A 72089-nucleotide genomic window follows, 5' to 3' on the forward strand; every position below is an offset into this window, starting at 1 on the left:
CATCCAGCAATGTCTCTCAGCGCAGCGTCCAGCCATCGCTAGCGCAACTGTTTGAGCGCAAGCGCAAGTACGCTGCCACGCACCCGCACACTCAAGCGTTAAACATGCACATAGCCAAATTGATCAGCCTGGAGATGCTGCCGTATAGGCTTGTGGAAACGGAGGCTTTCAAACACATGATGGCGCGGCGGCCCCGCGCTACTCGGTTCCCAGTTGCCACTACTTTTCCCGATGTGCCGTCCCAGCCCTGCACGACCACGTCTCCCGCAACATTGTACGCGCCCTCACCAATGCGGTTACTGCCAAGGTCCACTTAACAACGGACACATGGACAAGCACAGGCGAGCAGGGCCACTATATCTCCCTGACGGCACATTGGGTGAATTTAGTGGAGGCTGCGACCAAGTCAGAGCCTGGGACCGCTCACATCCTACCCACCCCCAGAATTGCGGGCCCCAGCTCAGTGGTGGTATCTGCGGCGGTGTATGCTTCCTCCACTAAACCACCCTCCTCCTCCTCCTCCTACGCAACCTCTGTCTCGCAATCAAGATGTGTCAGCAGGGTGTCGTGCGGGGTGGCAGCACAGCGGTGGGCAAGCGCCAGCAGGCCGTGCTGAAACTACTCAGCTTAGGAGAGAAGAGGCACATGGCCCCCGAACTGCTGCAGGGTCTGACAGAGCAGACCGACCGCTGGCTTGCGCCGCTGAGCCTCCAACCGGGCATGGTCGTGTGTGACAACGGCCGTAACCTGGTGGCGGCTCTGCAGCTTGGCAGCCTCACGCACGTGCCATGCCTGGCCCACGTCTTTAATTTGGTGGTTCAGCGCTTTCTGAAAAGCTACCCACGCTTGTCAGATCTGCTCGGAAAGGTGCGCCGGCTCAGCGCACATTTCCGCAAGTCCAACACGGACGCTGCCACCCTGCGGACCCTGCAACATCGGTTTAATCTGCCAGTGCACCGACTGCTGTGCGACGTGCCCACACGGTGGAACTCTACGCTCCACATGTTAGCCAGGCTCTATGAGCAGCGTAGAGCTATAGTGGAATACCAACTCCAACTTGGGCGGCGTAGTGGGAGTCAGCCTCCTCAATTCTTTACAGAAGAGTGGGCCTGGTTGGCAGACATCTGCCAGGTCCTTGGAAACTTTGAGGAGTCTACCCAGATGGTGAGCGGCGATGCTGCAATCATTAGCGTCACCATTCCTCTGCTATGCCTCTTGAGAAGTTCCCTGCAAAGCATAAAGGCAGACGCTTTGCACTCGGAAACGGAGGCGGGGGAAGACAGTATGTCGCTGGATAGTCAGAGCACCCTCATGTCTATATCTCAGCGCGTTGAGGAGGAGGAGGAGGAAGGGGAGCAGCATGAGGAGGAGGGGGAAGAGACAGCTTGGCCCACTGCTGAGGGTACCCATGCTGCTTGCCTGTTATCCTTTCAGCGTGTATGGCCGGAGGAGGAGGCGGAGGATCCAGAAAGTGATCTTCCTAGTGAGGACAGCCATGTGTTGTGTACAGCTACTCTGGCACACATGGCGGACTTCATGTTAGGATGCCTTTCTCGTGACCCTCGCGTTACACGCATTCTGGCCACTACGGATTACTGGGTGTACACACCGCTCGACCCACGGTATAAGGAGAACCTTTCCACTCTCATACCTGAAGAGGAAAGGGGTTCGAGAGTGATGCTATACCACAGGACCCTGGCGGACAAACTGATGGTAAAATTCCAATCCGACAGCGCTAGTGGCAGAAGGCGCAGTTCCGAGGGCCAGGTAGCAGGGGAGGCGTGGAGATCAGGCAGCATGTACAGCGCAGGCAGGGGAACACTCTCCAAGGCCTTTGCCAGCTTTATGGCTCCCCAGCAAGACTGTGTCACCGCTCCCCAGTCAAGGCTGAGTCGGCGGGAGCACTGTAAAAGGATGGTGAGGGAGTACGTAGCCGATAGCACGACCGTCCTCTGTGACGCCTCTGCTCCCTACAACTACTGGGTGTCGAAGCTGGACACGTGGCCTGAACTCGCGCTGTATGCCCTGGAGGAGCTTGCTTGTCCTGCGGCTAGCGTCTTGTCAGAGAGGGTGTTTAGTGCGGCTGGGGGAATCATCACGGATAAGCGTACACGCCTGTCAACTGACAGTGCCGACAGGCTTACACTCATAAAGATGAACAAAGCCTGGATTTCCCTAGACTTCTCTTCTCCACCAGCGGACAGCAGCGGTACCTAAACAATACGTAGGCTGCACCCGCGGATGGATGCATCGTTGTAACTGCATGTGTCTACTTATAAAGAACTCCAGTCTGACTGGGGCATGCAGTGTGGGCCGAAGCCCACCTGCATTATACCTGACGTTACCTCAGCTGTGCTGGGCACTGCAATGGGATATATTTATGTACCGCCGGTGGGTTCCAGGGAGCCACCCATGCTGTCGGTCCACACGGACTTCACATTAGTGAGTTGTACTTGCCTGTGTCTATGTATTAAAAACCCCGGTCTGACTGGGGAATGCAGTGTGGGCCGAAGCCCATCTGTATTTAATCTGACGTTAGCTCTACTATCCGAGGCACTGCATTGGGACAAACTACAGGAGCAATACAGCGCTAATGAGACGTGCACAGCTACGCTAGGACAGGAGTCCGCTGTAGGCCCGCGATTGCTGAGGGTTTGTGCAGAGGCCTATGTCCTTGGTGCAGTGAAAGTCCGCTTTCTGCCTAGAATTGCTGAAGCTGTGGGCCGAGGCCTATGTCGTGAGCGCGGTGCAAGTCTACCATGTTTGGCCGCTCAGATCAATTTTTGGTTCATGTCTTGGGCTTCCTAGGACCCCCCTATGCTGTTGGTGCAAACTTAGTTCCCATCGCGGTGTTTGACCTGTCTGGCACAAAGGCACTGACTGACTTAGGTAGAGGGCAGAGCGCTGACGGCTTTCCCCTTGCAGTGTGGATTGAGCTATGCGACACCTTGACAGAATGAATACTGTGTGGCACATGGATTCCCCATTGCTATGCCCACGTTTGCAGCTCCTGATGGAGGTGGCACAGGATTGGAGTTCTCATTGCTTCTGTACAGCATTGTGGGCTATCGCCCCGCCCCTTTTAAAGAGGGTCGCTGCCTGGCCCTGCCAACCCTCTGCAGTGTGTGCCTGCGGTTCCTCCTCATGGCAGTTGCACTTATAAATAGACATGAGGGTGGTGTGGCTGTGAGGCCAGCGTGTGGCATGAGGGCAGCTGAAGGCTGCGCAGGGACACTTTGGTGTGCGCTGTGGACACTGGGTCGTGCGGGGGGGGGGGGTTGGGCAGCATGTAACCCAAGAGAAGAGGCAGGGGTGTGTCCCGCAGGCAGTGCTTGTGCTTTGTTGGAGGTAGTGTGGTGCTTAGCTAAGGTGTGCCTTACTAATGAGGGTTTGTCTGAAGTAAAAATTGGTAGCGGGGGGGGGCCCACTCTTGCCGCTATTGTGGCTGAATAGTGGGACCTGGGAACCTGAAATGCAGCCCAGCATGTTGGCCCTCGCCCGCCCTATCCGTTTCTGTGTCGTTTCCAGCACTTTCTTGGGTTTTGCAGATTTTCACAAATGAAAACCTTAGCGAGCATTGGCGATATACAAAAATGCTCGGGTCGCCCATTGACTTCAATGGGGTTCGTTACTCGAGAGGAAGATGACCAGACTCAGGCTCACGTATTTTGGCCATGTAATGCGAGCAGAGTCACTAGAAAAATTTATAATGCTTGGACAGATCAGTGAAAAAACAAGACATGGCCGCCAAAGGACACGATGGCTGATAATGTCACAGCTGATACTTGCATGGATATCACACAACTGAAGTAAGCAGTACAAAACTGAAAAACATGGATGGAGCTCGCCCTTAAGGTCGCGACCTAGTAAACGGCCAACAACAACTACAAGTACTAAATCTCAGCGTATACATTACATTCGTGAGAAAAAGATCGGAAAGATAAATATTAGCTTCCTTGTATTGTTCATTTTGTGGTCTGTCCAGAATTTGATTGGAGAATGTCCGTTGTAAACAGTTTCACTGGAAGTGAATCGCACTATAAATGTTGGCACATTGGCATGCGGACGAGAAACCTGCTATACTGCACTACTGAGCTGGTAAGACCGACCTCCTCCACAGGGCACTTATTTACTGCTTTACACTTCTAGATGTTGGCAATCTTGCCATGCATTACACAAGTCTTTATTTAATTCTTTATTCTTTGATTCTGAAACTGTAGATTGGACTCTGGCTTTAAAGCTCAACTACATGGTACACAAACTGTAGAAAAATGGAAGCAAGTTATTTATGTTTTCTCATCTATTCTATTATGCCAGGTAACAGTTCGTTCACATCAGGCTCAGAGGTTCCGTTGCTGATTTGTGCTAGAAAACAGGATGAAATATTGCAGCAAGCAGCGTTATTACATCCTGTTATTTCTGGCAAAAGGTTGGACTGCTAGTCAAAAATTGAACGGACCCCATTGGGCAGGGGGTGCCGTTGTACTGTTCCCCGAACGGAGCAGGAAAACAGAGATTCCTAGCGCTGATATGAACGAGCCCTAGGACAGGTAACTAAATGTAGTAACAGTTTGCTACATCTTGAGCAGACCGAGGTCTCCTCCTCTAACTTGCTGCTCCTGCAAATATATTCACCAATGGCAATTTTGTTGCAGAAAGTTCTACAACTGTTCCACTCATCACATAGACTTGTGATCTCCAATCTGTGGCGGTTCAGCTATGAAAAAGAAGAAGCTACAAATTCCAGAATGCCATGTTGTGAGTTGTAGATTTGCAACAGCTTAGAAACAGCTGGTACAGACAGGGCAGAAGAACCTGTGCTTTATGGCTGCTAAAATAAATAGGCGTTTAAGAGCGGCTTCAGAAGGATACATTTGTGCAAGGAAAGAATTGTGTGCACAATACACAGAGAATAGAGCCCATTGATAGCAATGTTTATTCTAATTTCCTTTTTTTTTTGCGTGTGAGAGAATACCCCTTTCACACAGTCAATCAGCCCAGTTGCCAACAGTACCAGTCTGCAAAAGGGGTGAGTTTAATGCATAAATAGGGGCATTCTAGTTGCTTTGGAGGCATTTTACGTAAAGCAGGGGAGGGCTCGAAATTTCCTATAATTTGGTTTTTAAGTCTTGAAAAGTGCAGTCAGTGACTTTCAGAATGATCCCTCAGGGGATCCCGTCATCTACAATGGTTCTGTAGTATTAGGGTGCGGTCACATTTACGGTTTTGTTCAGGTCTTTGATGCACTTTTTGAAGCTAAAACCAGGAGCAAATAATAAAAGAGGAGTATCTTGGTTTTATACTCTCCTTTTACAATCCACATCTGTTTCAAAAACAGAATAAAGAAAACCCACACATGTGAACATACTTTTAGTGCTCAAGGGCGTATTTCTGTATAATTGACAAATTCTGGCATAGGGAATCTGTTCCCTACTTTTAGTCCTATGAGCTAAGCTTATGGGCTGAGTCCGGGGATGTAAGTGTTAAACTTACCTCCTTCATCGTTCCCCCGTTGTGAGCGCTGAAAGCTTCCACTGAATACATTGATCAGTGCCCGTAGATCGCCCATTCTAATTTTATAACAGGAAGACTACTTAGTGCACCACTCAATGCATTCAGTTGGAGCTTCGAGCACTGACAGCAGGGGAATGACGAGGAAGGTAAGTAGAATACTTGCATCCCCAGACTCAGTGGATCACCTACTTTCAGCTCATAAGCTTAGCTCATAGGGCTGTAAGTATACTGTGATATGTGTAGTATATTAAACATTGTTTTCTTTGCTATTTTAGTTACAGTATAACTTATCAGGAATAATGCTGGTCCACGGCCTCGTCATCCTTTTTATGGCACTTGCTGGGGTAGTCAGCGACCAGTGTGGTGAGTTTGAGCTTACATGAGATGACATCTAAAGACAAATGTATAATAATATAGTCAGCTGGGGAAATAATAAATATCAAACATGAAATAAAATATTGTTAATTGAAAGGTGTTACAAGACACGGACAATGGTAATACATGTATCCTAAGGCTGGGTTCACACGGGGGCTGATTTGCAGCAGACATTCTGCAGCAGCTCAGCAGTGGAAAGTCTGTCTCAAAGCCAGCACCATTTTTGTGCAGTATTCATTCCCTCATTGAGAAGAGGTGAATTCGGCAGCATAAACGTCGATACAATTGACATGGTGTTTAATTAAATTCCGCACCGCATGTCAATTTCTACACAAGTTTTGTGCAGATTTTTTACACAGCTTGTGGACGAGATATTTAAAATCTCATCTACTTTGGCGTTATTGTAAATGCACCGGATTTTCCGTGCGGAGGGTCCGAAAAGAAAGTGCAACTTATGACAAAGTTCTGGTGTAATAAATGTACCCCAAAGTATTTACATGGGAAACATAGTATAATTATAAAATATCATTTCTCTTGCATGATATAACATTCCTATGTTCTCAGGTATCACCACGTTGAAAGGAAACATTCGCAATCTGTTGGCATGTATGGACAAGAACAGTGAAGATAGCTACCAGTCAAATTCTAACAATCCTACTGGTGGATCAAGCTGTGGATTCAGGAGCTGCAAAGAAATCAAGAGCTCATATACATACGCTAAAGGTGAGATATATCTGCCACAAATTCCATGAAAGCTTTATATTCTTGTAGATTAAAATTTGGGTAGTAATGGTCATAAATGATGATGATTTATCCGTTCAGTCGAAGCCAACTTTCGATCAACTTGTAATCAGCATACGCCATGCTTCCCTGTCTTTGGCCGCTTCCTTCAGATTTTCCACAGTCATGTTTATGCCAACCTTGATTATGTCTAGCCAGCATGTTCTTTGACGTCCTCTTCTTCTGGACACACTGACTGTGCCGAACATTAATGTTATTTCCAGAGAGTTGGCTCGTATGACATGACCAAAGTATGAAAGCCGTTGCTTGGTGATTTTGCTTTCTAGTAATACTTTTGGTACTATATAAGGGAATACTTAAAATTAACAGCATTATGCATGGTCCATTTGTTTTCCCAATTAGATGGTTTATATACACTGACCACAGAAGATGGACTGAGGTACCAGACCTACTGTGACATGACAACCGATGGTGGAGGTTGGACATTGGTGGCCAGTATCCATGAAAATAACATGAATGGCAAATGTACAGTGGGAGATCGCTGGTCCAGCCAGGAAGGAAGCAACCCCAACAACCCAAAAGGAGATGACAACTGGGCCAATTACGCTACATTTGGTCTACCTGAAGGAGCTACCAGTGATGATTATAAGGTAATCCCTATAAATATGCAACAAGAAATAAAATTGAATCCTAGAACCAAAAGGGACCTTTCACACAGGATAGAATTTGTCCGCGCGGACATTCCTGCATCACAATGTTGTCCCTATAGGGCTTGAATTCTTTAACTATTAAAATCCATGCATCTTTACTTCAAAACTGCAGCAGAATTAAGGATATCTTGTGGAAGTATTATTATCTTTATCTGTTTAGTCAGGGCCGACCCTTGGACACTTTATGGATTGGCCTTTTCTATGCAGTTCTGTTTTGTGCTGCTTTTTTCAGTTTGATCATTTGCATGTTGGTGTCAGCTTTGATAGTAGCAAGCTGGCGTGTTCTTTGGCGGTCCAGTCGTCTTTTGTTGATGACCTCTCCAAGCATTATCAATGTTTTTAATGAATTACTGTAGTTCACATTATGTGGCCGAAGTATGAAAGTCTTTGTTTCGTAATTTTGCCCTCCAATGAAAATATTGGTTTGATGCAGTCTAGGACTGTTTTGTTTGTGATCCTGGCAGTCCAAGGAGTTCGTAGGAGTTCATCGATCTTCCTCTGCCCATTTTCTTCAGTGTCCAGCTTTTGCCACCACAAGCTGTGATTGGTAAGATGATTGTGTTGACTATCCAGCACGTCGTTGCAAATGCTTATGTCTTTAACTTTCCAGATCTTATCTATATTTAACAGTGCGCTCGGACCTCGCGTGATTTGTCATTTTATTTTGGGTCCTGATTTTCCATTGTAGTTGATTTTCGAACTGAGGAAGATGAAGTCCTCAACTGCTTCGATTTCTTCATTGTTGATTTAGTTTTTTTCTCTACCCTTACTGGCTGTCATGATCTTAGTCTTCTTAATATTCAAGTATAGGCCCTGCTTCTTCACTTCCTTCTTGAACTTTTAGTATCAGTTGTTCCTGACTTTCTGTCAGTAAGGTTGTATCATCTACACATCTGACACTGTTGATGTTTTTTACACCGATCTTGACTCCGATGGTGGATTTGTCTAAATTGCATTTCATAAAGATCACCTCTGTATACAGGTTGGACAATGCAGGGGATAAGATGCAGCCTTGGTGTACACCTTTCCAGATTCTGAACCATTCTGTGTTACCATTAAATATGCTGACCATAGCTCCTTGATTCACATATAACCACTATATGAGTTTCCCCAGATGTTCCGGGACTCCCATTTGTTTTAGAAGGGCCACATCTTGTCATATTCATTGCAGTCAAAGGCTTTGCTGTAATTGATAAAGTAAATGTACACCTCTCTTTGGTATTCCAGGCCTTTTCCGTGATCCATCAAAGATTTGCAACTTGGTCTCTTCTTTCTCTTCCTTTCGAAAAACTGGCTTGTGCATCAGGGAGTTCCCATTCCACTATGGCCATCATGCATTTGTGTATAATCTTCAGTAGGATTTTGCTTGCATGCGGTATTAGAGCTATCCTGTGGTAAATTGAGCATTCTCTCGGGTCGCCTTTTTTGGGAAGCAGCATGAAAACTGACCTTGCCTAATTATTTGGTCACGAATTGGTTGCCCACATCTTGCTACAGAAGGCTATTAGCATCTGGACTAGCAGGGCCTTGAGGAGTTCAGCAGGTATGCAATCGATTCCAGGAGCTTTCCGATTTGTTGGCTGATTAAGTGCCCACTCAGCTTCATCCTCCAGGATATTAGGTTCTAATTCTGTTATTTCTTCTGTTTGTGGTTGATGCTTTCTGTGATTGTTTGCATACAGTTCTGTGTATTCCCACCTTACATGCTTGTTTTGTTCAGGATTGTGTAACTCCTTGCCATTCTGATCAAAAATTAAGATTGCATTGCGCGATGCAAAAGGAGCATGAGCCTTTCCAACATGAGTGAAGTACTCTCTGGTGTGTCCTTTTTTGTTTGCTTCTTCCAATTCCATGCAGCCTGCAATCCAAAACCCATTCTTTGTCTTTCCTCATTGGGCATTTAGCCACTAGAAATCTTCCTTTTCCAGTAGCTTTTGCTTCTCGTCACCTGTCAACTAGAGATGAGCGAGCGCGCTCGGTACGTTGAGTTACTTGAGCGAGCCTCGCTCATCTCGAGTAACTGCCTTCTCCTCTGAGCGTGCTCGGGGGGCGGCGAGGGTAGCAGGGGGGAGAGAGAGATCTCTCTCACTCTCCCCCCCCCCCCACCACCACCTCAACGCTGCCCGCCGCAGCCCCCCAGCATGCTGGGAGGAGAAGGCAGTTTCTGAAGATGAGCGAGGCTTGCTCAAGTAACTCACCTTACCGAGCGTGCTCGCTCATCTCTACTGTCCACAATTCGGATTGTGTCTGCTGATAGCCAGGTTGTTTTGCTTGTTGCTTCTTTTGCATGGTATATTTATGTTTGCTGTTTCGGTTGGAGTGCTTTTAATTTCCTACACTGAGTCAACTGCTGCTGCAGTTTTTCTGCGATTTCAGAAACATAATTTGATTTTGGCAACAAGCAGTTGGTGGTCAGAACCACAATCTACGCCTGCAAACACTTTTGCTGCTAGAAATGAACTTTCCACAAAATGTAATCGATTTAAATGCGGTGAGCTCCGTTAGGAGACGTCCAGGTGTACAAGCGATGTTTTGGTTGTGCGAACACTGTGTTCATAATCATTAATCGGTTTTCTTGGCAAAATTGGAAAAGTCGGTCACTGGCATCGTTTTGTTCTCCTAAGCCAAATTTCCCTATTATAAGTGTTTCTTCTTCTGTGCCAATTTTTGAATTTAAATAGCCAATGATGTAAACCATTTCCTTTTTGGGATTCGCTGCAAGGATTCTTGGACGTTAGCATTAAATTTTTCGATTCGTTCATCTCTTTCGTCAGTGGTAGGGGCATAAATTTGTATTACGGATAAGGCGCAGGGTTTTCCATTGATGTGGATAGTCATGATTCTATTGCTGTGGACAGCTTAACTAATCTTTTTGTCTGCGATGAAGGTGACATCATTCCTTTTGGATTTTTTCATTTCTTGAGTAGTAAACTATGAAATCGACGCTGGTAAAGTATCTGTTCACTACTCGATCAGTGAACTTCATTAGACAGGGGAGTAGGTCACCACATCTTTTTCCACCCCTCACCATTTTTCCAGGCTTGGGTCTGGCACATAGTTGTGTTATGAACGATGTGTTTAGTTGATAGCATAACCATGCAGCTGAGTTATACAATGTCTAGCGTGTTGCATATAAATATAGACCTGCAGTTTAAAGGGGTTGTCTGCTTTAGACAGTCTTTTTTTGTTAGTATCCATAAATGTTAAACTGATCACAGAGTTGAAAGAAAATCAAAGTGAGCTTCTAGTAGTGATCATTATCCTTGCCATAAACTAAAGTTTATTAGTCTACAATTACCCACCTCAAACATTTTCTAGTAAAATGAGAACTTAATTTCATGTTTTTCCTACACGAGCGGCTGCTGCTAAGTCTTTGGCTTTACCCAGAAAGAAACGAGATAGGAAGATAAAACTTTACATTTATTCCACATACTCTCCACTGATGTCAACACACTTCTTACATCGGTATTCCAAGTTCTGTAAGCCTTGCAAAAAGAAGGATTTCGTTTGTGCCTCAAATCAGTCATCCGTAGCAGCCATTGCATCAGAAATGGTGTGAAATTTGGTACCCTTGAGGTGTTTCTTCACGTTTGGAAACAGATGATAGTCGGAGGGAGCTAGATCTGGTGAATAAGGTGGATGGTCAGCTGGAAGCCTAGCTCCACCAGTTTTGCTGTGGTCGCTTGTGCAGTGTGAGCGGAGGTGTTGTCTTGCAGGAACAAGATTCCTTTGGACAGCTTGCTGCGCCTTTTGGCCTTCAGAGATGCCTTCAATTGGTCCAAAAGTTCAATGTCATACTTTGCATTGATGGTGGAACTATTTTGTAGGTAGTCCACTAGCAGCACGCTCTCCTTATCCCAGAACACAGACGCCATCACTTTAGTGGCTGATTTTTGCACCCTGAACTTCTTTGGGCGAGGAGAACCCCTGTGCCTTCACTCTTTTGACTGCTCCTTGGTTTCAGGGTCATACAAATAAATCCAGGTCTCATCCATAGTGACCAGTCGATCCAGAAAGTTCTTATTAGTCGGGAAATGCTGACAATGGACCGGGAAGTTTTCACTCGCATACTTTTCTGATCTGTTGTCAAACATTTGGGGACCCACTTTGCAGATAGCTTCTTCATGTTCAAATGTTCATAGACAATGACATAAACACATTCACCAGAAATCCCCATGATGTCTGCTATTCCTTTAGCTGAAATTGGCTGATTCTCCAGTATGAGGTTGTGCACAGCATCGACGATCTCCGGAACAACAACCTCTCTCGGGCGTCGAGGACGTTCCTCATCATTGGTGCTGAAGTGGCCCGTTTTAAATTTGGCAACCCAGTTCTTAACTGTATATAAAGGGCATTGATCCCCCGATGTCTGCGACATATCACCATGAATATCCTTCGCGGACTTTCCTTGCACAAACAAGACTTTTATCACTCCTCTGCTCTCATTTGCTGTGAATATCGCCTTAGACTCCGCCATTTGTTTTCCCGCGTGCCGAGATCACTGTTGCCATAAGCTACAAACACAAAATTTTAAAAACATATATTAGACACATAAGGCTTTCATGTGATGTAACATTCGTTACCATAGAAACAAAAAAAGAACACAAAGCCAAAGACTTATCGGCAGCCCCTCGTACAAACCCATTTTAGGGTATGTTTACAAGTAGTGGATTTTGGTGTGAATTTTCCACAGCAGAAAATCCGCACAAAAAATCAAAAATTGCATTAAAATCAACAGAAATTATGTGGATTCTGACTCGGTTTTTTACGTCAATCTGCAGCAGATGTGACCCTTTCAATTGAAAAGGTGCAGTTTGCTTTGGAGCCACGTTAAAATCAGCAAAAATTATGCAGATTTTGGTGCAAAATTTTGGCTGTGAAAAATCTGCAACAATTCCATTACGTGTGAAAATACCCGAATTGTGAATTCCCTGAACAATTTGAGTAATCGCATCTCTCTATATTAATCTTACCTCTAGAATCCAGGATATTATGATATTGTTGCAAAAGACTTGGGGTTATGGCACGTTCCCAACAAGAGACCCATGTCTAAGTGGAGGGATACCGCTCTCCTAAGATACCGCACAGACAATGGCTTCTTTTCTGAAGAAGGGGGTAACCTCTTCCAGCTATACAACGTAAGTAATGCCTATATTCCCTTTTAAACATCTTCTGCCTCAGCTCTATGAGCTACAGTAGATTTTTATTGTCCTTCTTTCATGCAACCATAAAGTAGTTGTCGAGTTGTAAACTATTGATAGGTTATCCTCAGGACAGTTCATCAGTAGTAGAATAGCAGGGTCTGCTACCCTGGTTCCCACTGATCAGCTGTTCACTGGGTTGGTGTATCCATGAACTGAGCTAATTTCCGCAGGAAGCAGACAGCTCCATTCCCAGTGCAGTGGCCAGACATGGTTTTACAGCCCAAGTTCTCATTAATTTCAGTGGAAACTTGGCCTTTAATACCATGTTTAGCCAGTGCAGAGAGAACAAAGCTGTCAGCTTCCTGTAGAAATTCAATCAATATATGAGCACACCAACGTGGCAAACAGCAGATTGGTGTGGTTTGCATACAATATACCCCCCCTACTAATTTATTACTGATAACATCCTGAGAAAAGACCATCAAAAGTTTAGAACTGGATAACCTCTTTAAATTGTGATATCACTATCTAAGGGACATGCTTATTTTGTTGCAATTATTTGGTCACTATATGGCACAACCATTTGTGCTGTTTATGGTATCTTTGGAAATATACATAAGGGTTTGCCCAAGGTCCACCATAAGCCTATGTCCACTGCCTAAATTTTTATACAGAACCACTCTTTTGTTCTGTATAACATTATGTTTGATTCTTTTAAACATTCATTTAACTTGCTCTCAGAAATACCCAGTGGTGTACAATGTTGGAGCCTGCCTCAAAGATAACGGACCTGCCATTCCTGTTGTATATGACTTCGGAAGTGCTGAAAAGACAAAATCATATTATTCACCAAATGGACGAAGTAAGATAATTTCCAGCTGAGTAATATGACAACTATGTTTATGGATATGAACATTACCCTAATAACCCTTTCTGGGTCTCTCTGCAGGTGAGTTCACTGCTGGTTTTGTCCAGTTCCGGGCTATTAATTCTGAAAGAGCTGCCCTGGCTCTGTGCCCCGGTGTGAAGGTAACGGGATGCAATGTTGAACATGTAAGTATCAATAATGCTTCACCCAATGCTTTTAATAGATTTTGGCTTTTTATGTTTATATATATTTGAAACAATAGCATCTGTCCTTATATCAACAGCATTTGTTAAATTGTAGGGTTCATCAGAGACCTCCAAGCCTTCTTAAACCCTCCTTGAGGACCCAATCGATTTCAGTTACCACCTTTTAGGATGGGTTCACACGAGCGTGTTTTTGTGCGTACTGAAGCGCAAAGATGACTGGAGAAGGCAAACCAACCCACAAAAACAGTTTGCCAAGAAAACATCACGATATGACATCACCCTAGGAGTCAATAGATAAAGAATGGCAGCATGTATAAGTTACAAAAGTTTAAATAGTTTTATTCTTCCATGCCAAAAGTTAAAATTGTGACGTTTCAACCACTCAAGGTCTTTATCAAGCACCTTTGCACCTTATACACGCTGCCATGGGCATTCTTTATCTATGGTCTTCGCTGTGGGATCAGAGTTCAGATTCCCTTGTGGCTGTGCGTAATTATTGCCTCACCTGGAGGGTTACCACTATGTGCTGCTGGTGAGCATATTTTCCTAACATTTGTCACCCTAGGAGTCAGTCACGATTTGGTGCTTGGACCAGGGCACTTTACCTATTATCCCATTTAGTCAACCTCATCAAAGCTGAAACAAATAATGAGAACAAAGGGTTTTGAAAAAGAGGGCCAAACATGAAGGCCAGGACACTGTCGTTAGATTTTGGATTGTCTTTGAGAGAAAATGAAAACTGTAATAGCAGTTTACTTCATTTCTGCTTCATATATTTCCAGCACTGTATTGGAGGAGGAGGCTACATCCCAGAAGGAAACCCAAAACAGTGTGGAGACTTTGCTGCTTTTGACTGGAATGGATATGGAACACATGCAGATTGGAGTAACAGCAAGGAAATAACTGAAGCAGCCGTCCTGCTCTTATATCGTTAGTTTAATTATATGGTTGTATCAAGTATAAGACACGGATAAAACCGTCAAATAATGGAAAGTAATGCAAAATAATTCCAGGAAATGTTGTTAAATATTCAAAACAATAAAGCAAGTTGGTGACCTGACTGTTCAGTGTGAATAGAGTCCTACGCGTTCACAGCAATAAGAGCCATAAGGGAAAAGGGAAGTCATGTAAAGCATCCAATTTAGCAAAATTGGCAACAGGAAGTGCTGTCATATCGGTTGTCCCATTTGAACTAGCAGCTGGTGGTGAAACAATATCTTTACAAATAAAAAGAAAAAACATAATTAACGTACCACACACAGGGTCAGACTGGGCCAGCTGAGTAGCCTAGTAGCATGTATGGCTTTACCTATAACCATACGGCCTATAGCCTTTGTGATTTTCACCCTGTGGCCTTTGTGGATTTGGCCTTTTACCTTTTGTGGTTTACCTATGGTCTAAAACCTTTGGACTTTGCCTATATCTTTTTTGTGTTTTAATTAGGGCTTCCGGGCCGGACCTAGGTACTAATATCGGCTATGCTTAGCCTAGGGCTTGTGGCCTTTGGGCCTCACCTATGCATGTTAGCCTGTAGGCTTGTGGCTGCTGAGCTCTACCTATGACCTGTTTATTCATATCCTCTATATTGGGCTGCTGGCCGGTGACCTCTGATTTTGACAGATGATCTTTAGTGGAAATACAATGGACGAAGTCTCTTTTTCCTCACCACACATCCTCGGTAAGGTATCTATGGTAAAGAATACCTTTGGAAATCTCAGGTAAGACTGTTCTGTTGATTGCATAACAACAAGATGAGAACAAGATGGAGGTTCCAATTTAGCTCAGATGGGTATTTTTTTCTAATAGAGAAACCAGTACAGTGGGGCAAGTTGGATCTTTGGGGATTTGATTGGCAGTTTTCAACATCAAAAGGAAATGCCAATGCTTCAGGACTGCAAGTCAGTACTTTATTGGTGATTCTCCAATCTAACGAGTTATTAGCCATTAGTAGAATGTTACTTCAGGCTATCAACCTCCCTAGTTATTTATCTAATTTAATCTCTCATTGGTGCTGTCATGGGTGTAAGGGAAACATAAGATTACTTACAAGTAATGAGTTTTCCATGTGCCCATGACAGCACCGCTAATTCCCCCCCCCCCCCCCCTCACTGCTTTTTTTTAGTTAAAAATAAGTTAATAAATTGTATTAAAGTTTAAGTGTAAATTAAAAGGAATAGGCCTGAAATAATCACTGGATCTTGCTACAGAACTCAGGTGCTGAAGGGTGTTTCCACCTTTAAATAGATCAGGGAGGTTCCTGTTTCCTGTTTGGAGGGAGGTGGTCTCTCTCTCACTGGTGCTGTCATAGGCTCATGGAAAACAGATTACTGGTTAGTGATTTAATTGTTTTTATTTTTACTCCGTTTCACTTTTCCAAAAACGGAGCAGCGAGACTGAATTATAACTGACAGCCCTAACTGAAGTGTGAATGCAGCCTAAGGCTGGGCTCACATGGCCGTATGCAGAATCTGCTGCGTGGCTCTCGCAACCTATGAGCCCGGTCGTAACCCCGCGTATGGACGCAAAATTGTACTACGCATGATCGTATATTCACACAGGTGGTCATGCGCAGTACACCTTTTTTTGATTGCTTATATTCCCGCCGCCCGTACGCAATGTAATTGCATATAGGCTGCTGGTATATCCACGACCATAGAGAACAATGCACTCTATGTCAGGGATATACGCTGCACAATTCAAACCTGCTAGTGTGATTGGAATTGTGTAATTCAAAATCCCCAATTCAAATCCGGTCGTGTAAGACCGGCCTAAACGTACCTTTTGCATGGGTTGATTATCATCCCAATAATTGCTGAAAACAGAAATTTTTGACAATAGTCGCCCCGTGTACACACGGCTACCAACAAGGCACTGAGCAAGAAATCACTCATTTGTTGGAGTCACCTGGTTTTTAACTCACCTATAAACCAAGCTACTCACGCCCCTGTGTAAACAGGCAGTCACTCATCTATGAACAGATTTGAATTTTGGGGTAGGTCCCTTTATTAGTCAGGTTGACTGATAATGGGGCCTATCCCGAAACGCGTATTTGCTGGTTTTAATCAATTTAATAAGATGAGAAGTTGGATAATTTTATCCCACTGTCTGTCTGAATTTATTGGAGAGTAGCGCCTAAATACCAGTATTGTTACTCCACTCACTCCACTTGACCACCATTGGTGGATCTATCTGGTCGGCAGCGCCTCCCTAAAAAAAACTTGTTTCACGCACGTCCACAGTTTTTTCTCTTCAGCTCCTTGAGGCCTCTGATCTTACCGATCCCCAGACCCTTAAATACACTGGGTTTGTTCCACCCCTTTTCTACCTCTTTGTTGCTCATCTATGAATGACTGCCTGTTTCAGTAAATGGAGGTGAGTGGCTAGAAGAGATCTCTGATGCACTCCGCCTTCACTCACTAGAAGACTATAACTTCTGCATGAAAGCACAAGAGCGATAGTTGTTCTGTTACACATACATATACACCCACTTTACAAATACATATATCACTACATATACTGCAAATACACATTATGCACAATTACATTATACACATATGCACGTTATGCATAATATATATATATATATATATATATATATATATATATATATACATATATATATATATATATATATATATATATATATATATATATATATATATATATATCAGATTCAAAAATTACTCCTCCAGTACTTTACAAGTCTGCTGTGATGACAGACAGGCACCTAGGACTTAAAGGGGTTCTGTCACTAAAAAAGAAAAATGCTCTACTTATCTATTCCTACCCCATCAGTCTACTTACCTGATGTTCACTTCCCCTATCTTCTCCTGTCTCCTGCAGTCCGGGGGTTCACTTCACCTCCAGCTGCCTGATTTCTCTCCTTCCTGTGAGGTTACGTACATCTAGTTGGCAGTCTTCCAATGTATGTTACAGTCTTCCAATGTACGTTACGTCACAGCTTACAGGCCAGCAGGAGGACTGCCTATCTTCTTCAGAGATTGCTCATGCGAGCTGTCTCTGAAATAGATTACAATTAGAGATGAGCGAGCACCAAAATGCTCGGGTGCTCGTTACTTGGGACGAACTTTTCGCAATGCTCGAGGGTTCGTTTCGAGTAACGAACCCCATTGAAGTCAATGGGCGACCCAAGCATTTTTGTATATCGCCGATGCTCGCTAAGGTTTTCGTTTGTGAAAATCTGGGCAATTCAAGAAAGTGATGGGAATGACACAGCAACAGATAGGGCAGGCGAGGGGCTACATGTTGGGCTGCATCTCAAGTTCCCAGGTCCCACTATTAAGCCACAATAGCGGCAAGAGTGCCCCCCCCCGCACTGTCAGCGTAAAGATCGTTCTCCTCTGTCACAGCTGTAACAGCTGTGGCAGAGAAGAACGATGTTTGCCCATTGAATTCAATGGAGCCAGCAATACAGCAGGTTCCACTGAAAGCAATGGGCTGCCGGCGATCGCAGGATGAATTGGCGGGAAGGGCTTAAATATATAAGCCCTTCCCTGCAATTCATCCAGAAATGTGTTACAATAAAAATATATACCGGCGTATAAGGCGACGGGGCGTATAAGACGACCCCCCAACTGTCACCTTATACGCCGGTAATACAGCGGAGCAAAGAATAAAAATCATTACTCACTTCTCCTGGCGTTCTGCGGCGCTGCTGCAGGATGTCGCTCCCTCCTGGTCTCCGGCAGAGCATTGCTTTCTGGACGCAGGGCTTGAAATCCCCGCCTCCAGAAACACACGTGCCTTCAGCCAATCACAGCCATTCAATGACATCATTGTCATTGGCTGTGATTGGCTGAAGGCACGTGTGTTTCTGGAGGCGGGGATTTAAAGCCCTTCGTAGAGAAAGCAATGCTCTGCCGTGGACCAGGAGGGAGCGACAGCCTGCAGCAGCACCGCAGAACGCCAGGAGAAGTGAGTAATGATTTTTATTCTTTGCTCCACTGTATTGCCGGCGTATAAGGTGACAGTTGGGGGGTCGTCTTATACGCCCCGTCGCCTTATACGCCGGTATATATTTTTATTGTAACACATTTCTGGATGAATTGCAGGGAAGGGCTTATATATTTAAGCCCTTCCCGACAATTCATCCCGCGCACGCCGGCAGCCCATTGCTTTCAGTGGAACCTGCTGTATTGCTGGCTCCATTGAATTCAATGGGCAAACATCGTTCTTCTCTGCCACAGCTGTTACAGCTATAGCAGAGAAGAATGATTTGTCTTCTATATGTTCTCAATGGGGTCGGCGCTGCTGCCGCCGGCCCCATTGAGCGCATATAGAGAAGAGAACAGAAATCGCAGATCGCACATAGGTGCGATCTGCGATTTCTATGGCCTTAAGAAGGACCGTTGGGGTTCTTGAAACCTAAAATACTCCTAACACTCTCCCTATAGCAGCTCCAACAAGATACCACTTTCCCTGAACTAATGTCAGAATGCATCTGTGGCGAGCCGCGGGAGGGGCAGATTTTAATACTCGGGTGACACCTGATCTCGCCAGCCACTCACTGCAGGGGGGTGGTATAGGGCTTGAACGTCGCAGGGGGAAGTTGTAATGCCTTCCCTGTCTTTCTATTGGCCAGAAAAGCGCGCAAATTTCTCAGGGAAGAAAGTGAAAGTAACCCGAACATCACGTGGTACTCGTCACGAGTAACGAGCATCTCGAACACCCTAATACTCGAATGAGTATCAAGCTCGGACGAGTATGCTCGCTCATCTCTAATTACAATTCCTTCCTAGGCAGTGAAGCTACAGCACTGGGATGTGACCTTCACTGACCCAGCAGGAAGGAGTTTGTGATAACCAGCCCTCATAACAAGCTGGTCCCTGCCTGCAGTCAACTGACCTTGGGCACTGGAGAAGCTCAACCAGGAGAAGATGTGATAAGGAGACAGACAGGGAAGGAATAGGTAAGTTTAGATAATTTTTTTTTAATGACAAAACTCCTTTAAGAAGTCAGACAGGCTGAGTGCCAGAATAGTCAAAACACTTCCTCTCCAGCTCTGGTTGGTGGAACGGCAGATTGACTGCTGCTCCACCAATCAACTAAAGCAGATGCTACTGATTGGTGGATCAGACAAAGGAGATTGCAGAAGTGTAGCTGGGGTCCTGAAGTATGCTGCACCTGTAGTGGCCTGAAGTATATATAACTGGCCCCTCCATAATTGTCATACATGTCATGTCTTTTGTGTGGATGCACTGTGCAAAGTGTCTTGTTTGCTGTTATGTGTTTTGCATAGCTGCAGCATGTAAGAGGTTAATCTCTGAAAGTGGCTGGGATATGTCTGGAAAAAGTAGCAAGCTTATCTAGTCACATGGTGTCATATGAATATAAATATGAGTGATTGAGAGCCAGGTGGGTTCTATCGACGTCAACGGTTGAGAAAGGAGTGAGAGTGCCTGCCACATGGGGGTACCTTTAACCCTCATGTGGTGAAGTGATGGAAGCAGAGGAAAGGTATCCTGAGGCCTGTTATTCCAGGAACCACCTTTGAGGAGTGAAAGTGAGAGAGAAGCAAGGAGTCTACCGTGCAGTGTTCATGTTACAGAGTACAAGTGAGTGCCAGTAGAGTGTTCCCTTCCCTCATCCTTCTCTGGAGTGTTCCCTTTCCTGGAGCGGAACCTTAGCCTGAAGGTCTGAAGTCATCCTGTGTTCTCCTCCCTGACCTTGCCTAACTGTAAATCCTGCACTTGCGTGTGAAGTTTGTACAACAAGAAGTAAAGTTCCAGTCACTGACCGTTCCCAGTGATTGAAGTATTTTAGCATCACAGTGTGTGGATTCTCTTATTTCAACCGCCGGAGAATCAACGGTGTGAAGGAACGGTGGCGTCACATGTGACAACTTCTTCAATCCACTACACCAATATACAGGTAACCGCTATCCCAGCATTGCCTGGAAGAGGCCTAGCAGTGCCTTGGCCGAGGTTCTGTGCGTTCTTCCGGGGAGGAGTCTGGTATTGCCACCGTGACAAGTGCCATCTCTACTTCGCAGGCTCATCAGCGTGGACCAGGGGCATAACTATAGTGGGTGCAGGGGATGCGGTTGCACCTGGGCGCAGGAGCTTTAGGGGGCCCATAAGGCCTCTCTTCTCAATATAGGGAGCCCAGTATTATTAATAAAACATTATAATTAGGGGCCCTGCTACACATTTTGCATTAGAGCCCAGGACCTTTAGGTTACGCCTGTGGCGTGGACCTTGTGTCTTGGTCGCTGCGGGACAAAACACACCCTTCCTTTCTCCTATGAATGTGCAGGACAGGCGGTGAATAGTGACAGTGGGTGGGCTGGTAGATCAACCCCCTCTCCCTTCTCAACTGGAAACCAAGTGGTGGTCGGGAGCAAACTTAAAACAAACTAAAAAAAATACTGTCTGCTTCTGTGGCCATCCCTCCTGCCCGGACACCTTAAGCACTGGACCTCCAATGCATAGTGGCAAATATGGTCTGCGCAGGAGCCATATTCGCTCTCTGAATGAAGGCGGAGTGCATTGGAGATCTCATCTGGCCATAAAATTCCATTCAGAGTAAACAGGTGTTCATTTATAGATGAACAAGTACCTGTTTACGCAGGCCGATTATCGTCAGGTTTTTATGCCTGCAGAAACTGAACAGGAATTAATTAGCGTACGAATTATCGTTCACCGTTCAATCTTTGGCCGTGTTTACACTGAACAGTTATCGTTCAGTCTTTGCATGATCACCTGAATGATAAATCATTCAGTGTAATAGGGCCCTTAGCTCTTTGTCCTCCTTCACAGTATTATTTCTCTCCTTCATAGTACATATTGACGGATTGGTAAATCAAAGTAGCCCTTTGATTTTCCACATTGAAATTCTGCATGTGGTATCAAAATCAACTTTTATTACCTGTCCACTGAAATGTCTTTTTGATAACTGGAATGTTTTTTGTCCCCCCCTCACTACAGCCTTGCCTTAGTCTTCGCAGTGAGAAGCAGATTGAATGGAGTAGCAGCCAAACATGTGTGGTGCAGCTCCATTCATTTCATTTCATAGTAGAATACAAGCTAGAGATGAGCGAACGTACACATTAAGGGCGATTTCGCAATAGAGCACCGCTATTTTTGAGTACCTGGCTACTCGGGTAAAAAGATTCAGGGGGCGCCGGAGGGTGGGGGTGGGGGGGGCGGCGTGCAGTGGGGAACAGGGGGGAGCTCTCTCCCCCCCCCCCCACTCCCCTCTGCAACCCCCCCACTTACCCCTGGCGCCCCCGAATCTTTTCACCCGAGTAGTCAGGTACTCGAAAATAGCGATGCTCAATTGCGAAATCGCCCTTAACGAGTACGCTCGCTCATCTCTAGTACAAGCGCTTAGCTCTCTCCGGCAGTTCCATTGAAATTGAATGAAGTTGAATTGGGGTATGTCTTATTTTCAGGGAAACACAGTAAGTATAACACATCCATGGAATCAGCAGGTCACCTACTTTCAGCTCATAAGCTTAGTTCATAGGGATACAAGTAGGAGACAAAGTCTCTTCAAGTATACAAGTACTAATAGATTACATAATCAGTGAAAAACCTTGAGAGCTTGAGTGGGTTCAAAGGTGGACAACTAAAGTAATGGATGGAATGGGCGGACTACAATACCCAGAGTGGTTATTAAAATAGGAGTTATTTAGTTTAGAAAAAAGACGGCTGAGGGGCAACTTAATAACTATTCATACTAATATAAATGCGAAAGTAGATAGCCTGCAGCTTGAGGAAGGACATAGGCTACATTTTATCACAAAAATTTATAGAGTTCTCTAGGGAGCACTTGTAAGCTAGGCCTCCCCCAAATGGGCAGGCATGTGAAGGGCAGACGTCATTGCTGCACGTATGCGATTATTAACCTAGCATTGCCCGGAATTAAAACTTGAATAAAAGCCACATTAACATGGATTAAGATTTTAAAGAAAATCTGGGTTGCGTGTAGCAACGAATCACAGCGCTGCTTTTATTTTACCTCAGCAGTATAACAAATACCAACCAATCACAGCACAGCTTTTATTTTACCTCAGCAGTATAACAAATATGAACCAATCACAGCGCTGCTTTTATTTTACCTCAGCAGTATAACAAATACCAACCAATCACAGCGCTGCTTTTATTTTACCTCAGCTGTGTAAGAGATGTATTCCTTTTGATAATTGCATTTTCTATTCTTTTTTTGCTCTTCTTTTAATATGCCGTGCAAGTCAGAGCTATCGTTTAGCTCTAGTGGAGCTCAAGCTGTGAAGATTACTAGAACCCAAGAATCTGATGACCACGCTGAGGCAAGAGGGCATCAACAAGCTGAAAGACAAGCTGCTCTTAGAGCAGTAGAGACCCCGGAGCAGTCTCAGGCCCGTCGGACTTTAGATTATGAGTGTCATGCTTCTCTTAGAGCTGCAGAGACATTGGAGCAATCTCAGGTCCGCCAAACCCTAGATGCTGACTGTCGCACATCTCTCGGAGCTAGAGATACATTGGAGCAATCTCAGGTCCGCCGAACCCTAGATGCTGACCGTCACACATCTCTCGGAGCTAGAGATACATTGGAGCAATCTCAGGTCCGCCAAACCCTAGATGCTGACTGTCACGCATCTCTCAGAGCTAGAAATACATTGGAGCAATCTCAGGTCCGCAGAACCCTAGATGCTGTCCATCACGCGTCTCTCAGAGCTAGAGATACATTGGAGCAATGTCAGGTCCACAAAACTTTAGATGCTGACTGTCATGCGTCTTTTAGAACTACACAAACATTGGAGCAATCTCAGGGCCGCCGGACCTTAGTTGATAAGCGTCACACCTCTCTTAGAGCTGAAAAGACATTGGAGCAATCTGAGGCCCGGTGGACTTTAGATGCTGAGCCACATGCACTAGATTTGCTGCGCCTGTCGCAAGAACTCTCACAAAGCTAGCAGTAACACCCTGAAGTAAGCATGAGCTAGCCCTTCATGTTTAGCAAAGATGGTAATGGTATTATAGGGATAGTAGCGTTTAATGATAGCATCATCCAGCAGAGTGTGAAGACTGAATACCACCCTGCTATCATGACAAAAAGGCACATGATCAGGGTGTTCAGTAATCATCTCCATTGGATACCTTCCATGAGGATGGAAGGTAAAGGCCCATTTACACACACAGATAATCTTTCAAAAGATTGAAAGATCAGCGATTGTTTTGCATAAAGTACTAATAGGCACTAATTGCTATTAGTACTTTATGAGCTTCAATTGCATGCAAATGAGCTTCTGGGAGCTGTTGCAGAACTCAGCAGGAGATCTGAGCTCTGTAATTAGCTCCATTGTTCAGACATTGGCTGCTAAGAGAAAACAATGTAATCTCTAGCTCCCTATGGAGAATTCAGCACCATCAACAGAAGACACAATGTGCTGTCCTGCTTATCAGCTGTTTTGCTGGAGGGGCTGACAGCTGAGAACAGCTGAGACAAAGCAATTAGCTGTTTTCAGCTCTCCCCGGGCAGAACACAGCATGCGGTCCTGCTTATCAGCTGTTCTGCCGAACAATGGTTTTCAAGCAGAACTGAAAACTGTTGTTCGGCAGAAAACTGAAAGATGGGCACATTTAGACACGATTATCGCTCAAAAGATGGCTTTTGAGTGAATTTTGAGTGATAATCATTGTGTCTAAATTGGCCTAAAGGCATGTGTCAAAGAGATTGCACACAATAGCCACTCAGTGTGGACTCTACATATATCAATGCCACAGATCCAGTTAGTCACAAGCTGCTATCAGTGCGTGTACCCTCTCATGAGAGCTCAGACACTGCAGCAGTAGTTGCCTGCCTCACCTCAAACTGGACCAATATCTATGGATGAGACCACACAGAAAGTCATTGCCAATAATAATCTATTATTAAAGTATGATCACAGAACAAGTCATGTATCAATAGTCCCATCAACACGTACAAATAATGGAACACTACTTTCTGGAATATCATCTGTAGCTGCATAATGTATAGAATGAGGATGCCCAAAAGTTCCACAGCACCTCCAGCTCACCAGGGGTCTAAAATATAAAAAAAAACACCATAAGATTAAAAAAACAGTAATCTATCAAATGTCAAAAATTTGTCCCCATATTCTAAACTGACAAAAAAAACCAGTTTATTTACAAAAAAGGCAAACGATTATATTCCAAATTGAGGCCCCTTAGCTGTAATGTATCAAGTTCATAAATCCATTTCAATTCAAGAACTTTCAATTGTTTCTCTCTGTCACCACCTCTGACCTTAATAGGCACCGAGTCAATGACCCAGAACAATAACTGACTAACTGCATGACCAGCTTCAGTGAAGTGTTTTGCCACCGTAACGTCTATCTTACCCATTCGTATCATGCTCTTATGCTTGGTGATTCTATTTCTTACCTCCAAGGTCATTTCACCAATGTAGAGCAGGCCGCAGGGGCAAGTACTCATGTAGATTACAAACAATGACAAACAAATATACCTTGCGGTGAGTGTGTGCGTATAGTTGTCCCATTTTGTCAAATTGTGGCAGCATGCACATCCCAAGCAGGGAAAATTCCCTGTTCTTTCTGGGGCTAATGTGCGTTGTGCCACATGGGTTCTAGATTTCTGCATGTTATGAACCAACTTGTCTTTCAAATTTGCCCCACGGCAATATGCCATTATGGGTGGCTGTCTGAATTCTACAATATTTGGATAGCATTGAGATAAAATGGGCCAATGCTTGATGATGATTTGTCTAACCCTCCCAGAGAGGGAACCAAAGATGGAGATGAATGGAATGCGGGATAGTAGTCAATAGGAGCATCACAAATTGAATGCTGCTATTTGATAAATCGGATTTAATCATGTGGTTCCTAGTTGCTTCTACACTCCTATCAGGATTGATGATGGTATAAAGTGAGGTGACATCAAATGAGCCCAGATTCGAATCATCAGCAATTTGGATAGAAAAAGTGCTATGTCACGTATTAAGGATTTGGATTCTGTGGAGAAGTGTCTAAGTATTTTATCTCAGATGCAAGATGTGTTGTTAATAAGAGAAACCCTCCCGGATATGATGGGCCTACCTGGGGGGGCTGTCAATTTTTTGTGGATTTTTGGAAGGGTGTATAAAATTGGCACAAAAAGGAAAGAAGGTAAAAGGAAATCATACAGTTGTTTATCTATGATTTCTCCTTCAAGAGCATCGTCCAAGATGACTTTGAGATTCGCTTGATATATAGAAGTAGGATTTGAACTCAATGGTTCATAATCCTCAATGTTGGCCAATTGGGTGAGAATCTCACCATGATAGTAGCTTGACAAAGACCACAGTGCGGTTGAAACATTGCTGTATGCAGTGGATCTAACAAAGATGACATCTTTATAGATGCAAAGTTTATTCACTTTTTTTGCACCCTGTTTGCCGCTCATTGTAATTTGATTAATCTCTGAGATTTTAGATACTGAGCGTCATGCATCTCTGACAGCTGTAGAGATGCTTGAAGACTCACAAAGACAGCGTGTTGTTTTTGCTTAACGACAGTCAGAAAGGAGACACGTGTTTGTATGTAGCACATGGAAGCCTTTTAATGATGCCGAATATCATTATTATGACTAGAGATGAGCGAGCGTACTCGGAAAAGAACTACTCGCTCGAGTAATTTGCTTTATCCGAGTATCGCTGTGCTCGTCCCTGAAGATTCGGGTGCCGCTGCGGCTGACAGGTGAGTCGCTGCGGGGAGCAGGGGAGAGCGGGCGGGAGAGAGGGAGAGAAAGATCTCCCCTCCGTTCCTCCCCGCTCTCCCCTGCAGCTCCCCGCTCCGTGCCGGCACCCGAATCTTCAGGGACGAGCACAGCGATACTCGGATAAAGCAAATTACTCGAGCGAGTAGTGCTTTTCCGAGTACGCTCGCTCATCTCTAATTATGACCCATTGATTGGCTATATTAATCATCAATTAGTAATCTTAGGGAGAATGATAAAAAATGTAAGCATTAAAATGGAAGGAGGAAACTGTTGGTAACAACTCTATTTTTGTACAATTGCAGTGAATCACAAAATTTTTTAAAATAATTAGGAATCACAATTCGTGCTCCCAGATGACGTCATTTGGTGCGGATAGGGAAGTCATAATGCCTGGTTTTTCACCTACTTTCACAATCCAAATTTCCCATAGAATTGGCTCTTTGCTTCCTATAGATAATCATCAACATAAGTTCTTACAGATTTATTTCATGGAGGGTGAAAATAATTAAGCAGACCGCAGATGTCAAAATATTCAAGGGGTTGCAAAAGATACTGTTCTAAAAATCCATTACAATATCCGCTCTTTTTTAGCAAGGGGCAGGAAGGGTATCACCCTGAAATACTGCAAATCAACCCTGTAACAGGACTTTCCATGGCAAACAAAAAGGTGTCCGGTATGGATTTTTATGCCTACAACATGATGATACGAGAAAACTATTTTAATATGATACCACGATGTAGACAACTGGCCAATCAGTTTTATGTCGATATATACATTAAAGGGGTTGTCTCACGAAAGCAAGTGGGGTTATACACTTCTGTATGGCCATATTAATGCACTTTGTAATATACATCGTGCATTAAATATGAGCCATACAGAAGTTATTCACTTACCTGCTCCGTTGCTAGCGTCCCCGTCGCCATGGATCAGTCTAATTTCGCTTTCTTCTGGAGTTTTTAGACGCGCTTGCGCTGTGCGGTCTTCTTCCTGGTGAATTGGGCCACTCGTGCCGGAGAGCTGGTCATCGTAGCTCCGCCCCGTCACGTGTGCCGATTCCAGCCAATCAGGAGGCTGGAATCGGCAATGGACCGCACAGAGCCCACGGTGCGCCATGGGAAAGGACCCGCGGTGCATCGTGGGTGAAGATCCCGGCGGCCATCTTGGTGAAGGAAGAAGTAGGAAGAAGGAAGACGTCGCAGAGCGGGGATTCGGGTAAGTAATATGTATTTTTTTTTTAACACATCCCTTGGGTTTGTCCTGCGCCGAACTGGGGGGCCTATGGAAAAAAAAAACCGTTTCGGCGTGAGACAACCCCTTTAACTTAGTCTGATTGAATGATATATATCGCAGTCATTCCCTTTCAGCCTTAAAGGGGTTGTCTTGCGCCGAAACGGGTTTTTTTTTTCCATAGGCCCCCCGTTCGGCGCAGGACAACCAAAAACCAAACTCACCGCATTTTTTGAACTTTGCACAAGAGATGATTTTGCAAAAACTCTTCTCTACATTGAGGTGCCAAGATATTACACCTGCAATACATCAAAAAAGGAATGGAAACGTCGAGTTCAAGGAACCCCTGTTCAGAATTGGCCGTGTGGTAAACCCACAGATGCTTTAGGTAGAGTTTAAATGGTGTAGGTCATGTAAGGGGCCAACAGCAGGGATCACTGTTTTCAACAATCCTTGCTGTTGCAATGGAAGCCAGCTGTGAGTCACATTCGACTCCCACTGTGGATGACGCAGGTTCAGCTCCTTAGTTTGCACCATTCGTATGACGTAAATATACATCATATTGTGCGAATGCCTTTGCACCCAGGTCGTATATATGCCTTCCGACGGGAAGTGGTTAAATCACAGTAAACATCCTTGGCATCAGGTCAAGTGCTGTGACCGGGCTCAGGGAAGAGTTTCTGGCAACACCCAATCACCCGACAGAAGATTATCCAATTACAAAAAAGTAATTAGTAACACATGATCTGAAAACACATGTGAGTATAATAAAGATAATGATGCCTGTAGTATTGCATATCCAATATTAGAGGTCTGAAAAAAGTAACGCATTAGAAAAGGAGGTGCACAGTTGCATTATGTTATCCCAGCATTGGATAGGCATAGTACAATGTAACGTAATTGCTAGGGAATAGTGCCAGGAAAAAGTGAGATGGAAAAAGACTGGGAGTATTGGGGAGGCTTCACATGAGCGTATTTTTGTGCGTACATAGGTGTGTACATCAGTGCGCACCCATGTTCGTGCAAGAACACGCGTGAATGCATGTCCGTGGTCCGCCAGCACCCCTGCATTTTTTTTCAGGGAAGGGCTTTACATATAAGCTCTTCCCTGAAAAAGAAAAATTTTAGTGTAAAAAAATAAATAAATAAAAAATAAACTTACCTCTCCGCCGCTGCTGTGTCCCCTGCGGGCATGAAGAACACACCTGCCGCATGCAGCAGATATTTCCTTCATCCCCGCTAGTAAAATGAATTCTCTACTGCTACATCTGCCACAGCTGTGACAGATGCAGCAGAGGAATTCTTCAATTCCCTACCGCTCTCACCGAAAGAATGATGAGCAAGAGCTGCCTGTAATCGGCTGAGCACCTCAGCCAATCACATTCAGCTCTTTCAGCAGGCGGGGATTTTAAATCTCCGCCTGCTGATAGATCAGCACTACAGAGCAGGGGACAGCAGGAGAAGACGCTGCTGAGCACAAGCAGCTGAAGCAAGGTGAGTATCTATTTTCTTTTTTTACAGCACGTTTACTGGATTTTCAGGGAAGGGCTTATATTTAAAGCCCTTCCCTGAAATCAATTGACTGGGTGCCAGCAGCAAAATCCTCTACCGCAGCTGACATATGTGAGAGTTGCGGTGGAGAATTGAAGAATTCCTCTGCTGCATCTGTCACAGATGTGGCAGATGTAGCAGCAGGGAACTCTTTTTACTTTTTTACTAGTGGGAATGAAGGAAACATCTGCCGCATGTGGCAGATGTGTTCTTCATCCCCGCAGGGGACACAGCAGCAGCGGAGAGGTAAGTTTATTTTTTATTTTTTATTTTTTTTACACTAAAATTTTTGTTTTTCAGGGAAGGGCTTATATGTAAAGCCCTTCCCTGAAAAACAATGCAGGGGTGCCGGCAGACGATTGTTTTCAATGAAGCCGCCAGCAGCAGCCACGGCTCCATTGAAAACAATGCGTGCATTCCCTATGGTGCAATCATGTCCTATCTTTGCAGGCACGCACCTGTAAAGCACGGACATGTGCACACACCATAGGGAATGCAATGGAGCTAATAGACGCGTGTTTTTGTGCGTGCGTATGCACGCTCGTCTGAAGCCACCCTTAGTTGACTGTGGACTTAACTGGAGCAATCAATGCCAGTCAGCTGCTGTAAAAGCAAATAAAGTCTTTGGGTGCATTAAAATAGGTATAGGGGCAAGGAACGAGAGATAATACTAATGACCACACCCGTGGGTGCTTCTCATGCACCGCCCTGATCACATGATGGTGATGTCAGCGCAGGTCCTACAGCATAAAACACACTGAGCATGACAGCAGTTGTGTGCTCATAGGACCTTTGATGATGTCACCATCATGTGATCAGCCACCAGCACTTAGAGCAACCCCCTGATCATATGACAGTGACATCATCACAGGTCGAAAAGCATATATAAAAGAGAGAGTCTGCCAGCAGCTTTGTGCTCACAGGACCTATGATGATGTCACCATCTTGTGATCAGTCACCTGTGTGGGAGGAGTCCATGGTCACATGACAGTGATGTCATTACAGATCACGCACAAACACAGGCCAACAAAGAATGTATGCAGCTCAGCTGTGTGTGTCTATGCCACGCATGTCATGTAGCAGTGTTGTGTCTGTGCTGTGCATGTCATGTAGCAGAGTTGTGTCTCTGCTGTGCATGTCATGTAGCAGAGCTGTGTCTGTGCCACGCATCTCATGTAGCAGAGCTGTGTTTGTGACATGCACATGTCATGTAGCAGAGCTGTGTCTGTGACATGAATATGTCATGTAGCAGAGCTGTGTCTGTGACATGCACATGTCATATAGCAGAGCTGTGTCTGTGCCACGCATGTCATGTAGCTGACCTGTGCGTGCCATTCATGTCATGTAGCAGAACTATGTCTGTGCCACGAATGTCATGTATAAAAAATGTGTCTGTGCCATGCATGTCATGTAGCAAAGCTGTGTCTGTGCTGCGCATGTCATGTAGCAGAGCTGTGTCTGTGCTGTGCATGTCATGTTCCAGAGCTGTGTCTGTGTTGCGCACGTCATGTGGCAGAACTGTGTCTGTGTCACCCATTTCATGTAGCAGGACTGTGTCTGTGCAGCACATGTCATATAGCAGAACTGTGTCTGTGCCACGCAGGTCATGTACCAGAGTTGTCTGTGTCACGCATGTCATGTACCAGAGCTGTCTGTGACGCATGTGTTATGTAGCAGAGCTGTGTCTATGACGTGCATGTCATGTAGCAGAACTGTGTTTGTGCTGCGCATGTCATGTACCAGAGCTGTGTCTGTGCTGCGCATGTCATGTAGCAGAGCTGTGTCTGTGACGTGCATGTCATGTAGCAGACCTGTGTGTGCTGTGCATGTCATGTAGCAGAACTGTGTCTGTGCCATGCATGTCATGTAGCAGAGCTGTGTCTGTGCTGCACATGTCATGTAGCAGAGCTGTGTTTGTGCTGCGCATGTCATGTACCAGAGCTGTGTCTGTGCTGCGCATGTCATGTAGCAGAGCTGTGTCTGTGACGTGCATGTCATGTAGCAGACCTGTGTGTGCTGTGCATGTCATGTAGCAGAACTGTGTCTGTGCCGTGCATGTCATGTAGCAGAGCTGTGTCTGTGCTGCACATGTCATGTACCAGAGCTGTGTCTGTGCTGCGCATGTCATGTACCAGAGATGTGTCTGTGCTGCGCATGTCATGCAGCAGATCTGTGTCTCTGTCACACATGTCATGTAGCAGAACTGTGTCTGTGCCACACATGTCATGTAGCAGAACTGTGTCTGTGCCACACATGTCATATAGCAGAACTGTGTCTGTGCCATGCATGTCATGTACCAGAGCTGTCTGTTCCATGCATCTCATGTACCAGACCTGTCTGTGCCGCATGTGTCACATAGCAGAGCTCTGTCTGGGAAATGCACATGTAATGTAGTAGAGCTGTGTTTGTGCCGCGCATGTCATATAGCAGAGCTGTGTCTGTGACACGCATGTCATGTAGCAGAGCTGTGTCTGTGATGCGCATGTCATGTAGAAGAGCTGTGTCTGTGCCGCACATGTCAAGTAGCACAGCTGTGTCTGTGAGGCGCATTGCGTGCAGCACAGCTGTGTGTGTCTGTCACACACCCATGGACTAGAGATGTGTGTGTGTGACATGCATGTAGCAGAGCTGTGTGGTGCATTTCTCCACCAGAAACACTGGTACTATAATTTCCTGATAATTACTAGTTTTTCTACTATATAAGGCACTTGTCAGGCCCCACATGAAATACTGTGTACAGTTCTGGACACCGGTGCTCAGGAAGGATGTTGCAGTGTCTGAGAGGGTTCAAAGAAGGGCAACTAAATTAAGAAATGGAATGGGAGAAATGGAATACCCAGAGAGGCTAACAAAATTGGGATTATTCACCCTGGAAAAAAGACGGTTAAGGAGCGACCAAATAACTATGTATAAATACATTAGGGAACAATACAAGGATCTCTCCCATGATCTGTTTATACCCAGGACTGCGACGGTAACAAGCAGATATTATCTACGTCTAGAGGAACAAAGGTTTCATCACCAACACAGAAGGGGGTTCTTTACTGTAAAAGCAGTGAGACTGTGGAACTTTCTGCCTGAGGACGTAGTAATTGCAAAATCAATAGTGGAGTTTAGGAGGGGACTAGATGTCTTTCTAGAGCCCTATGATATTGCAGGATATATATACATTAAATAACCAGTGGGGTTGTTTATCCAGGTCTTGGAGTCACGTAGGAACTTTCAAAACGTTGATCCAGGGATTATTCTGACTGACATCCTGAAGTTGGGAAGGAATTTTTTTCCCCAAATAGGCGAAATTGGCTTCTTCCTCATTGTTTTTTTTTGCTTTCATCTGGATCAACAACTGGGGGTGGAAACAGGCTGAACTGGATGGACATTGTCTCCCTTCAGCCTAACATACTATATTACTATGTATGTTACTATAATGCAGTACTAATCTCAGCGTATACATTACATTTGTGAGAAAAAGAGCTGAAAGATAAATATTACCTTCCTTGTATTGCTAGTTTCCTGGTCTGTTCAGAAATTTGATTGGGGAATTTCCATTGTAAAGTAATTGACTGGACGTGAATTGCACTATAAATATTGGCACATTGACATGCGGACAACAAACCTGCTATACTGCACTACTGAGCTGGTAAGACCGACCTCCTCCACGGGGCACTTATTCACTGCTTTACACTTATAGATGTTGGCAATCTTGCTGTGAGTTACATGAATCTTTATTTGATCCTTTAATCTTTATTATTTCAGTCTTAAACTGTTGCTGGTGGCTGTTGTGTGGCAGAAACTGTAGATTGGATTCAGGCTTTAAACGTCCTATACATGGTGCGCAAACTGTAGAAAATGGAAGCAAATGACTTATATTTTCTCATCTACTCTATACTCTATTATGCTTCTATATTTTGCAGCCAAGTACGGGCTCCCACACACTTGCGTTTTTTTTTAACACAGAGACTCTCTAAACTTGCAATTTTTGTGAAATACGTTTTTAACATTAGAAAGTCCTATTGACTTTTGCATTAAAAAATGCAGCGTTAAAAAAACACAAGTGTGTGGAAGCCCTAAGAGTTCGTCCACATCAGACTCAGAGGTTCCGTCGCTGATTTTTTGCTACAGAATGAAATATCGCAGCGAGAAGCAGTATTTCATCCTGTAATTTCTGGCAAAATGCTGAACTGCTGGTCTGAAATTGAACATACCCCATTCAGGTAGGGGGTGCCGTTGTCCTGCACCCTGAATGGAACAGCAAACGAAGCTCCCTAATGCTGATAGGAACAAGCCCTAGGGCAGGTAACTAAACATTATAACACTAGTTTAGACACATATCTTGGGCAGACTGAGTTCCCTTTTTCTAACTTGCTGCTTCTGCGAGTTTGTTCACAAATGGCAATTTTTGCTGCAGAAAGTTCTACAACTGTTCCACTCATCTGAATGGGGCCTGTCATGTACAGTATTATTGTATCTTGATGCCACCGGAAGCTGGGGGTTTAACAAGAGGAATGCCCCCCTCACACCCCAAGGCTCCCCATTGGGGTTAGATTTTAAGGTCCTACAACGTACAGCAATGCATGAGGGGCTGAAGTGCCGTGGCATCTCAGTGAGCAGCAGTGTGTTAGCCGCCGTTGTGCTGCACTCCTGTCAGCCACCTCCCTGTCACAGTGCCTGCACTGTTGGCTGCCTGCTTCAGGGAGCCACGCTCCCTGTGGCACTTCCCCAGCGCTGTTGCGTCCCTTCTATACTCATCGACTCAGGCGTCTGGCCTGCGCCACTGTGTTATCCCTCCTCTGTGTCTGGCGGCTGTCAATGTCTGTGCTGCCCCCCCTCCAGCCAGTGGCCTCCCTGAAGCAGGGTGCAATTTCTATGTCAAATGAAGGGGAGGGGGGCTTGCCGGTGTGTGAGCCCCGCTGTCCTGGGGGAGTGTGCAGCCGGCGGCTCTCAGTCTCTCTCCCCTTGCTCCTCTGGAGTAACTGAACCCGGCTGCGATGTGACAATGAGATGAGGCTATGGTTAGGGGGGGGGGGGATGCGGCGTTAAAGGCACTTCAAGGCGCATTTCACTCCCTGCTTTTAGCACCGCGCAGTGCTGCCAAACTTACTTCCGTTTACGGCTTCTGGATTACCTGCGGGGAAGCCCTTGCTTCAGATGGGGCCGCTGTATCCCTTTGCTGTACTTCTGTTGTGCCCTTCCAGAACCTGCAGCTGAAGCACCTCTGGAGCCAATCAGCTACAGGGAGCATTACACCCCTGTCAATCTTGACTCCAACAGTAGTTCCTGGTGGTGTCAAGATACAATCATACCGTCATGTACTTTCCACCAACAAATCCTCTGTCTTATGTATTTATTAGAAATATGTTGGTAGAACACCAATAGTTTATGTTTATTTATTTTACTGAAGCTATTCACTTATTATTTTTAGTAACTTTCCTAGGTGGCTTTAACCCCTTAGCGACGCCATTGCAGGACGCGTATGGAGGGAGATAGCAATGCTATCTCCCTCCATACAGCGCGGGCGTCAGCTGTTTATTGCAGCTGACACCCGCGGGCAATAGCTGCAATCAGCCGCGTGGCCAATCGCAACTATTAACCCTTTAAAATCCACTGTCAATTCTGCCATATTTGCAATAAAAGAATCTAAATAATAAAGCGAAAATACGTATTTGGTATCGCTTCTGTAAATAGCGCATTTCTGGATCGTGTCTGTAAAAGTCCGATCTATCAAAATAATGCATTATTTACCCAGCATGGTGAACATCGTCCAAAAAAAACCAAAAAACGACAGAAACGCGCTTTTTTGGTCACCCTGTCTCCAAGAAAAAATGTAATAAAAAGTGATCAAAAAGTTGTTTGTAGTCAAAAATTGTACCAATGGAAATGACAGGATATACCGCATAAAATGAGCTCTCACACAACTATGTCAATGGGAAAATAAAAAAGTTATTGTGCGCAGAAGATGGAGACAGAAAATAATGTTAAAAAATGAAATATCTTTTAAAAAATACAAGTACTACAGCAAAAAAAAATATATATAAATTTTGTATTGTAGTAATCGTACTGAACCATAGAATAAAGTTATCAGGTAATTTTTGTTGCAGTTTGTGCGCCATAGAAACAAGTGGCGGAATGTCATTTTTTTCCATTTCTCTCCACTTAGAACTTTTTAAAAGTTTTTCAGTACATTATATGATACAATAAATAGTGCCATTAAAAAAAAACAACTCGTCCCACAAAAAACAAGCCCTCATACAGCGACGTCGATGGATAAATAAAGGAGTTACGATTTCTTAAATGGGAGTAGAAAAAAACGAGAATGGGAAAAAAGCAAAAAAGCTCCGTCACTAAGGGGTTAAATGGGAGGTCCACCCTTCCTTCGTGTATTGTCTATGTAGACCTGTGATCTCCAATCTGTGGCTCTTCAGCTATAAAAAAAAACAAAACTAAAAAAACCTACAAATTCCAGCATGCCATATTGTGAGTTGTAGCTTTAAACAGACTACTTAATGTGCAACTCAATGCATTGAGCAGTGGCTTCCAGCGTTCACACTGGGGGAATGATGAGGGAGGTAAGTATAACACCGACATCCCCGGACTCAGCAGGTCACTTACTCCGAGCCCATAAGCTTAGCTCATAGGGATAAAAGTTTTTCACTGTTATTACATGTATACTGTGATATGTGTAGTATAATATATATTGTTTTCTGTGCTATTTTGTATTTTAGTTACAGTATAACTCATCAGGAATAATGCTGGTCCGCAGCCTCGTTATCCTTCTTATGGCACTTGCTGGGGTAGTCAGCGACCAGTGTGGTGAGTTTGAGCTTACATGAGATGACATCTAAAGACAAATGTATAATAATATAGTCAGGTATATAGTTTGCGGGGGCAAACATGACATACAATATTGCTAACTAGCTTGTTACTCGAATCTTCGTCTACGCGGACTTTGTATTTTTTAATCTAATCTGTGCTTAGCTGTACAGTGATCCCTCGCTATATCGCGGTTCAATGATTGCAGCTTCAGTGCATTGCGGATTTTAGTTAGACCATATATAATTCTGTTTTCGCAGAGTTTTTCGCCACATCGTGGAATTTTGCGGTACATACAGGAAATACAATACGTCACTAGCGCGAGATTGTAGACGCACACTATTGGCTGATGGAATGCGTTCTGCATCCTGGGTGCTGATTGGCTCACTGATCGCAGCATCGGTCTGTTTGTTCACTTCTGCAATTGTTTGGCAGTTCACCTGACAGATTCATTTGTGTAAATATAACGCCCCTCTTTGCGGGGGTCTCTGGAACGTAACTCCTGTGATAGACGAAGGATCACTGTATGTTGCAAGGTAAAGAAGTTGAAATAGTGAGAGGAATGTAACTGCAATCTGCTGTCAGTGACGTTCTGTTCGACAGGCATATTAAAAGACCAAAAAATATATAGGAAATACGATTATCAAAAGGAAACCATTTCTTACACAGTTGAGGTAAAATAAAAGCTGCGCTGTGATTGGTTGATACGGGCAACTCATATTTTCTTGGATGTCAATCCATATTAATGTGTATTTGGTTTAGGTTTTAATCCCAGGTAGTGCCAGGTACCCCTGCTAGCCTAATAATTCCATTGGTGTGGCAACAACGTCTGCCCTCACGTGTCTGCCCGTTAGTAGAGGTCTAGCTTATGATATGCATCCTTTCCCCTCCGCTCCGCCACACTTAATAATCACATACGTGCGACAATGACGTCTGCCCCCATGTCTCTGCCCGTTTGTGTAGGCATAGCTTATGATGTGCACCCCGTAGCCCACCGACCTCGCTGCACGGTGCAGTGCTGGCAGTGATGCACCAGCACATCACCAAATAAATCTGTCTTGTTGCTCTCCCTAAAGAACGCTATAAATTTTTAGGATAAGACCTAGCGTATGTCCTTCCTCAAGATGCAAGCCATCTCCCTGCTAAATGTCATCAGAATCACTTTAGTGGCTTAGCCGTGAAACGGTAACAGAGAGACAGAGTTACTTTCGCGTTTCTACTATTAGTATGGATTACTGCCACTGGTTATGTGTGACACAATACATGTATCCTATGGCTGGGTGCACACGGGGCGAGAATGTACACAGCGTATATTCTGCAGCAGATCAGCATTGGAAAGTGTGCCTCAAAAGCCGCAGATTTTTACGCGAGTTTTATGTTTTTGTGCAGAATTCCCCCCTCATTGAGAAGAGATGAATTTCGCAGTGTAAACGGTGATACAATAAAATTCTGCACCACGTGTCAATTAACAAATGGGTTTTGTGCAGATTTTTCCACAGCGTATGGACAACATTTTCAAAATCTGATCCACTTTGCTGCTGCTATGCATGCTAAGAAAAATCTGCCCCATGTAAACCCAGTTCAGCAGTTTAACCCTTTCCAATCCACTGTCTGACCTCTGAAGACATAATAATTTAAGGCTGTACAGCTCCGATGTTGGAAGACGTCCGTCGGGATTCTCTTACTGTAAATTGCTAGCCTCTCTGCTGTTGGAGCCTATCCAACGTGTCTCTTCATGCAGTACTGGCTTTAGCCAGCATAGAGCGCCGTTGTATAACAGCAGAAAAAGAGTAAGCCCCCTAGGAAAACCAGGATACAAATTGGATTGGAAAGGGTTAAGCAGCAATAAATGAACATTTCCAATGGAGTTGGCCCCCCAAAAATATTGTCTCTAGTAAAATCCATCCAATAATCATAAACATTTTTTCATTTACACTTATTAAGAACTGTTTCTATTCCCCGATATTGCAAGACTGATGTTAGAATAGCGCCACCTGTTGTTTCTATTGAGGAGCCTTTCTGTGTCCAGTCCATTTCAGTATATATAAGGTGATCACACCTACTCAGCCTGACTTCTGTGCTGTCTCACTCTTATAACTTGTTCTTCATCTCTTCTGACATCAGAGAAGACACAGCAACTTCAGAAGCAGCCGCTCGCCATAACAGGGATCCATCCACACACGCAGTGAAGGAGAAGGAAGCAAGTCTGAGCAGTTGTGATCACCTTGCAACATTGAGGGACCTTTCACACAAGATGAAGTACGACGCAAAGCAAACTGCTATAAATTCTGCACAAAAATCCGCTTAAAAATGGCTTAAAATCTGCCTGTAATTCTGCATTAAAATCTGCAGTTATACTTGGAATTACGCAGTTGGTGATTTGGCTGCGTAATTCCACCCTGTGTGAAAGGTCCCTTACTGATGTGGACATGAACAGGTGGCACAAATCATTAGTAAAGTTGCCTTAATTGATTTGACCCCCCAAAAATGTGTAACTTATGCCAACATTCTGGTGTAACACTAGTAATAATAATAATTATCTTTATTTGTATAGCGCCAACTTATTCCGCAGTGCTTTCAAAACACAGGGGAATATAGACGATACCACAACAGTTATATGTAGTATTCAATTATTAGGAGCAGGGGGGGCCTGCTTATACACAACGAGGAAAAGGTGATGCGGGAGGCACAGGGGTAACATAGTATGTCAGGCTGAATGAATACTATGTCCATCTAGTTCAGCCTGTTTCAACCACCCCCACCCCCCCTTGTTGGTCCAGAGGAAGGCAAAAAAAAAAAAACAACGAGCCAATTTACCTCATTTGGAGGAAAGAAAATTCCTTCCTGACTCCATAATGGCAGCCAGAGTAATCCCTGGATCAACGTTTGAGATCAATGAATTTTCACTGTAGCAGAAGAATCAATATTTGTGTTCAACAAGAATTTTCACTGTATAGATCCTTTTTCCGTCTCTTAAAATTTTACTTTTATTAATAACTAGATATAAAACCAATCCCAACATTTGAGATAATCAACTCTGCTGGTCACCTAATGTCTATATCCTGTAATATTGTAGCGTCTAGTCCCCTCTTAAACTCCTCTATAGATTTTGCCATCACCACGTCCTCAGGCAGAGAGTTCCACAGTCTAACTGCTCTTACAGTAAAGAACCCCCTTCTGTGTTGATCATGAAACCTGCTTTCTAGACGTAGCGGATGCCCTCTTGTTACCGTCGCAGTCCTGGGTATAAACAGATCATGGGAGAGATCCTTGTATTGTCTCCTCATGTATTTATACATAGTTATTTGATCACCTTAGCCTTATTTTTTCCAGGGTGAATAGTCCCAATTTGGATAGCCTCTCTGGGTATTCCAGTCCCTTCATTCCGTTTATTAATTTATTTACCCTGCTTTGAACCCCCTCCAGCACTGTAACATCTTTCCTGAGCACCGGTGTCCAGAATTGTACACAGTATTCCATATGGGGCCTGACAAGTGCCTTATATAGTGGGAGGATAATGTTCTCATCCTTCGCCCCTATACCTCTTTTAATGCACCTCAAGACTTTATTTGCCTTTGCAGCAGCTGACTGGCATGGGTTACTCCAGTTTAGTCTACTATCCACTAATACCCCCAGGTCCTTTTCCATATCACTTTTTCCTAGCGGTACCCCATTAATTGAATATTGGTGACATCCGTTTCTCCTGCCCATGTGCATAACCTTACATTTATCAACCTTGAACTTCATGTGCCATTTTTCTGCCCAAGCCCCCAGCTTATCTAGGTCCGTTTGTAGCCGTACCTTGTCCTCCGTTACATTAATTATCTTGTATAATTTCGTGTCATTAGCAAATATTGATACTTTACTGTGCAGTCCCTCTATCAGGTTGTTGATAAATATATTGAACAGAATGGGGCCTAATACCGAGCCCTGTGGCACCCCACTAGTGACGGTGGCCCAATCAGAGTACAAACCATTTATTACCACCCTCTGCTTTTTATCTCTGAGCTAGTTCTTTACCCAGGTACACACGTTTTCGCCCCAAACAAGCTGTGTCATTTTATATATCAACCCTTTTATGCAGCACGATGTCAAATGCTTTAGAGAAATCCAGATATACAAGATCAAGAACTTACTTCATTGTAGAAGCTGATCGAATTGATCTGACATGATCACCTCCTCATTAACCCATGGGTAGGAGATGTACATGGTGTGCAAATTGGACAAATATGGAGAGCCATAGATAGACCATAGTTCAAGCTTGCAGTGGAAATGGCAGAGGCATGATGTAGGGGTCGAGGGGGGAATTGGGTTAGGAGATTTGGTATGCTTCTTTGAAGAGGTGCATTTTTAAGGCGCATCTGAAGTTCCGTGTGAGGGATTTTTCGGATGTTTTGGGGTAGTGCATTCCAGAGGACTGGTGGCACGGTGTCATGGAGAGCTTTGTGGGTGAGGGTCATGAGTTTGAATTGAGATCTGTCATGGATGGGCAGCCAGTGCAGTGACTGGCATAGTGTAGAGGTATCCCAGAAGTGGCTGGATAGGAAGATGAGTCTAGTTGCTGCATTTAGTATCGATTGGAGAAGGGAGAGTCTGGTGTGGGGAAGACCAATTAGCAGCGAGTTGCAGTAATTGATCCGAGAGTGAATGAGGGTGACAACGAGTGTCTTTAGCATGTCCGGATTTTTACAATTCTACTGATGTGCAGGTGGCATGTTTGAGCCAGAGATTGGATGTAGGGGATAAAGGAGAGGTCAGAAACCAATGACCACAAGATAGCGGGCATGCTGTCTGGGAGTTATGATGGTGCCAGATACAGAGATGAAGATATTGGGGGAAGGTTGGCAGGCAGAGGGGGGGAAAGACGAGAAGGTTGGTTTTTGAGAGATTTAGTCTGAGAAAAAGGGAGGATATGGTATTTGAGACAGCGAACAGTCGGTGATGTTTTGGAGGAATGGTGCTGAGATGTCACAGGAAGAGGTGTGTAGCTGGGTGTCGTCACCATAGAGATGGTATTGGAGGCCTAATTTGTGAATGGCTCATCCGATTGGGGCTGTGTAGATAAAGAAGAGAAAGGGGCCAAGGACTGAGCCCTGGGAGATCCCAACAGTGAGGGGAGATAGGAGGAGAACCAGGAAAGAGCAGTGTCCTTTAGGCCAATAGAGCGAAGCATTGCGAGGAGGAGGTCAGGGTCCACAGTGTCAAATGCTGTGGAGATATCAAGGATTAGTAGGGAATAGTCGTCCTTCGACTTGGTCATCATGAGGTTGTTCGATACTCTTGCGAGGGCAGCTTGAGTCAAGTGTAGGGGGTGGAAGCCGGACTGTAGGGGGTCGAGGAGAGAGGTTTCAAAGATAAAGTGTGTGAAATGGGAATAAATCAGTAATAAATCTTCCCCAATGTATTTACACGGAAAACATAGTAAGATTATAAAAGATCATTTCTCTTGCATAATATAACATTACTATGTTCTCAGATAAGTCTTCTATCACCGAGTTGAAAGAAAGCATTCGGCATCTGTTGGCGTGTTTGGACAAGAATAGCGAAGATGGCTGCCAGTCAAATTCTAACAATCCTACTGGTGGATCAAGCTGTAGATTCAGGAGCTGCAAAGAAATCAAGAGCTCATATACTTACGCTAAAGGTGAGATATATCTGCCACAAATTCCATGAAAGCTTTATGTTCTTGTAGATTAAAATTTGGGTGACATCGCCTTATATAAATATCATTGTATACATTCTGTTTATGCCAATGTTGACCAAACATATGTACAAACATGTCTTAAAAATGTTGGTCATAAATAAATGATCAAAATTAACAGCATTATGCATGGTCCATTTGTTTTCCCAATTAGATGGCATATATACGCTGATCACAGAAGATGGACTGAGGTACCAGACCTACTGTGACATGACAACCGATGGTGGAGGTTGGACATTGGTGGCCAGTATCCATGAAAATAACATGTATGGGAAATGTACATTGGGAGATCGCTGGTCCAGCCAGCAAGGAAACAACATCAACAACCCAAAAGGAGATGACAACTGGGCCAACTACGCTACATTTGGTCTACCTGAAGGAGCTACCAGCGATGATTATAAGGTACTCCCTATGAATATGCAACATGGAACATAGTAGGGTCCTTTGCATGGCGCCTGTATGACCAGCTCTGTTGGACTATACAGAGATACTTTACCCTACATGCAGAGGAGAACTTTGTACTTTAATTGTAATTTATGTAAGGCTCATAAAACATGAAAAAATAAAAGGTAATCAGAAACCCTAAAGAGATCTTTCATACAGTAGGAAACTAGTCCGCAAGGACACTTCTGCAGCAAAATGTTATCCCTATATGGCTTGAATTCCGCACCTGTTAAAATCCGTGCATCTTTAATTCAAAACAGCAAGATTAAATTCTGCAGTGGAAAAGCTTTCTGCCACAGAATTAAGGATGTCTTGTGGAAGTGTTGCGGACTTCCAACATACAGGAGATCTAATTCCGAAATGAATGTCTGTATAAAAAATGCATTCTGCTGTTAAAAATGCAACAAAAGTCTCACTAAGGGCGACCGCACACTAGCGTATTTGCAATCATATTTCAGCTGCAATACACAGCAAATAGAATCCATTGATTTCAATGAGTTCCTTCACACCGTTTCTTTTCCGCGCGCATTTCGAAGCGTTCTATGGTTCCCTTCACCATTTCTGCTATGTGTAAACTTTTGAATCCCCCAAGTAATAGCATCTCTTTTAATCTTACCTCTAGAATCCAGGATATTATGATATTGTTGCGAAAGACCTGGGGTTATGGCATGTTCCCAACAAGACACCCTTGTCTAACTGGAGAAAAACTGCTCTCCTAAGATACCGCACAGACAATGGCTTCTTTTCCAGGGAAGGTGGTAACCTCTTCCAGCTGTACAATGTAAGTAATGTCTATATTCCCTTTAAGGATCTTCTATCTCAGATTTATGAGCTACAATAGCCTGTAATTGTCCTTCTTTCATGCAATCTTAAAGTGATTGTCCAGTTATAAACTATTGATGGCTTATCCTCAGGACAGACCATCAGTACTAGATTAGCAGGGTCTTTTGCCCTGGTCCCCGCTTATTAGCTCTTTTCTAAGCTGGTACTCTCGTGCACTGAGTAGATTTTTGCAGACAGCTCCATTCTCAGTGCAGTGGCTAGACATGGTATTAAAGGACAAGTTCTCAGTCATTTCAATGGAAACTGGGCCTGTAATACCATGCCTGGCCACTGCAGAGGGAACAGAGCAGTCTGCTTCCTACAGAAATCCACTCAGTGGACAAGCACACCAGCAGGGCAAACAGCTGATTGGGGGTTTCCAGGGCACTAGACCTCCACAGATTTATTATTGATGACTTATCCTGAGGAAAGACCATTAAGAGTTTACAACTGGACGACCCCTTTAAATGATGAAAACACTACCTGAGGGACATGATCATTTTGTTGGCATTCTTTGGACACAGTATGGCACAACTATTTGTGCTCTTTATGGTATCCTTAGAAATAGACATAATAATATATAATGATAATCTTTATTTGTATAGCGCCAACTTATTCCGCAGCGCTTTCAGGCATGGATAAATGCAAAACAATACAACAATTACAATGTGAGATACATTGGGTTAGACACAAATGGGTTGGGGGTGGTACAGGAGGTGCAGGGGTTGGGGAACACAGGCAATAGGAAATTTCACGTACAGATCATTTATTAGAAGGCAAACAGGGTGGGGCACCATAGGGAGGGGCGAGGGACTAGGTCAGGAGATTTGGTATGCTTCCCTGAAGAGGTGCGTTTTTAAGGCACGTCTGAAATTTCGTGCATCGGGAATTGTCCAGATGCCTTGGGGTAGAGCGTTCCAGAGGATGGGTGCTGCTCTGGTGAAGTCCTGTAGGCGAGCATGTGAGGTTCGTATTACAGGGGTGTTTAGTCTGAGTGTGTTAGCCGATCGGAGTGAGCGGGCTGGGTGGTGTACTGACAGTAGGGCGGCGATGTATGGTGGTGCAGCGCCATGCAGAGCTTTGTGAGTGAGGTAGAGGAGTTTAAATTTAGTTCTGCAGTGGATGGGAAGCCAATGCAGCGACTGGCATAATGCAGAGGCGTCTGAATAATGACTAGATAGAAAAATGAGTCTAGCTGCTGCATTTAGTATGGATTGCAGTGGAGCGAGTCTAGTGCGGGGGAGGCCAATGAGTAGCGAATTGCAGTAGTCAAGCCGGGAGTGGATGAGGGCAACCACGAGCGTCTTTAGCGTGTCTGTGGTTAGGAACGGACGTATTTTAGCAATATTTCTGAGGTGCATGTGGCATGTTTGGGCCAGAGATTGGATATGGGGGGCAAAGAAGAGGTCAGAGTCTAGTGTGACCCCAAGGCATCGGGCATGCCGTCTGGGGGTTATGATGGTGCCAGACACTGGAATGGAGATGTTGAGGGGAGGTCGGTTAGAAGGTGGAAAGATAAGGAGGTCAGTTTTAGAGAGGATTTGCTCGGGGGCCACCATAGACCTATGTCCACTGCCTAATTAGGGACTCTATATTTTTATACAGAACCACTATTTTGTTAATTATATACAAGAGTTATAAATATAACATTATGTTTGATTCTTATAAACATTCACTTGATTTACTCTCAGAAATACCCCGTGGCGTACAATGTTGGAGCCTCCCTCAAAGATAACGGACCTGCCATTCCTGTTGTGTATGACTTCGGAAGTGCTGAAAAGACAAAATCATATTATTCACCAAATGCACAACGTAAGATAATGTCCAGCTGCAGAGTAATATGACAACTATGTTTATGGATATGAACATTATACTAATTATTACCCCTTTCTGGTTCTCTCTGTAGAAGAGTTCATTGCCGGTTATGTCCAGTTCAGGGCTATTAATGATGAAAGAGCTGCCGTGGCTCTGTGTGCCGGTATGAAGTCCACGGGAGGCAATGCAGAAGATGTAAGTATTAATAGTCTTTCACCCAAAATATTTTGGCTTTGCTTATATATATATATATATATATTTTTTTTTTTTTTCGAAGCAATCCTTATATGAGCAACAAATGTTAAATTGTAGGGTTCATCAGAGACCTCCAACCTTCTCAAACCCACATTGAGGTCCCAGTCAATTTCAGTAAATTATCTTTTAGTCTGTAATTGAAGGTCATATATTTATGTTCAGCTTTATCTTCAGACCAATTAGTTAATCATTGGTGTGGTATACCAACTGTCAGACACCTGGAAAGAGTATATGCCAACAACCACCAGGTACCTTCTCTGGTTTTACCATGATTACCAGCTGTTAGCTGAATCTGTATGTCAGTAACCATCCTGAAAATGAATAAGGGACAAGTGAATGATGGCTACAACTCACACAGGCCAACTGGGAGAAGAAATGACTAGATTGGAAGACAGTAGTAAAAAGACAGGAGGTTATGAACTTGGGGTCATATTATCCCATTTAGTCAACCTCATCAAAGCTAAAGCAAAGCATGAGAGCAAAGCGTTCTGAAAGAGGGCCAAACATGAAGACGCCTGTGTGAGAGCAGCCTAATAGCAGTTTACTTTATTTCTGCTTCATATATTTGCAGTACTGTATTGGAGGAGGAGGTTACTTCCCGCAAGGAGACCCCAGACAGTGTGGAGACTTTGGAGCTTTTGACTGGGATGGTTATGGAACGCATGTAGGTTGGAGTTCCAGCAAGGAGATTACGGAAGCAGCAGTCATGCTCTTCTATCGTTAGTTTAATTATATGGTTGTATGAAATATAAGACATGAATAAAACTCTGAAAAATAAAGGAAAGTCATGCAAAATAATTCCTGGAAATGTTATTAAATATTCAAAACAATAAAATATACATAAATAAACAATAAAGCAAGTTGATGATCTGACTAGGTTGGGTGTGAATGGAGTTATATGCTTTCCCAGCAATAAGGCTACTCTCACACAAGTGTTTGTAATGCGGACCTGCGTTCAAACTGCGCAACAACAACACAGGCAAGCAAGCTGATGATGTCATACCTTCCCCCCCCCCTCCCGATTGCACAGTAACTTGGGTTAAAAAACATATTGCGTATTGACTGCATCTTTTACGCAAACCATGCATTTCAATGGGCGATGTAGTACATGAAATATGCGCTACACTGCATGAAAATAACACATGCAGCATGCAATTTTGCGCACATTAAATGCACAAAAACTCTAATGTGAGAGACCCCATTGAAATGCATAGAGTTTTAGGCCGCTCTCATACAGCCCTCTTTTTACAGCTGATTGCAGTACAATGCCTCCATTGATTTCAATGGGGCCTCGCATAGCAGCACTCAAATGCGGTGTTTCTAACACTGCGATTTTCTAGCACTATCTGCTCTATTTTGTGCATTTTAGCCCTTTTTAATATGCCTCATTACAATGATGGTGTGGGGTAAAACATGCTGTAAAGCTCAGTACAATGTGTTCGAAAACTCTACACAAAATCACAGTAAAACACCGCTCTTTTGAAAGTGGCATTTTGGTAACACATGTGTGAGAGCAGCCTTAGTGCTGCGTATTACGCGGTTAAAAAACGCTTGTGTGTAAGTGACCTAAGAGATCTTTGAGAGAAATGCGAAATCATTTTGCCAAAGTGACAGCAGGAAGTGCAGACTTCTTGGTTGTCAAGTTTGAACGAACAGCTGTTGGTGAAACAATATCTATGCAAGTAAAAAGAAAAACACAAGCCCCCAATCAGCAATAATGCCTGTCACTGGCCCCCAATCAGCAATAATGCCTGTCACTGGCCCCCAATCAGCAATAATGCCTGTCACTGGCCCCCAATCAGCAATAATGCCTGTCACTGGCCCCCAATCAGCAATAATGCCTGTCACTGGCCCCCAATCAGCAATAATGCCTGTCACTGGCCCCCAATCAGCAATAATGCCTGTCACTGGCCCCCAATCAGCAATAATGCCTGTCACTGGCCCCCAATCAGCAATAATGCCTGTCACTGGCCCCCAATCAGCAATTATGCCCGGATAGGCCCCCACTCAGCAATAAGGCCCCTTAAAAAGCCGCCACTCAGTAATGCCCCGTATAGGCCACGACTCAGTAATTATTACCTTCACAGACCCCCCACTCAGTAATAATGCCCCATAGAGGCCGCCACTCAATAATACCCCGTATAGACCGCATCTCAGTAATAATGCCCCTCACAGGCCCCTTTCATTAATTATGACCAATGTAGGCCCTTCTCAGCAATAATGCCCCATATAGGCCCCCACTCAGTAATAATGTCCATCACAGGACCCAATCAGTAATAATGCTTGTCACAGGCCCCGCACAGTAATAATGCCCGTCACAGGCCCCACTCAGTAATAATGCCCATCAGAGGACCTGCTCAGTAATATTGCAATTCAAGACTCCCACTCAGTAATAATTCCCCTCACAGGCCCCTTTCAGTAATTATGGCGAATATAGGCCCTTCCCAGCAATAACGCCCCATACAGGCCCCCACTCAGTAATATTGCCCATAAAGGTCATCACTCAGTAATAATGTCCGTCACAGGCCCCCTCTCAGTAACATTGTCCCATATCAGCTCCCACTCAGTAATAATGATCCATATAGGCCCCGCTCAGTAATAATGACCCATAAAAAAGGCACCAGTCAGTAATAACGCCCTTTAAATGCACCAACCTTATAATAATGTCCCATATAGGCCCCCAGTCAGTAAAAATGCCTGATATAGGTCCCATTAGCTAAAATGCTCCACAAGGGCCCCTTTCAGTTGTAATGCCCCTCACAGGCCCCCACTCAGTAATATTGGCCCTCACAGGCCCCTACTCAACAATCATATCCCACATAGGTCCTCACGAAGTAATAATAGTTTACATAGGCTGACACTCATTAAAAATGCCCAATAAATGCCAACACTCAGTAAAAATGCCCCATAAATACCAACACTCAGTTAAAATGCCCCTCACAAGCCTATTTTCAGTAACAATGCCCAATATAGGCTCCTTTCAGTAATAATGCCCCATACAGACCACCACTGAGTAACAATGTCTGTCACAGGCTCCCCCTGAGTAATAATGCCCCTTAAAAGCCACCACTCACCCCTAATAAAAAAGCGCCTAAAAGGTCTAGCAAAAGACAATTTCACTTGGCTCTGACTTTGGGGTCAATTACCAATATCCTATTATTAATCCTTATTGATGATAAGTCTTGCACATGCAATGATAACAAAAATTACTTAAACATGGATATGTTCATGTACTGTGTACACAGATAGTGGACCCTCAGAATAATTTACAGGGACTAATGATATAAGAAACAGTATAATATATAATAACAGATCAATTTATTTGAGATGTTTTTGCCTAAATATTGAAGCCTAGCACAAATTAGGAACAACGGTAGTAGACCAACCCCCTAAAGAAATGGATAAAGTGTGCTATATCTAGTGTAGGGACAAGGGATTCAGAGAACAGCAAAGATAGTTCCCATGTTATACAGCACCCAGCAGTAAGCACAGCACATTGTATCCATTTTATTATTAGAGTATTCCTCTAATGGTAACATAGTATGTTAGACTGAAAAAAAGACATATGTCCATCCAGTTCAGACTATTACCCCCCAATGTAGATCCAGAGGAAGGCAAAAAAAACCCATGAGATAGAAGCCAATGTTCCTCATTTAACCCCATAAGGAAAAAAACGCGGTAAATATACAGTGCTTAGTCCTGGGCTTTAATCCCGCTGATAGTAGATGTACGGCGTGGGATTAAATAAAGCAGGTGCAGGTCAGATTATCAGCTGTTAGTCACTTAATGAGTGCTATGTACTAAAAAGTGAAAGTGGAAGTGCTTCTTCCACTATGAGATCCTGCAATCACGTGACCACCGGGTGCCCCCTGTTACAGCAGAGCTGCAGGGTCCTAGCAGACCCTGATCAACCCTGCTAGTGACTACTGTCACTACAGGGGGATGTTTTCCCAGTAATTGGGGCTCCCATGGATGCCCCCAGTACAATTGAAAAGTATGAACTAAATTTAAAAAAAAAAACATGTGAATGTCCCCCGGAGGTCTTATATGTATTTCCAAGATAGATAATCCGCAGCACTCCAGAATATGTACTTTAGTGCAGAGGGATTTCTTTAAATACAGAGCCACCAAAGGGACCATGGACCTCCAGTCCTCATATAGTATCCACAACAGCAAAGGTAGTAGCAGCATCGGATGGTGAATTTAAAATAAATCAACCTTTATTGCTCCATAATGTAAAAAGCAGGCAACGTTTTGACTATAGGAAGTCTTTCTCAAGGCTTGAGAAAGACTTCCTATAGTCGAAACGTTGCCTTCTTTTTACATTATGGAGCAATAAAGGTTGATTTGTTTCAAATTCACTATCTGATACTGCTACTACTTTTGCTGTACTGGAGGTCTTATATGACATCATGGGGTATAGATGTTAAAAAAAGTAGTTACAAAAATAAGTTAAAAAAATTACAGAACAAAATAAAAATATATACATAAAAAAGAAAATCACCCACCGCTGACGCCAACTAAAGCAATCGCCATCTGCGCCCTGTAATCCAACATTATACAAATTGTAAATCAAAATGTCCAAAATAAAATGAGAACCGATTCTCATACTTTATTTTAGTGTAAACATACTAATTAAAAAAAAAAAAACTATACATTTTTAAAAATTATTCTTTTCAGCTTTTTAACCCCAAAAAACTAAAAATCAGAAAAAAATGTCAGTGCAAAAAAATTATAAAAAATATAGCCCTATAAGTCACAGGAAAAAATGCAGCAAAAATAATTTTGGTATCTGAAGGAGTAAAAATAGTCCAAGAATAGCATAAAAGATCAGCAGCACCGATGGTCCAGAAATGTTGACTTTATTCAATCCATAAAAATGGGGCAGCAATGTTTCAACTCCACATGGAGTCTTTTTTAAGCTAACTCCCAATACTGACATCACAGACTTTATACAAGACAAACACCAATCACAAGCAACAAGTAATTAACTTGTAATTAAAATGGCAGTCACTGATTCCCTGTGACAAGCGTGAGACTGGGAGTGGCTACGGCATGGATCATACTCCAAACACAGAGGACTCTCTCTGCACTGCGCAGATGTGAGAGTGCAGTACATCTCGCGATGTTAGATGGAGCTAGATATGTCATCTCCAGCGCGTGGTACACATGATACAGCATATCGGATGTCACTCCAATGCAGGGAGATTTACCCGTACTGCGCTCGTGCGGGAGTGTCTTTGGAAGGAATAAAAATAGGGAAGTAAAAACCACCACATGGGTAAAATCCCTAAAAAGTGTCTGGTCCTTTAGGTACAAAATAGACTGGTCCTTATGGGGTAAAGGAGAAAAATTCCTTCTCGGCTCCAAGTCTGGCAATCGGAATAATCCCAGATCACCGACCCTTCTAAAGTTATTAATGATTATAACATGTAGTATTGTAATGCTAAAGAAAGGCGTCCAGGCTCCTCTTGTACTCTTTTATCGAATTTGCCATCACCATATCCTCAGGCAGAGAGTTCCATAGTCTCACTGCTCTGACAGTAAAGAACCCCCCTTCTATGTCTGTGTAGAAACCTTCTTTCCTAATAGATGATGCCCCCTTGTTACATTCACAGATAGATGATGTACTGTCCCCTGATATATTTATACATAGTTATTAGGTCGCCCCTCAGCCATCTTTTTTCTAAACTAAATAACCCTAATTTTGATAACTTCTCTTGGTATTGTATTTTGCCTATTCCATTTATTACTTTTCTTGCCCGCCTTTGAACCCTCTCAGGCTCTAATATGTCCTTCTTGAGTACCGGTGCCCAAAACTGTACACAATATTCCATGTGTGGTCTGACCAGTGACTTGTAAAGAGTTAGAACAATGTTCTCATCATGTGCCCCTACACCTCTTTTAATGCACATGATTGGTCACCTCGCTCCACCAATCACAGGCAGCACTCAGCCAGTCATTGAATTCAATGAATGTCTGAGCGCTGCCTCTGATTGATTGAGCACTGTGACCAATCACAGGCAGCGCTCAGCTATCATTCCATGAATAGCTGAGCACTACCTGTGATTGGCTGAATGCTCAGCCAATTAGACCCAGCTCTTTCAGGAGGCGGGGATTTTTAAATCCCCAGCCAGGAGAAAGAGTTTCACAACACTGCCGGGGAATCGGCGAGAAGACGTGTGGGAGCTGCACAGCAGCGGAAGGTAATGTATATATATTTTTTTTATTTTTTACAGCAGCTATGAATGATGTTCAGGGAAGGGCTTATATTTTAAGCCCTTCCCTGAAAAGCACTGCAGGGGTTGCCTGCAACGCCGGCCCCATTGAAAGCAATGGGAAAACGTCATGATCCTCTGCCACAGCTGTGGCAGGGAATTCTTTCGTCCCCGCTGGGAGTTCCCTCATCACTGAACAGTGTTCAGGGGACTCCCCGGGGGGAATCTTTAAGTGCTGCATGGACCTTTCCGATGCACGCATGTCCTATCTTTTGCAGGTGCAAAGATTTTGCGCCTGTAAAGAACGGACATGTGAACACTGCACAGGGAACCAATGCTTCTAATAGAAAAGCTTTTTTTTTGCACAAATTATCAAAAATTTTATAATTGCTTCTAACTTTGCAGAATGATAATTTCAGATAATGAAGTAGTCGTAGCAGTAGAGATGGCCATGTCTCTACTAAGTCTAACCTGAGGTATCCAGCCCATGGTCTGTTCTTATTATGGATATATGATTGTTGGAGGTCTGACCACCAGATTACAGCCAATTATCAGAATAAGGAGCCGCAGTAGACACCAAGTGCTTGTGCCTGGTACTTCAGCTCAGCCTGAATAAATAATAAAGATTGGTAGGAAGCGAGGTTTATACTCCAGCTAATCATAAATTGATGGGTTATAATAAAAATAAGCCGCTAAATGAAATGCCCAGACAGCTTTTTAAATATACATAACTTTTTTTTTTTTTTTCAAATCCAAATTTTTATTGTATTTTTAAACAGGTAAGTGTACAAAAACAAATTGCCGAAAGCATATATCAAGTCACAGATGATCCTGGCGGGGACAATGCCGCCAATTAGACACTAGCCTATGTAGTGAGAGCCAATCTGTCATGGTGTGGCATCGTCCAACAAGCATAAAAATAAAGGGGAGAGACAAACAACGACTGACAGGAGGGGTGAGGGTGGGGGTGGGGGTAGGAAAGAGGGGATAAGGGTAAGGGTGAGAGGAGAGCCCTGAGGGCTTGTCCGTAAAAAGCTAGGGGGGGGGACAGAATCCGACACGGAGATGCCCCCTACACCGAGGATCCTCCACGTCTCCCCGCCACCGTGGACACAGCGCAGTCGAGCACCCTCAGCTCCCTAAGGAACTCAGGGGCCAATCGAGCCACGTATTTCGCTCCAGGGGCCCCAGACCTCAACAAATTTTTCATGGGAACCCGCGGCCCATCCGGAGAGTTCCTCCAGGCTATAGGTCAAATCCATTCTGTCCTTCCATTGGCTCAAGAGGGGAGGGTTCTTCTGCAGCCATAGAAGGGGGATAAGTGCCTTGGCAGCGTCAATCGCATGAGCCAGCAGTTTTTGCTTGAGGGGGTTAAAGCTGCTCGTAGGCCTCCACAGAAACAGAATCTCAGGTGAGAGTGTAAAGTTTGGGACTATTTTTTGAAGTGACTCTATTACCTCTTGCCAGAAGGTGCTCAGTACCGGGCAGCTCCACCAGATGTGCAAGAAGGTGCCTGTATCAACCCCACACCTCCAGCATTTGTTGCAGGAGGAAAGTTTATGGTCAGCGAGCCACTGGGGGGTCCTGTACCATCTGGCAAGAAGCTTATAGTGGGCCTCTTGTGTGGTGATGCAGGGGGAAAGTCCATAGGCACATTTTAAGATTAGGTGTGTCTCTTGAGATGTGAGTGTGATGTGTAGCTCTTTTTCCCATGAATACAGGAAGGCTGGTTTTGCGTTTGATATGGGGGGGGGAGCAGGATTTGCGGATGAACGCAATTTTCCTGCTGTGTGTTCCGCTTCCTTTCACGGCCCTCTCAAAAACGGTGGGGGGTCTGGTAGAAACGAATGTTTTCGTAAATTTCCCAAACACCCCTTCTATCTGAGCTTGTTGAAGAAATGTCAGTGGCCGGCCGGGCAGCAGGATCCCCACTATCTCTCTCTCGGGCCCAGGTGTCTCAAAGCCTGAAGCTCGATAAGAGGTTTATTTCTGAGTATCGACCACAGTCTTCCTGTACAGGGGTCCGGTGGTAAGCCCAGAAGGGCCGGGAGGGAGCCTATGAGGGTGATCGGGGAGGGCGTGGGCGCCAGTGTCCCCCTCCGCATGTCCCATGCCTCGCAGGGTCCCCTTAGCAAGGGGTTAAACTTTTTGCTTCTGTAAGTGGCCCTCCTAGTGAACCACAAGTCCTCCACCGCTGAGGTTCCATATAATTCTGTTATTATCTGATATAGGAGAGGGTCCTCTCCGGGTAATGTAAGTCTCTGCCAGTTGCTAATGTGGGCGGCTGTGTAGTAATCGAATATGTTAGGCATTCCTATTCCCCCCTCCTCTCTTCCTCTTATCAGAAGGCTATACGCCAACCTGGGGCTCTTTTGCCTCCAAATGAACCTAATGAACCACGTGCGCAGAGTGTTGAAGAAGCTAGAGGGAAGGTGGACTGGGAGGGATCTTATCTGATATAAGATAATTGGGAGAATGTAGGTCTTTATAAGGTTTTTCCTCCCAAACCAGGAGATGTAAGGGACGTCGTAATTCTGGAGCAGGGTTTTTATTTTAGCCAACAGTGGGGGGAAGTTTGCGGCATAGAGGTCCTCTACCTTCCTAGTCAGTTTTACGCCTAGGAAGGCTATTGACGAGCTGGACCAGGAGAACGGGGAACCCACCATCAGGCGCTCACACCTGGCTCTCGGAATCGAAACATTCAAGACGGTTGATTTATTGAGATTAATCTTGAAGTTTGAAAGTGCTCCAAACTGTTCTAGACAGGTGGTCAGTTTAGATAACCCTCTCTCGGGATTTGTGATTAGGAAGATGCTACGTCCGCAAACGCTGTCGCAGATAGTTCCCAGTCTCCAACTTTTAGACCCCGTATCTCCTGGTCCAACCTCACGCACTGAAGGAGAGGCTCCAGGGCCAGTATAAACAGGGTGGGGGACAGCGGACACCCCTGGCGGGTGCCATTGCTTATCTCAAAGGGGGGAGAAAGAATATTATTAATTTTTAGCCTGGCGTGGGGCTCTGCGTACAGGGAAAAAATGGCTTCGACGAAGGAGGGGGGGAAGTTAAAGTGCAGCAGGACAGATCTCATATACACCCAGTCGACTCTGTCGAAAGCCTTTTCGGCATCGGTGCTTACCAGAGCGAGTGTTTTTTTTTTTACATTGGCATAATGGATTGCATGAAGGATACGCATGCAGTTGTCCCTTCCCTCCCGACCCCTTACGAAGCCCGCCTGCTCTCTATTAACCAGGATCGGGACAAAGTTCTCCATTCTCTTGGCGAGTAGTTTAGCCCACAACTTCACATCTAAATTTATCAAAGAGATGGGCCTGTAACTGCCACACATCTCCGGGTCTTTGCCCTCTTTATGAATCAACGTGATGTGGGCTTCTTGTGCCTGTTTTGGCAGAGAGCCGCCTTTCATGAGGTTATTAAACAATTCCGTTAAGCGCGGGACAAGGACGGAGCGCAAGGATTTGTAATACATGAGAGGAAGGCCATTCGGGCCGGGGCTCTTTCCGGGAGGAGAAGAGTCGGGGGTTCTGCTTACCTCCTCCTCCGTCACCGGAGCTAGGAGTGCGTTAGCTGAGTCTGTCTCCAGACAGGGGAGGTTGAGTTTTTTTAGAAAGTTTGCTATCTGGTCGTTAGCTATTCTAATCTCCTCTTGATCCCTCTGGGGTCGCAGATTATATAGTTGGGAGTACAAATGCTTAAATTCTACCGCGATATCGGTGGAGGAGGTGGCCTTCGTTCCTGTGCGGGTCTTTATTGCATCTATCTGGTTTTTTGTACGGGCTTTTTTTATCAATGAAGACATATATTTACTGCCCCTGTTACCTTGGACGTACACTATATGTTTAAGATGGAGGCATCTTTTGTTAAATCTGGACTTCAAGCATAAATTTAGTTCCTTTCTAAGTGACGTCAACTTATTTAGGTTCTCTTTACATTGTTTGAGTTTGGTGGAGTACTCTAATTTAGCAATTTGCCCCAGTAGGCCGTCTATTTCTCTCTGTTGGCTCTTTTTTTTCCTAGTGCCTAAGGCTATTAATAGGCCTCTAATGAACGCTTTGTGCGTTTCCCACACCAGGGCCGTCGACTGGTCCCCTCCTGAGTTTAACCTGAAGAATTCCTCCAGTTGTTTGGAGAGTGACGCCCTGTCATCCTCGGAATCTAATAGAGCGGGGTTTAGCCGCCATCTCCACTCCCTTGGGGTGTTGGAGAGCATTATTAGGTCTACATGCAAAGGGGCGTGGTCAGAGATGGTGGTAGCAGCGACAGTTGAGTCCACCAGGAAGGGTAAGAGTTCTGAGGCGATTAGGACATAGTCGAGCCTCTGGAAAGAGGCATGGACTTGGGAAAAGTGGGTATAGTCCCTAGCGGAGGGGAAACACTGGCGCCAGGCGTCCACCAATCCCATCTCGGAGAGGACCCGGTGCAGTCGCTTCAGCTTGGCTTGTGAAATCTGCGAGCGGCCCGTCGACGAGTCCACTAAGGGATTCATCGTTAAATTCAGGTCGCCTCCTAGAATGATGGGGCCCACCGCAAATTCTTTGAGAGTCTCCAGCTGCCCGACCAGCCAGGGAACCTGACCGGAATTTGGAGTGTAGAAATTAGCTAGGGTAATCCTAAAATTGTTAATGTGTCCTCTTAGAAGGATGACCCTGCCCTCCTCGTCAGTATGTTGTGCTTCGCATGTAAAGGGAACAGAGCTATGAAAAAAGATGGAAACCCCCTTGGATGCTGAAGTTGGATGTGAGCTGTGGAAGCCTAGCGAGAACTGTCTGCCCGGAAGGGCCAAGCACTTACCCCCCTTGTAGTGCGTTTCCTGAAGAAAGGCGATTTTTGTACTGTATTTTCGAAGAAGCTGGGCTACGCTGTGTCGCTTGAAGGGAGAGTTGATCCCTCTCACGTTAAAGGAGGAGACGCGAAGGCGCCCGTCCGTCGCTGGCTGTAGAGGCGGAGGCATGTCGACCTACAAAGATATCCTAGAGAAAGGAAGGCTGACACGTGAATAGATCCTTAAACGCTATATAGGAGCTTTCTATGATGTGGCAGGGGAGGAGAGGGAGGAAGCGCTGCATATCGGCTTGTCCTCTGCTCACCCGCGGTGTCCCTGTGTGTTCCGCAGCTCTCTCTCTCCCGACTCTTCTCATTACTATGCTTCTAATCGCAGCAGTGACCTTCTGAGGGTGTCTTGCCGCCGGAGCTCTGCACTCAAGCGGCCATTCAGCACAGCGGTCAGGCTCCGCCCCCTAAATATACATTACTTTTTAACACTTTTTATGGAATTTGGATATATATAAAATTTCGGAACTATTCTGACTATTCTCACTTTGTAATCGACTATTGTCCCATCTCAACATTTCACTTCTAAGGGATTATTCACACAAGCGTATATCGGCCAGCATTTTCATGGCCTGCCGATATACGCTACTATGTAATGCACATGCTCGGTGTATATGCCATCGGGTGGGGGAAAAAAACTCGCCAAGTTGCCCCCCCCCCCCCCTCACTCTCCTTCTTGCCAATTCACCTGCTCTTTCCTCCCCTCCGACTGTTTGCATGGGATGGGGTGGAGCTAAACTCCTGCTCCCTCCCCGCCCCGTCCCACCCACTCCTATTGCAAACAATGGCAGAGTGCGGAGAGGAGAGGAGAAAAGAAAGGGGGAGGGAGGGAGTTTAGCACTTTACCTTCTCCAGGCGCTGTCATGGGCTCCCATAGGATTCTATGCAGCCGCCGTAGTCAGGCCAGGGAAATAGTTCCAGGACTATCCTTCCTGCCCGGCGTAAATAATCTGCCTGTGTGATTTGATGCATTGGAATCCAATGCATCAGATGATAGCGTATATCGGCCGGCCGTGAAAATGCAGCTCGTGTGAATAAGCCCTAAGAAAGGGAATACTGGATTAGTATTTGAAATGTCACTTTCTATTTTAGTTTTGTAAGTCAGAGAGTTCTTTAGTGGAAACAGTTACCCTGATTTGTCTTTCAGGCTCCTAGTGTCTATTATTAGTGTTTGACTTTAGTGTCATCTGCTTGCCGCCCACATAATGACTACATATTCTGTAGAGGTGGTAGACCTCTAGTCAAAAGTATGTAACCCAGATATAGTGTAAGTTAATGTCCAACTACATGGGTCAATGTTCGGGAATGAGTATTTGATAGTACACTTATTCATTCGATCATTTCCCCCTATAAACAGATCCGTGATCAGCCGAAGAACAAGGCAATGCTCAGTCATCAGCTGACCGGGCTGTTTATGTTGCAGAAAAAATTGGTTGTTGTCGGTAGCAAGTCTTTGTGTTGCCAAAAATGATGATACTGGATTCGCGATGAAGAATCATATTAACGATCATTCATCACCCATAGAGCTGGCATCGGCCTGTGTCTTGTTGATCGGGATTCATTTAAACAACTTCCGTTGGCCCATGTAGATTGACTTTTAACTTCCAACTGGGTAACATTTTTGGAATAGCTTAGAGTTTATGTCAAGAGCCATTTAATTTCATTATGTCCTTAGGTATAATGGCTTTTGAAGGAGGAAGGAAGCTGATTTGGATTAGCACTTTTGCATTCACATTAGCTAAATTGCCTTACTGGTCTAATAAATAAATGTTAATAAGCATCCTAAATTACATGAAAGCCACACAGGACCCTTTTATATAAAAAAAAGATTATATTATATTTAAAGGGGTTTTCTTGGACAGCAGTATCAGAAAATATTATTTAACTGAAAGAGTAGCACATGCGGTTGGAAATATTCTGTATCACACCTTATATTTCATATCTATTCAGATTATAGTGTTTGAGAAGGGAAGCGTTGTAAGCTCCGAAACGCGTTGCACTTCTTAGTTTTATAGAATAAATATCCTTATATGATACCACCTTGGGTTGACTCATTTCACGCTAGTAGATATCAAACCACAAGTATTCTGCATAAGATTCTTTGGCTGTCACCCTGAGCGAAGGAACTTTTTTCTTTATCCTTTTGTTGGAAATATTGATATTTAGATATACTGTATCCTAAGAGAAACACAGAAAGGAAATCATATAAGGGCAGACTAGATGGATCTTTTTGCCATCAATCTAGGTTTCTATTTGTGATTGAGATGCCAGCTGGTACTTTTGAATACTGCCACTGGGCATATATTGGACCAAACGTCAAGGACAAGCCTACAAATATCTATAACTATCTAGCTATGGGTAGTGCTGTAATTTATTACATATCATCAATCACTGAAAATGAACAATACATTCAGTAAAGCAAAGATGATGGCAGCCTAAGCGGTGCTATTTTCAGCAGGGAAATCCCTTTATTCCTTCAGAAATGGTTACTACCATTTGAGAAGGCTCTGGACCACCGCTCTCCAGACTTAAAGGGGTGGTCTCGCGAAACCAAGTGGGGTTATACACTTCCGTATGGCCATATTAATGCACTTTGTAATGTACATTGTGCATTAAATATAAGCCATACAGAAGTTATTCCACTTACCTGCTCCGTTGCTAGCGTCCTCGTCTCCATGGTTCCGTCTAAATTCGCTGGCAGCTTGCTTTTTTAGACGCGCTTGCGCAGTCCGGTCTTCTCCATTCAGCACGAGCCGCTTCAGTGTGCTCCCCGCTACAGCTCTTCTGCGCATGCGCAGACGAGCTGTCACTGCTCGGGAGCGCGCTGCAGCGGCCATTCTGCACCATCCTCTGTTAGAGGAAGGTGCAGAAACTGGAGCTGCCCAGCGGAGAAGCCCAGCCCAGCCCAGCCCAGCCCAGCAGCCCCGAGAAGCCTCCCAGGTAAGTGATTTGTCCGGGGGGGGGGCTGCCGCTGCGCCGGGGGGGGCTGTCGCTGCGCTGGGGGGGCTGTCGCTGCGCCGGGGGGGCTGTCGCTGCGCCGGGGGGGGCTGCCGCTGTGATGGGGGAACTAGCGCTAGGCCGGGGGGGCTGCCGCTGCGATGGGGGGGCTGTCGCTAGGCCGGGGGGGGGCTGCCGCTGCGATGGGGGGGCTGTCGCTAGGCCGGGGGGGGCTGCCGCTAGGCCGGGGGAACTAGCGCTGGGCTCCGGAACCTAGCGCTGGGCTCCGGGGCCTTCACCTGGGCTGAGGGTCTAGCGCTGGGGAGCCGGGGGCTAGCGCCGGTTACCTGCTGTCTGGTCGGCGGCTGCGGGGCGTCTGGTCGGCGGCTGCGATGCGTCCGGTTGCCATGGAGACACAGCTGGCGGCGTCTCGGGAGCGCGCACGTCGGGCTGCAGCGAGCGACGGGGAAAGAGCCGGCGGCCATCTTGAGGAAACTTATATAAGTTGCTGAAACGCTGGAACGGTAAGTACGAACCAGCTAGAAATGTCATTTACAGGGGGGCTTAGTAATGTATGTTTAATGGGGGGGACTGGGCAAAAAAAAAATTTAACTGCTTCCTCGAGACATCTCCTTTAATTCTTCCATAACGTCCAAATTATAAGTGCACGCTGACCTGGATCCAATACAGTTCAATATACATTCAGTAAATACATACCCAATGAATATAGTTCATCTAGTGATACAAGAATAATATAGCTATTTGTGCAAAACCCCAGAGGGGTGACCCTGGGCACCTGGTTAACGTGAAGAGCTAGCAGGGATAAGTGCTGGTGTGTCACAGTGGCACTTAGCAGGCTCTGGTCCCTGAGGGATGACACGTAGCCAAGACAAGAGCAGGATCGCAGTCCATGCCAATAAACAGGATGGGGGGAGTAGAAGTACGTATCGCTTGTGACGCTACCATTCCCACACACCGGTATTCTATGTGGCGGATAAATGAACACGGAGACTTGTGTGTAGTACTTCGGGTCCTTAGGAACGGTTAGGACCCGGTACAACTTTTACTTGGATAATTAACTTATATAACAGGTAATGCAGGTACAATTCAATTTACAAACGTTAACAGGCTATAGTTTAGAGGTAGGGAGGATACACAGGATTTAATACGACCCTACAGTCCACGTTATCTGTAGGTCCTGGATAGGGAGCACTCTAGAGGAGGAAGGGGGTAAAGGTCACTCCGCAGACACTCTGGCAGCCTATTATTAAATGAAGGCTTAGTCATTAAACACCCCGCACGGCAGACGCCTGAGTGTCACAACAAAGTACCTCTGTGCGGTGATCCTAATTATGGACGGCCGCACAGGAAAAGCCTGTGGTGTGAACGGATACCTGTTTTTTAACTTGAGTAGTACGCTCTCTCTCTATTGCAGGGACTCACTCCTCTCACATCGACTCTCCAAACGCTACCAGATGTCGCTCCTCTTCCTCCATCTTCACCTACATGAAAGCTGAAGGTGCTTCCATGCAGCTCTGTGTTAGCACTCTCTCAGGTAGACAAGATGGAACCCCTTTCCCACTCTCAAACTCTCCCTTTTATCACTTCACTCACACCACATGACATGACAAACGGATACATCTACATGCAGGCAATGATTTTATTACTGTTAACCTCTCCTGTGCTGCAGCTGTGCAACACACACACTGGATATGACAAGACAAGCTTTGCAAAGTGCATCTACATAGGACAAACATGTATGACATTTAGGGAGGGGACCAGGATCGTGTTCTGGGCCACTATATCTGCATACCAGGTCCAAGTACAGTTCATGGATACATCAGAAAGGTTAAGATCCTGACTGTAACACAGAAAATGAAACATATGGTAGAATTAAAAAGGATTTAGTAGGGAAAGTCCTCCAGTATCTGCTTTGCAGCTATCTAATGCATTGCTTCGTAATCCCAGTAAGCCATATATTAACGTTGAAATGCCTGAGGGGAATGCATCATTTTTTTCTACAAATTAAAATCAGATACTGAGATAGATCATTTTTTTCTAAAATGTTTTTCTTTTTGATTCTGCTTCTACTCTGTTAAAGGGGTCCACATGCTATGTATGGTATTGCAGCTCAGCTCATTCAGTTCAACTTTTCTCACTATGGCGGTCTCAAAATTATTTAACCCCTTAAATAGAATACCTCATAAGAGCTCACATTTGCAAATCCAGTATTAACTCAAGCATACCTGATGCAACTAATCAAGGGCTTAATTAGTTACATCAGGGATGTTTAAGATAAAGAACATCAAATACGTGGACTGGCAGGACTTTATTGACTGTGACATTTTATTGCATGTTAGAAATACGACTTATCTTTGACGGGATCTTGGACATGCAAACCCAAGAATATTAGTGAACTGGAGGCCATTGCCCATGAGGAATAGGCTGTCAGAAGCTGGTGTCTGGCTGTGCATCACATTTGCAGCAGGTCATATCAGCAAAAGGGTCTCTACTAAGTACTAAAGACGCTTGTCATGAAGGAGTTGAATACTTCTGAGAATGCAGTAGTCATTAAAAGTGACATTTTGTGTTCAATTTGGGGAACCATGTTATACTAGCTGTGCTGAGCTGTTGTTTGATTTTTTTTACAAACTGCTGAAAGTTTGTAAATTTGGCAAATAAGCCTAATTTGCTATGGGGATTGAATAATTTTGATTGCAACTGTATACGACAATAGTACTATGCAAATTAGGTGCTGACTTCAGCATTAGGTGCTCACCATTCAGCTATCCAGCATTTTACCAGATGAAATAAATCCTTCATATAGGACCTTTTCTTCTGGCATTTTCAGCTGGATCCTAAGGCAGATGTGAACAAAGCTTAAGAAGCCACGTTCCAGACCTAGGCAGTCTTTCATCAAGCATTGTGCCAGGAATGAAATGGGAACAGCAGTTACCTGAAGGAACCAAATTTATAGTATATCTATACATTGAGGAAATACTGTAGATAAGGCAAATAAGACCTAGTGCCTCTTTTGGGGCAAAAATTTATATCAGACAGGGTCTTATTTTCAGGAAAACACAGTATTACAATGATGGCACATTCTGTACGGTTCTACATTGTAGCTCGTAGAAATTTCAATCAGTGATTGTCACTAAACACCTGATTATTGCAACAGATTATCATAATCACATCTGTAATCCAGGCATTTGCTCAGTAATCATTCATCGTGTATTCTATTAGGAAGAGGACGTGTATTCACGAATGCATAAAAGATAGACCAATATACCTCCGAACAGCAGCAGGCAGATAACAACACAATACATAAAACAGCCATTACAGAGAGGAGCATCTTCTCTATGTGATCTGTCAACTAAATTTAGCTAAGCTTGATCTGGTCTGCAGATGTCCCTTTTGTCCTTTGTCCCTCGCCAGGATTAAACACGCTTTCTATGTGCAGCAGGCTGTCTGACCTACTTTGGATTTATTTATGGTTATACAGCAGATATAAAATTCTTGTAAGCTTCGTTTTATGAGCTTGCGGTAATTAACGCTGCAACGCACCGATATTCTGCATTCGTTGTTCAAGAAAAGTGAGATTTTATAGAGAGTGAAGTTACCTTTAGGGCTCTCGCACACAAGCATATTTTGCAGCATGCAGGGGACACAGCAAGTATGCATTGACGTGTACTTGCTGCATGCCAACAATCCTCATACACAATCTTGGAATTTGTGTGTGCGTAATACGTGTCAAGATAGTGCATGCTGCAATCTTTTTTTTACATCTGCACTGTGTGTGAGAGGCACAATTGAAAGTCAATGTTGAGAAGCTTCTCCAGTACCTTGCTCCTTACAGGACTTCTGGGATTTTCACAAATTCTTGGAACTTTGTCACCTCCAGGTCTCCAATTGTTTGTGTGTTCTAATCCAGCCGAAGGGGTGTAGCCCTGAAATGTGTTTTCACATGCTGGCTTTGCATGTTGTCCAATAAAAGGGAAGTTCTTCACTACTCTATCCATTACCTTCAATTTCTCCAAAGCTTGGTGTTGCACCTATTCACCAGCCTTTTTAGTCCTTTCTCCATTCACAGTAAACAGGCCATCGTTCATAGTTGTACAACTGCCTGTTTACATGGCCCAACAGTCGATCAGTTTTGAGTTCTGCTAAAAACGAAGCAACTCCAACAAGTCAGCGATTTCTCACTCAGTGCCCCATCAGGGGCTGCGTGCACATTGCCCAAATTCACAGTTTCCAGCAGTAATTCGGGCAATAATTGCCCCGTGTAAAGATACCTTGACTAAGCTATTTATTTATCTTCATGGGATAGCAGTGTAATTCCTTTCTATGAGTTATCAGCAGTGCCATTGTCAGCCAGAAGAGGCATCAGGGAGCTGTATTGCAGACCTCAGGTGCAGCTGTTCTCTCCTCCACCCCCAGAATTAGTTAATTGTTCCAGTATGTCCTAGAACAGTATTTAACAATGTTTCCAAACCAAGTAGCCCACTTGACAGCATAAGGACAGTATGTTGAAATTCTAGGGAGATGGCATGTCACACCAGCTCATAGACTACTCAGCATTATAAAAAGGCACCAAGTAATGGAGAATGGGGTGATCCAAGGGTACATGTACCATGGAGGCAACCCATGTGGCTGCAATGGGACCACTGAGATGAGGGGCCCCAGCCTTGTTTACTTCCACTCAATAGAGATTATAGGACCAATCTGCCCAGGTTTGCAAAAAAAAAAAAAAGATATGGAATTGGCCTTAAAGGGGTTGTCCCACCATAGCAAGTGGGGTTAAGCACTTCTGTATGGCCATATTAATGCACTTTGTAATATACATCGTGCATTAAATATTGGCCATACAGAAGTTATACACTTACCCCCTCCGATGCTGGCGTCCCCGTCTCCATGGCGCCGACTAAAGCCGCCTTCTCCCTGGATTAGACGCGCTTGCGCTGTCTGCCTCCTTCTGTCCGGCTTTGTATATTACAAAGTACATTAATATGGCCATATAGAAGTGCTTAACCCCACTTGCTATGGTGGGACAACCCCTTTAAGGCACCCATGCACATTAGACTACAGTTGGCCAAAGTCGCCAATTTTGATAGGAGCAGACAACTCTTGTATGTATATAGCAACCTCCCAACCTGATATCGGGGGGTGGAATAATTGGGCATGTTAAATTTCAATGCCCAATCCTTTTATCCTCCCTGGAGAAAAGCCACCATCAGAGCGGTCTCACTGTGACTTTCTATGCGCTCTCCTTGTAAAAGGCATTAATGCTGGGTTATACTGAGTATTCATGTGTATGGGGGAGCCGGAAGAAATAGCCATTGGATGAATGAGCCCTTGCATGACAGCTAATGAAGGTGTATGGGCACCTTTACAGTCATGAAAAGAGGGGATATATACATCAGGCTCTTCTAGGTTGGGTGACAGAATTTTGCACCATAATAAGGACCCCATTGGATGATTGTGATCACCCTTTCTTTTAGGCATTATACTGGATGATCATTTCCTAGACTTATGTTACCAGTTAAAAATGAAGACATTTGACTAGAAATACATTCTAGTTTTTTTTTTTTTTGCTCTGCCAAGAAAAACTTTATCCTTTATAGGATCAGTTGCCATCACTGGGGAAACCCAAATGTGTGATGTAAATACTCATCTTCCCTTTAGTGACAGAAAGCATTAAGCGGCATCCATTCAAATCAATGGGGCATATTTTGTAATCCCGTCTAATAGTTATATACCGTAAACATACATCGTGTAGTCCATAAGGAGCACCAAATGTATGACACTGGATAATAGTTTGGGGCTACTCTTGGCTGTTTATACCACCTAATGGTCTGTTTAGTTTGTTCCTAACTTTTAGCCCAGTTTTGGTGCATATTCTAGACATTTAGCCACACCTCCTTTCTAGCTATGCCATGCCCCCCTCCCGCTAATCCACACCCTCTTGTCGGATAAGGCGCTGTAGATTATCCCTTCTAGTGCATTTGCTTCAGGAATAGGTCTAAAAAACTTAATGTGACATTATGAACCAGAAATGCTTGGCACAAGGTCTAGGCACAGTCGCATTACTGGATTATCCCCATTAAGTGTCATATATTTTTTTCAATGGGCAGGTGACTGTGTTTAAGACTAAATGACTTCAGAATGGATTGATGCAGGGTTTTGATAGGAATTGTTTATAGCAACTGACCCCTTTAAGTCAATAAAGGCAGCATGTGTTTAATGGAGATATATGTAATAGAATAGTAGGTGAAGTGCAGTGCTTAATGTTACCACTGAATTTGCTATGTGCGATAGAATAACCGTCATTAAGATTTACAGACTTCTTGCTAACAACAACATTTGTGCTTCCCTGAAGGAAGGCGAAATAGATTTCCCTGCCATGAGCAGCCATAGAGTTTAGTGCAGGTGTCTGAGTCCGTTCCAATGTACTAACTGCAGCCTATATTTAGCTGCTCACCACTCATCTCCTTTGTCCAGCAGGCTGTCCCATTAGTACTAATCTATACATATATGATCGTCACCTAAATCTGTTACAATACTCCAGCCTACTGACGTTAATGGATCAAGTATAGCTGAGAGATTTTCAAGGTCGCAGCACTAATTAATCTGACTTTTCTCCACTAAAAAACTGATTATCTTGTCAATTTCTACCCGAAATAATTATTTGCAAAGTTGGCAATCTTCCCATTCTTCCTGCCTCTGTCATTAAGAGAGATATCAGGGAGACTTACCAAATTTTGCAATATGGGTGAAACAATGAAGAAGAAATGAAGGCAAGAAAATACTGCAGTTCTAGAATGTGAGTTTGCACATTTTATATAGTTACTGTACGTAGCTTTAAAAAACTATCCATCGAGTTCAAAACTTATTATTACCCGCTTCATTGCAAAATTAACCCCTTAAGGACCAGGGTGTTTTGGCCCTGACACTTTTTAAGGATTTTACCCATGTGATGGTTTTACTACTCTAGTTTTTTCTTTAGCAGCATTTTTCCCCATGGCAAACAGGGCTATTTTTTTAATAGATTTTTTCACAGAATTTTATTTTCTGTTTTCTCATATTATTAGGGGCAAAAAGGTAAAACACATTTTTTTAAAGTTCTATAAATAAATTTTGTATATTTAGGCTAAGATAAAGTACAGGAATGGGTTCGTCATTTCGTTTTGGACATATTGATATATGATTTGTATAGTCTCGGATTACAAGGTGCATATGGCGATTGTTTTGTTTGCCGTCAGCGGTGGGTCATTTTCTTTTTTTTTTTTAACTTTTTTTAATTGGCATTTCAAGGAAAACAAAAACATACATGAGTAAATTGCAATTGTTACATAAGGTTTAGTCATTTTCTTTTTTTTTTTTAATTTTACAATTTTTTTTAAGCTTATTTTTGTAACTATTTTCTTTTTACCATCTATGTCCCCTATGATGTCATATAGGACCTCTGGGAGTCATTCAGATTTTTTTTTTTCAATTTCATACTTTTCCACTGTAGCTGGGGCATCCATAGGAGCCTCAATTATAGAGTAATATCCCCCTGTAGTGACAGTAGTCACTGGCAGAGCTGATCTGGGTTTGCTAAGACCCTGCAGCTCTGCCATGGCAGCGGGTACCCAGCAGTCATGTGATCACCTGGTCAAATAGCAGAAGTAATATTTTTGCTTTCTCTCTTCACTACATAGCGCTCATTGAAGGCTATGGAGCTTGTAAAGGAGAAGGCAGAAGTGTGACTAATAGCCGAGAACCCAACCTACTCCTGTTAGATTGCAGGAACTTTAATTCTGTGCTGTACTTTTACTATCGGATGAGATTAAAGCCCAAGACCAAGCACTGTAAATTTACAGTGCTTGGTCCTTAAGAGGTTAGAAAATATCCATCAAGTTCAAACTTAATATTACCTGATTCATTGCTAAATTAAAGAGGTGTTACAGTTTTGGCAACTAGAAGTTATTCTTTGTATAATAAAAAGTTCTGTCATTTTCCAAAATACTTTCTATATTAATTGTGCATAATTTTTGTAGGACCTCTGCTTGCTTTTATTTATTAGGAATCTTCATTGTTTACTTCCAATGCGTCGAAATATCTCATGATGGTAGTATGGATACATAAATGCGGTATTTATTTCAGGTATAGTACAATGATCAGAGTTCTGCCTTGTAAGGAACCAAACAGCCGTGTGATCATCACATGACCAAGTTTTTATTGAATGGAAAAAAAGAATGAAGGTTTTTATTGAATGAGTGCAGCAGAGATCTTTAAAGAATATTGGAAAATTACAGAATAAAAATTAAACTTGTTAGTTTATTCATGCACTAAAAAAAAAAAAATCGCTCGTCTGACCACAGCCTAAAGGGGTTTTCCAAATGTAAACTACTGATGACCTATCTTCAGGATCCCCACTTGAAGAGGCAGTGGCTCTTTGGTGAGTGCAGTAGTCTCTACTCAGGCCATTGCTGTCACATTCATTCATCAGAACAGCTCTGTTACATTCAAGTGAATGGGACTAAACTGCAATGCCCAACACAGCCACTATACAATACATAGTGCTATGCTTGGTATGGACTGACCTAACAGCAGTACTCGCCTGCTGTAACTTCAATTAGCTGATCAAAAGGGATCCTGAGAGGCGGATCCCTGCTAATTGACTATTGATGATCTATCGTGAAGATAGGACATCAATAATTTACTCCCCGAAAACTCCGATAAGTTCTATATCTATTTTACAGTATGGAGCCCAAGTTAAACTGAGTATATTATACCAGTGGTGGACAGCTGTTCTAAGCCCTCAAAATGATTGAACGTAGTTGCAACCTCCTGTTTGCAGTTACACACTACTTTTATAACGAGAAAAAAAATCTTTTCATCTGAGGAGTGGGAAACATTTCAGATTTTTGGAAGAGGCATTAGAACCAACCAATCTGTTAGACTTAGTTCACATTATTTTGTCTTTCCCCTCTGCCCCCGCTATTTGTCTTAAGGCCCATTTAGACAACGATTATCGCTCAAAATTCGTCCAAACGATGTTTTTTTAAGCAATAATTGTTACGTCTAAATCCTACTATCATTTACTTTTCTGCTGAATGATGGATTTCATGTGAGCATGAAATCCATAGTTCATGATAGCAGGGACCGCAGGCTGCGTTCTCCGCGGGCAGCGCTAATAACAATGTTATCAGAACAAAGGACATGTATTTAAAGAACAGACCACCTGCTGGTCTGTAAATTCAACTCCTGGTGGCTCATTAACATGCAAATAGTGTTAATTAGCTGCTAATGGACATTAGTGCCCATTAGTAGCTATGCAAAATGATCACTCAAACTGTCTTTTCAGCAAATGTTGAGCGATCATCTTTGCATGTAAATGGGGCTTTAGAGTTCTATCTCCGATGCTAAAGACAACATTGAGATGGAACCCTGGATGGAGTGAAACTAGGCTCTATTTGTTAAAAGAAGACCTCATTGATCTCCGTTTCACAAGGTTTTCATCCCTTTCAACCTTTTTAGAAGGATAGACAATATTGGTGAACAGGATGGAAAGACTTTTGCAGAGTCTTAGTAAATAGTTGTGCGTTAGTAGCCGACTAAGTGACTAGAAATGGTTCTCCACAGCATTCATAATGGCTGATCAGGGTAAAAAAAGGTAAGTTGCTTGCAAAAGTAAAATAATATGTACAAAGTAATATGTCACTATGTGAAAAAGAATGGAAACATTTGTGACCCATGTAAAGTCTGGTGATTTGGGTGGAGATTTCTTGCTTATAATGATAGTAGTATAATCATCATCTTAGCTGTAGTCCTGCCAATGTTAATTATATTCTGCCTGTAGATTCTTAGAGAGCATGATGGATGTGATTCACCCTCCATAAGAATCAGCATCCTATTAAACTGACCCGTGCAAGAAGATTAACTTGGTAAGCTTGTGCAAAGTCCAACAGGTTGCCAAAACATATGTGATCCGTGTTCTAGCAAATCTTTAAGACAAACATGCACTCTGTTACACAAAAGTATATATGCTACACGGTAATGAGGAAGTGAAGAGATTGGTATACATGACATGTATCTCAAGAGCCACTGGTTGATGACATGAGTGGCCCTAGTGGGATTTCAGAGTAACTTACTTTTCACTCCTCCTAGAAGTGCAGAGTCAGGTCTGCTAACATTGTAAGCTGTTATCTTCGATTAGAACGGTCACGAAAATCGGATCCTGGAAAGAAGCAAAATACAATTCCCATGCCCACCATTTGCATACATTTTTTTTGCCTCGTCAAAAGTTGTGTATGTTTACATTAAGACACAGATTTATATGTGAATGATTATACTAGAATACCACCTGTCAAGGCCCGCTAGCTAAAATCGGCAGTGCTTCACTTCACTTTTCCCCTCCACCAGTCGCGGCCGTTGACATCCCTAGGGTGCACAGAAGTACTACGCCTGCCTCTTAAACAGACAGCACTTGCACGCAGCTTTCCCTTTTACATCTAATCCTGATGCTTCCCAGGTTTTATAAGGCACCCTCCCTCACTGGAGGGTGCCTGAGCAACAGGTTCTGTTGATTCTGTAAAGGGGATACTAGTTTCTGCTTGATTCCTGGTTTTGATTTATGGCCGTTAACCAGCTTTCCTAACTTCTCCTATCCTGACCTCAGCTTGTTCTTTAATTATGATTTACCTGTTTGCCACTTGCTCTGACCCTTTACTTGTACCTCCATTTTGCATAAACTCATCCTGTCCCTACCTTGGCATATTATATCAACTATGTATTGCCTGCCCTTCTATTACCTCGCTATGATGTTTTTGATCTGTCCATTTAAGCTGCCACTGCACACAGACTACTCGTGGGGAAAGAAGTTAGGGGATCCTGTGTAGTGGCCCGAAGTAGGGGTCCCCAAAGCACTTTTGTGACTAATATTTTCTTGGTGTTTTCTTGTCTATGTGTGAGTCTTGTTTTATGTGGACTGACTGTTATGTGTTGTTAGTAGATTGTTGTCTGGTGTTTGTAGGTGTGTTCTTAACACTAACCCACTCAGGGTTTAGGTCTATCACTCCCTAGCTGAATCCAGATTGGTTTAGGGGTTGAGCTGGGGAGAGTTTAGGCTGCAGAGTGGGAGGAGTAGTAGAAGGGTGGGAAGAGTTAGTTGGTCTTTGAAAGAAAAGAAAAAAGAAAGGAGAGCCTTGAGGGGGAAGTTGGCCCCTGATGGGGGTTTAGTGATTCCTGGGCAGACGGCCCCGACACCCGGGGACCGGTTCACCAGGATGCAACCCGGTCCTTGTCACCAGGCGCCGGATGAGAAAATAAGTGGTGGAGTCGACCGCGGCAAGAGTCTTCTTGCCCCCTTCCAGAAGGTGTCTGCGTAGGAGCCGACCCTGCGCATCCAGAGCCGCAAGATAGGTCTGTGTATCTTAAGTGACTTGTAACCTTGTCATCAAGAAGTCAAGGTTCCTACGACAAGCTCCAGTGGGTTTCCCTAAACAATTAAGCGTTCAGATAAGTTAGACTGACCAGCTAACCGGTCTGCTTTTGACCTTGTTCCGACACTTATCTCCCACCTGACTGTCCTTTGTACTTTTTTTTTCTTTTTTTAAGAGTAACAAATGTGTCATATCCCAAACCGACCTGTCGCCCAGTGAAAAGATGGGGTGAGGATGTGATACAGTGCCAATCCCAAATGATAGTCCAGAGAAACAGAGGACACAAGTTAACGGATGAGTTATTTGAAGATTAAGCGTAGCAGTACAATATCAAAAGATAAAAGCAAAGTCCTTACATATCACAAGTTAAAACAAATTGGGAATTTTGCTGACACCTATTTAAGGTCCAACTTAGGTTGTGCTATGATTTCAAGTTATCCCCTATTCATAGGATAGGGGTAACTTGCTGATTGGTGGAGGTCTCACAGCTTAGATCACTACTGATATTGATAATGGGAGTCTCCTGTCCCCCTCACTGCGGGGTTACTGCATTCCCCGCAGTGAGGAGGAAACTGAATGGAGCACTACTGAGATACCCAAGCGGCAAGCGCTCAGGTATTTCCATCAGCACCATTGAAATGAATGGAGCGCCAACCAGTGTTCCATTCATGCTGATGTCCCTGAGGGGAGAAAAGCGGCCCACACAGTTACAGGCAGAAAGGGACACGGGATTCCCAATCTTGAGATTGACGGACGGACGGGGGGGGGGGGGGGGGGGGGGGGTCTCAGCAGTGACACTCCTATTGATTAGCAAGTTATGCCATATCCTGTAAATAGGGAATAACTTGAAATATTGGTAAAAACCCTTTAATAATAAAGAAGCTAAATTAATTGTAGACCCTCCAAGTAAGAGAACGTTATGTTCCACCTCGCAGGGACTGTGTAGCCTTTTTCTTTTGTGAATGTTATACTAAATTTGTTGCTGCAGTTCAGTAACTTCCTGCCTGTAGATGTTTGCTCCATCCACTGTTCATTACAGTAAGGGTTTTGTTATACAGACTTCCTCCTCTTGTTTCACACTTGGCATTGAAAGTGAATATAAAATTCCATGAGGATTGCAAGTGCTGAATTTAGCAAATAGAGAGGCTCTTATTTCACCTCTTGGCCGAACCCTAGGAAAAGTACTGCATGTAGTTAATCAGATGTAACTAACTAAGTTGTAAGTGGTGCTGGATCGTTGGGCCACAAGTGTACACAGTGGTCCTAACATAAAAAATAAACACATTTGGTATCACCGCATCTGTAAAAGGAGGGCTAGATTACAGCGCGGCGCAGTTCAATTAGGATGATAATTATTATTTTGCCATGCCTTTCTTTTCTTAAGGCAGAAAAAACTGCAGCAAGAAGAGAAAAACTTGCCGCACATGCAATGATATATTTTTGGGCATGCTTGTTTTACACTTCATGCTCATGTACCCTCTCTGAATAATAGTGCCCCTTAGTGACCCCCCCCCCCCCACACACACACACACACAACACTAGTTAAAAGTACTAATGACCACTTTTCATGAGTGACTGAGTTACATGCTCCACCCCTGATCACGACAGTGGCGTCATCAAAGGTTCTTCTTCGAGAGCGTGTTACATGATCCACCCCTGATCACATGATGGATACGTCATCACAGGTCCTTCAATATTTTGTCCAACTCCAACCATCATCACAGGTCCTTCAGTGAGTTACATATGATGATAGT

At 44.1% G+C, this 72089-nt stretch overlaps 3 protein-coding genes across 3 annotated transcripts; all 3 read left to right on the top strand.

The window, feature by feature from the left end:
• Positions 1–4058: 4058 nt before the first annotated feature.
• Positions 4059–14618, top strand: LOC136626016 (intelectin-1-like). Its single transcript, XM_066600711.1, has 8 exons — positions 4059–4098; positions 5790–5877; positions 6454–6612; positions 7033–7280; positions 12320–12478; positions 13226–13346; positions 13434–13537; positions 14341–14618. The coding sequence occupies exons 1-8, from the start codon at positions 4060–4062 to the stop codon at positions 14491–14493; spliced, it is 1071 nt and encodes a 356-aa protein (XP_066456808.1). The 5' UTR covers position 4059; the 3' UTR covers positions 14494–14618.
• Positions 14619–22760: 8142 nt separating this feature from the next.
• On the top strand, positions 22761–23477 carry LOC136626591 (uncharacterized protein C05D11.13-like). The gene has a single exon (XM_066601638.1). It carries the CDS (start codon positions 22761–22763, stop codon positions 23475–23477), a length of 717 nt encoding a protein of 238 aa, XP_066457735.1.
• Positions 23478–35785: 12308 nt separating this feature from the next.
• On the top strand, positions 35786–45740 carry LOC136624857 (intelectin-1-like). Its single transcript, XM_066598788.1, has 7 exons — positions 35786–35869; positions 41346–41513; positions 41725–41972; positions 42637–42795; positions 44528–44648; positions 44743–44846; positions 45478–45740. The coding sequence occupies exons 1-7, from the start codon at positions 35806–35808 to the stop codon at positions 45628–45630; spliced, it is 1017 nt and encodes a 338-aa protein (XP_066454885.1). The 5' UTR covers positions 35786–35805; the 3' UTR covers positions 45631–45740.
• The last annotated feature ends 26349 nt before the right edge of the window (positions 45741–72089 follow it).

The sequence above is a fragment of the Eleutherodactylus coqui genome, chromosome 4 (assembly GCF_035609145.1).
Source record: "Eleutherodactylus coqui strain aEleCoq1 chromosome 4, aEleCoq1.hap1, whole genome shotgun sequence".
Taxonomy (NCBI): Eukaryota; Metazoa; Chordata; class Amphibia; order Anura; family Eleutherodactylidae; genus Eleutherodactylus; species Eleutherodactylus coqui.

Bases quoted from the DNA above. Each gene is read 5' to 3' on its own strand.
- LOC136626016 (XM_066600711.1), top strand. From the start codon at position 4,060: ATGCGGACGAGAAACCTGCTATACTGCACTACTGAGCTG. The intron at 6,613-7,032 runs GTGAGATATATC...TTTCCCAATTAG, and splicing joins CTCATATACATACGCTAAAG to ATGGTTTATATACACTGACC. The intron at 12,479-13,225 runs GTAAGTAATGCC...ACTTGCTCTCAG, and splicing joins ACCTCTTCCAGCTATACAAC to AAATACCCAGTGGTGTACAA.
- LOC136626591 (XM_066601638.1), top strand. From the start codon at position 22,761: ATGCCGTGCAAGTCAGAGCTATCGTTTAGCTCTAGTGGAGCTCAAGCT.
- LOC136624857 (XM_066598788.1), top strand. From the start codon at position 35,806: ATGCTGGTCCGCAGCCTCGTTATCCTTCTTATGGCACTTGCTGGGGTA. The intron at 41,973-42,636 runs GTACTCCCTATG...TCTTACCTCTAG, and splicing joins CTACCAGCGATGATTATAAG to AATCCAGGATATTATGATAT. The intron at 44,649-44,742 runs GTAAGATAATGT...TTCTCTCTGTAG, and splicing joins TTATTCACCAAATGCACAAC to AAGAGTTCATTGCCGGTTAT.